The 72,089-nt window shown below is 35.3% G+C and overlaps 1 protein-coding gene across 1 annotated transcript; it reads left to right on the forward strand.

Moving 5' to 3' along the window:
* Positions 1-12,130: 12,130 nt before the first annotated feature.
* On the forward strand, positions 12,131-29,479 carry LOC149796465 (uncharacterized). The gene is made up of 3 exons (XM_089961169.1): positions 12,131-13,403; positions 26,690-26,768; positions 28,889-29,479. Exons 1-3 carry the CDS (start codon positions 12,504-12,506, stop codon positions 29,020-29,022), a joined length of 1,113 nt encoding a protein of 370 aa, XP_089817295.1. The 5' UTR covers positions 12,131-12,503; the 3' UTR covers positions 29,023-29,479.
* Positions 29,480-72,089: the final 42,610 nt, after the last annotated feature.

Genomic DNA, 72,089 nt, shown 5'->3' on the forward strand with positions numbered 1-72,089 from the left:
AAACATTTCATAAAATTATTGGGAGTCAATGTCCGTTTTTCTTTTTGATTTTATTTTTCTTCTCACTTCTTACTGTCTATCTAAGAAGTTATAATCCATGAAACAGATCAAGGATCATCTCAACTATCGTATGATCTAAATAGTGTAATGTTTAAAGTTGTTCAATATTGTATGAATGAAATCGGACTGATTCTCATCTTATGATGGTATATATGATGACGCACAATACCTTTGTCAATATTATTTTCTGTGTAAGAATTTGTGGTTGTCTATAATTCACATTCTCCATTAAAATATGCCAATATAATATGTTTAAACAAACAAAATAATTAATTTTACCATTCTAAATATTAAGAATAATATAGCTGAAGTTGGTATCAGTGATGAAAATATATCACCATTCAAAACTCCAATGAAACACAATGATTCCAAAGGATAAAATGTGACTTGTCTATGCTTCAAATAGAGCTAAATTATTATCTCTTTTCATCTACATATTGTTTGGAAACGTTTAAACATAATCAGTTTTTTTCAATATACTATCCGTGTGTTTACATTATATAAATATAAATTAAACCTAGCCATATTTTGAGCAAGAAGACTGAATTGGAATTGTTTTCATTTCTAATTGTATTCACTGTCTGGGAAAATTGTTCATCATCCTATAGGGTATAAGACTAAAATTGAAGGTCATTTAATTTGTTACATAAATGCATCGCACTTGTTTCCTAGACACAGACTTCAGTAAACCATCAAATCTTTCATGGCATAGTATACTAGTTTCGTATGGAATTTGAATAATGGATACGTTTTTTAATGGATACGTGTTTTTAATGGATATGTTTTTTTAATGGAAAGTTGAACCCTAATATGGGGGACTTTGATATTAAAAAGCGAATTTAGAATCATACAATACCGTGGGAACACTAAACAAAAATAATAATGTACAGGAAGCATATGATATCATGGAAACACTATACAAAAAATAATATACAGAAAGCATACAATGTCATGGGAACACTATGCACAAATAATAATGTACAGAAAGCATACAATATCATGGGAACACTATACACAAATGTTAATGTACAGAAAGCATACAATATCATGGGAACACTACACACAAATAATAATGTACAGAAAGGATACAATATCATGGGAACACTATACAAAAATAATAATGTACATAAAGGATACAATATCATGGGGACACTATAAAAAAAATAATGTACAGAAAGCATACAATATCATGGGAACATATGCAAAAATAATAATGTACAGAAAGCATACAATATCATGGGAACACTATACAAAAAAATTAATGTACAAAAAGCATACAATATCATGGGAACACTAAAAATGTTAACGTACAGAAAGCATACAATATCAAAGGAACATTATACAAAAATGTTAATGTACAGAAAGCATACAATATTATGGGAACGCTATACACAAATAATAATGTACAGAAAGCATACAATATCATGGGAACGCTATGCAAAAATGTTAGTGTACAGAAAGTATACAATATCATGGGAACACTATACACAAATAATAATGTACAGAAAATCATGTTAAACTAATTATCAGAGCATATAGTGCTTCTAAATAGATTTTAAAAAATGCCATTTCAATTCTTTGAAAAGTATTATTATTATTATTATTATTATTATCTAGTTTGAACTCTTCAAAAATGTTTATCAAATAGGTCTTAATTACACTAAAAGACTTAAAACTTGTGTCGATGACGTTAAAGCCACGTCTCATTGTCCCGTCGGAGCCTTCATGCTGAAATCTGTTTCAATAGATTCACTGGCTGTTTGCAAACATTGCAATGATTTCTTAGTTCCAGAATATGTGAATAGGGATCGTTTCACACTTAAGAGTTTTAATGTTATGTGCAGAAGAAACGTTAATAAATCGTGTTTTCCCCTGGATCTGGGGTGTTGATATCGTATCATAAAAGATAATAAGCACATGTTAACTATATACCCTACCTTTATTATTACCTATATATCCCACCTTTATTATTGACTATAAACCCCACCTTTCTTATTAACTATATATACCCCACCTTTCTTATTACCTATATACCCCATCTATCTTATTAACTATATACCCCACTTTTCCTATTAACTATATACCCCACCTTTGTTATTAACTATATACCCTACCTTTCTTATTACCTATATATACTACATTTCTAATTGCCTATATACCACACCTTTCTTATTACATATATACCCCACCTTTCCTATTACCTATACACCCCACCTTTCGTATTAACTATATACCATACCTTTCTAATTACCTATTTATCCCACCTTTCTTATTACCTATACACCCCACCTTTCTTATTAACTATATAACCCACCTTTCTTATTACCTATATGTCCCACCTTTCTTATTAACTATATGACAAACCTTTCTTATTACCTATATACCCGACCTTTAGTATTGACTATATACCATACCTTTCTTATTACCTATACACCCCACCTTTCTTATTGAGTATATACCCTACCTTTCTTATTAACTATTTATCCCACCTTTCTTATTACCTACATACCCCACCTTTCTTATTACCTATATACCCCACCTTTCTTATTAACTATCTACCCCGCCTTTCGTATTACCTATATATCCCACCGTTCTTATTACCTATATATCCCAACTTTCTTATTAACTATATACCCCACCTTTCTTATTACCTATATGTCCCACCTTTCTTATTATATATATACCCCACCGTTCTTATTACCTATGTACCCCACCTTCCTTTTACCTATATACCCCATCTTTCTTATTACCTATATACCCCACCTTTCACCAAATAATCACATGCATGGTACTACTCTAAATTCGCCGAGTTTTGGAGTTTTTATTAGTACGTATCTATAGTCTTAAAAGAAGCAATAGAAAAGAGCGAAAACCAATAAGTTGTGTAAAATTAAAGAATTTTTTTATTTCCTATGAATATAAAGTGAACATGTAAAAAGAACTTACATTAGCTTGAATTCTATCCCAAAATAGTCCTATAATTTCTCACAGAATTCCTAATGAATACATTTCTGAATCAACTTTAGTGGTATTTCAAATGAGTCCAGCACTGAAGGTTTTGATGTGCCTATAGTGGCCTGCAATTTCTAATGCACTAATGTATCAATGGCCTGACTTGTAATAATGTGCCAACAAAAGAAAATAAAACTATGGCAAATTGTTGTCCTTGTAAAAAAATACCCACAGCATTCCCTCCCGTAAAGAAAATGTAAAACAGTTGGCTTAAATAGATAACTGAAATCAAGCTTCCAGATCCAAACTGTGTACACGTCGTTTTGAAGTCTGTAAATATCGCACAAGCTGATAACGACTAAGATATGAAATCCTGTTAGGGCCAATCTCTTCATTGCTCCATCGTGTAGTAATTGACCAGGCGATGGAATGATGAAGCGATGTGATGTAGCAATGGAGCGATGTCATTAAACGATGACATTACGGTCGTTTCATTGCTTCATCGCTCCATCGCATCGTTTCATCGCTCCAGCGCCCGGTCAAAATTACTACACGATGGAGCGATGAAGCAACTGACCCTAACAGGATACTATACAAAGACCTACATCCCGTAAAAAATGTCTTGTGGAAGAAAAAAATCGAATGTACGGATAAAATGAAATGAAGAAAAATGAGAAGAAAAAAAATCAACAGAGCTAGACGCTTCCATCCTATGAAAAATGTCCTGAAGAAGACACGAAAGAAAGGAGGCATCGCAAAACAAGCTATAAGTAGGATCATGTGTGAGTTTAACGCCATTTTTCAGCAAAAGTTAGGCTATACATTGCGGCCAGTTAATTTGGAGGAAAGAAAGAAAAGAAAGAAAAAAACACAGGAAGGCCTTGAGAAGAACCACCGACCCAAGGGACGCTACTCACAGTCTTGCCCACAATGCTTACATTGGCAGAACCGAGACTCAAACCCACGCTGACAGAGGTGAGATGTCAGAGATCTGTAACGGCGAGTGCCTTAGGAAACTTGGCCACCTGGGACCTCTCTAAGCATATGAGAGCGAGATTATTAATAAAGAACGAATGGAACAACATTCAGCATGTTTGATAAAATTATCGTCACCGGAAATGAGCGTGATGAGAAAACTAGGGTGAGGGTGGATTGTCATAGTAACTTTCTATCACTGTATGCTATCTACATAACCAGAAATAACTTTCTAATTTCAGTAATAGTGTTTCGCTCAGAATACAATTCAACCACCTCTCTCTTTGTTGATTCACTATATAAAGAATAATAAATGAAAGTACTTTTGTGTCAGAAATTTAATTGTTGACAGTTGTTTTTGTACTATTAATTGTGTGTGCGCGCATGTGTGTGTATGTGTGTGTGTGTGTGAGAGAGAGAGAGAGAGAGAGAGAGAGAGAGAGAGAGAGAGAGAGAGAGACAGAGAGAGAGAGAGAGAGATGTGCGGTGATTGTTTCAGTCAGAGTATACAGAAATATTGCACCTAGCAGCTTGGACGTGTGGTGATGTGCAATTCTAATTCTGTGATTTTGTGTTTGATATCTCACTTTGGAAAACATGGAATTTACTGTTTTGCCTAAGCAATTATCCAGTGTAAAAACTATACAAATGGCTTTGACCACACGATTCTTGGATAAACGTGTGGAATCAGTATGAATAGAGAGTTGTTTAATTTTGTAAACTTGTAATCGTCCAAATTTGTTCTGCTTTGAAGGATTGATGAAACCTGCCTATTGGCGTTGTAAATTGCATCATATAGAAATAGAAGATACGCTACCGTCCATTCTTTAAAGCCAAGGTCACAGTTAAAGGGTACATATTCTTTAGTGCTCTATTCGTAGTTATGAGACTTTATTTTAATGAAGTCTCATTAAAATTGTTAAACTTCGTACATATATGTAAGGAAAAAGGTATAAAGTTCACCACTTTCATCGTTCTCAATTTAAGGTCACAGGTGGACATTGCTATTTTTGTTTGGAGCTGTAATTTCGCGAACTGTTAAACAATGTGTGTGTGTGTGTGTGTGTGTGATTTTGATTTTTAACGTAGCTTTAACAATGTTTCAGTTATATCGCTACGATGTCTGCAATGTGGCAGTTTATAGTGATGCCTAGCACTGTGGCGTCATGCCACAGACATGTAGCATGATGTCCCACCCAGTCACATTATCCTGACACCAGGCCGACCAGTCCTAACACTAACCGCTTAATGCTGAGCGCCAAGCGAGGCAGCTGTTAGTGCCATTTTTGTAAGTCTGTGGTATGACTCGGCCGGGGATCTAACCCACGACCTCCCGCATCAGAGGCAGACGCTCTAACCACTAGGCCACCGGAGCGGTATGTTAAACAATGTAATCGAATAACACTTGGCATAGTTAAGCATGATGACTTGTTGTGTTCACGTAACAGTTTTATGGACCTATATGTTAGGTCTGGTTTCAGGTCAGTATAATATTTTTGTGCACAAACTATCACACAGAAAGTGTTAACTTGTTAGAAATAATGGAGTGGATATCATACACTAGATATATGTTTTATACCATAGCCAGATCCCCTGACTCAAGGTTAAGTTCGCAGGCTATGGAAAATGCAATTATGTAATTTCTAAATTGACCGCAGGATAACTTTTGTTCCACTGACGATATTTTAATGGTTTTTTAAACTACTTTTACATCATTATGCAGAATGTGTTACATACCATTACCATGTCATCGGTTTCAAGGTTAAAGTTACAACTAGGGAATATAATTATCATTGATCACTACCAATTTACAGGTAATAACTACCAATTTACAGGTAATAACAAAAGAGGCCATTTTCATGAAATTTTAGCCTGTTATAAAGGTGGACTAGACAGTGGCATCCATATTACGTCATACCAACTGCTTTCAAGTTCAATGTCAAAAACAATGGATGATCTGAGTCAGTGGACTATTTCCGTATCCAGGTGATCACTTGTTAACTATTTCAAATTGTTATTTAGATGCCATCTTCTCCAAGGTTCTATGACATCGCACTGTTTTGAGACAACCTTCAAGGACGTCAAAAGTGAATTCTACGGGCTTTTACTTACTGACACATATGAGGCTAGCGACTTCAAACTAAGTGATATAGGTATGAATTTTTCGGGGTTATGATTATTTCTGCCTTAACTGCCTTTGTCTTGGAATTTTCAGCAGCCTTTCTTAGCAACCAGAGAGAAAATACAGCTCTACAAAAATAAACTGCTCAAATGTTAACCGAAAATAGGATGATGTATTTGCCATGACATGATTTACAAAAATGTGTCTCTTTGTCTCGATGGGAGCCAGTTGAAAAACGTATTTGTTTTCTCATCTTCTCCAAAACCATTTAATGTTATCATCATTTTATGAAATGTTCCATATGACATGTTCTAGTCAATGTTTTTTTCTTCTTATAACCTCCAAAATAGCCATTTTTTCACATTTTATTACGTCAGCCAGGTGGACGCATATGTTGACATTCTTAAAACTAACTCAGTACTGTGGCAATTTAATTCAAACTTATATTTTGTTTGCTAAATTTCATTCAACCAAGTGAAAAATGGTTTTAGGCCTAGTTTAACCTGCAATTAGATATTAAATGTGACTCAGTCTGGGCCAAGTGAGCCGTCTCATGCACACTTAGGTCATTATACTTACTTGTCTCGTTCATAACCTCTGTTACAATTCATTTCGATTTTGAAAAGGTTGTTGTTGTTGTTGGTTGTATTTTTACGGCGCATCAGCACTGTAAAACCGTTTAAAAGGTTATAAATAAGATCATTTAAAAGAGATAAAAGGTTTTCTTATCGACCAGCGATGAAATATCAAACAATTAAAAGCAAAACGATAAGATGGTAAGAGTAATATATAAAGCTTCCCGATCAACGGGGAGTGTAAATGGTGTGTGTTAATGAAGATTTAGATGAAAAGGTATTGAGTATGAAGGACGGTATATACATTACTTATAAATACTCAAGGTGATAGCATAAACGTTAGATCTTAGAACAAATCTTTACTTCTTTAAGGAATTCCAAAACACAAGAGACGTTTATTGTATTAGAAAGTTCCTTCATGTCATGCACATTGTAGTACTGATCGCGCATAGGTTGTAGGTCGAAACACAATATCATAAAGTGCTTAACAGTGAATGGTTCATTGCAAGAAACACACTCTGGTGGGTTTTCGCCTTTTAGTATGTGGGAGTGGGTTATATAAATATGACCAATTCTAATTCTTGTAATGACTACCTCCGCCCTACGTATGGTTCTGTAGGAAGGGGTCCATTCTTCTAGGGCTGGTTTGATTGCATAAAGTTTGAAAAGGAGACAACCGTACTTAATGGCTATTATTAAAGAGGTGGGACCAATGAAAAATTTGCCCAGATTCATTTGATCTAATTTCAAAGATATATTAAAATTAATTAAGGATGGTGTCTATCCTTCCTGCCTGTACTTTAACTCCCGTATATCAAATTGTATTTGCATAAAACATGCATGGTGTTCGTGTTGGAATGAAGAAATGTTACACACAAAAACTGGGTCACTGTACTCTAATTTTGAGAATTTATTAACACTGGCTTAATATTTATATCCATGATATAATGTAAACACCTAACCGGTTGTTACAAAACGTTTATGGAGACTGAAACGTACGATGGGCATATTTCCAACAAAAAACTGAGCCATTATAGCAAACATTTCAGGGTTTGTTTCAAAATAGCTACAAAAAAAGAGAAATGTATCCATTTTCTCTGCAAAGTTAGGCCACTACATCTATTGATATTAAACGTATCCATCCTGTCTATCCTGGGATGGCATGGATATGTGTCAGACACCACTATGAATATCTATATAGAATAAAAAGTGGTGACAATTAGTTCTTGGTTTAAATTCCAATACCTACTCACCTGATCTTATAGAAAGTACGCTAAGAATGTATTTTATAATATGGAACACTACTTAAATATGGTGTCTGTACTCAAATTATATTTTTTGTCGCCTGCGAATTACGCTACGAATCATCTTAGAATACAAATATGTTACATTAAAATTGGTTCACTGTAACATAATTTATAACATTTTTTTTAAACCTGTTACCACCGACCATGCATATCAATTGCATATGGAAAAGCAGTTATAAATGTACCAAACTTGGGTTGTTGCAGAGACAAGGCTGTTATTGTTACGACTATATGGTCTTAAACTAAGCAACAGAACCAACATGTTTTGTAAAATTAAACAAATAATTTATTTCCCTAGATGAAAGTGAAAATTTAAAAAGAACTTAAGTATTGTGAATTAGATACCAAATACTCCTAAAAATTCTATCACAAATTCACATGTGTGAAGTTCCGATTGAATTCCAGTGGTGTTCTAATTAAATCCCAGTATTGAATGTGTTGAAGTGTACGTAGTCTTGAATGTGTTAATGCGCCAGTGGTCAGGAATGTAGAGATGTGCTAACAATATTTTGTTTTTTCACAATAATATATTCCACATTTGCCCTTGTCTGAATTCACTATAATTCCAAATTAATGTTTTAGTCGAAGAATATTATTGAACACTTTGTAATTCCAGTGAATACTAATTTGAATAAATAAATCCACCAAAATTACAAATGAACACAACTGACTATTTCTGCTTCAGGCGTCAAGGCAAGATTATGTAATTTTACTAGTATACAAGATCATACAAAACGTTAAGACACAATTATAGAGCCAGGATATAGGTCAGTCTCCTTTCTAAAACATTCAAAGTTGTCAGCAAGTTTAGGAATATTTAATCTACACTCATATAGAAATATTAGCTATGTATCACCGTGTTGACAAAATGAATATCACTGGTCAGGTATACCATTAACCTAATGTAAAAGCTAGAACAAAATCGTAACACAGCTAACTGAAACAATTAATGAATCTAAGCTGTTTTGGGTCATTACCAGCACGATTCCTTGAAGATTTCACAACCAATGAGTCTAAATTGCATATTTGTGCTTTTCAACACAATTCATCGCAGATTTCACAACTAATGAGTCTAAATGGTATAGGTTGCTTTTCAACATTATTCCCTGCAGATTTCACAACTTTGATTCTAAAATATATAGGGTACTTTTCAACACAATTCCGTTCAGATTATGCAACTAATGTGTCGAAACTGTACAAGGTGCTTGGCAACACAATTCCCTGCTGATTACAAAACTAATAAGTCTAGATTGTATAAGGTGCTTTTCAACACAATTCCCTGCAGATTACACAACTACTGAGTCTAAGCTGTATAGGGCGCTTTTCAACACAATTTTCTACAGATTACACACCAAAAGAATCTAAACTGTATAGTGTGCTTTTCAACAAAATTTCCTGCAGAATTACACAACTACTAAGTCTAAACTATATAGGGTGCTTTTCAACACAATTTCCTGCAGAATTACACAGCAAAATAATTTAAACTGTATAGGGTGCTTTTCAACACAATTCCCTACTGATAACACATCTAACGAGTCTAAACTGTATATGGTACTTTCAAACACGATTTCCTGCAGAGTACACAAATAATGAGTCTAAACTGTATAATGTGCTTTTCAACACAATTCCCTATTGAAAACACATATAATGAGTCAAAACTGTATATGGTACTTTTCAACACAATTTCTTGCAGAATTACACAGCTAAAGAATCTAAACTGTATAGGTTGTATTTCAACATATTACCCTGCAAACTTTTTTTCACAACTAATGAGTCCAGACTGTATATGGTTAATTTCAACACATGTCCATGTAGATTTCAAAACTAATGAGCCTAAACTGTATCGGGTGCTTGTCAACACAGTTCTCTGCAGATTTCACAACTAATGAGTCTAAAGTTTATAGCGTCCTTTTCAACAAAATTCCCTTCAAATTCAGATGTTTTTAGTATTTTGAGTTTTGAAACGAAGACAACTTTGTTTTTAATTTTGACATAAATACACATAATAAAAAATTAAAAATAAATTGCATTTCAAAACCAAACCAAATGGGATCGCACTTTGTGACCTATATTTCTGTACAGATTTTGATGTCAGCGTCCATCCTACGTCTACATTTCTAGCAAGCTTTGTTATTTAAAAGGAATACATATTACATATTTCAATTTCTTTAAGGAGTTTATGATGTTATTATTGCTGTTCTTGCATCAGAAACTTATTCAAATGAAAAAGAAGAGTTAAAGGACATGATTCCATCTCTACTATCAAATAAATAGAAGGCACGCCCTTTACTTCTTTTGTTTTACGAGAGATAATGTTAATAAACAAACTTTCCATCGTTAATACACTGAAATGACGACGAGTACAATTTTATTACACAACAAATGGCCTGCATTATCTATTGTTCTAAAAGAGCGTATAGAATTGATTTACCGATAGGAAACTACCATGTTTTAAGACAATTTCATTCCAGCGGCGATAACAGTAGGTATTCTCTTGTTATCACATAAATTCAATCTCACGAGGCCAGCCTGCCATTACTAGTTTTGATGCCTCACATTACCATATTGCAGGTAGTCTAGCTCTATATTTAAACGTGGAAACTCATACATACGTCGATGCATGCCTTTCAGTCTCTGTATTTTGATCACAAGCTTAATTCCGACATTTTGTTGACATTTTGATTATATTTGAAGAAACAAATAAATAGAATTTATGAAAATGTGTACAGTAGTGCTCTTTTAACAAGTTTGTTTTCTGTTATTAAAGCATAACAGCACAAGCTGATGCTCCCATTTATTTCACGATTTGAATGTGAATGCGATATATTCCTGCAATTAAATCAAGCCTGGTATATTTATGCGTACTGTACTGCACAAATGTAAATATGTATGTAAACAAAGTATAGGCTAGTCCAGAAGCATTGTAGTCACCTCGACATATATAGTAGCCCTGTACTGCACATCGGTTCTAAAGTCGCAGGTGTATACGCCGCACAAATGTATATAGCTTAGACAGATTATAAGAATTTGCAACTGTTTTATTGGTGACTAAGTGATGTGTTCTTTTCTTTATATGTTATGTGCCATCCAAGTCCACTGACTACTCAGGAATACATATTTAAGATTTTTGAAGAATAGATTTGTATCTCAGAACAGGACAGAACCGAATAGCACGGCCCTTTTATTTCAATCTTGGTCACAAAGTAACGTCAGTGAACATGCAATAATTGCATGCTTCCAAAGAGTAAAATGTAATATCATCACTTACAGAGTGCACAAAATACTTCAAAGTGAACCACTGAAATAGAAATGACTCCTAAAACATAGCATATTCATAAGGCCAAATCTGGAACTCATTCAGATTCTCGTGTCGCAAATCAACAGTAGGCTAAGCTGTTATCAAGCTTGTCTAAATTCCATAAGGACCAGAACATCCTGCGTATATTCGCTCTTTAAAGGAAAGGTTCACTTATAGAAAACATTTGTGTTTAATATATTGCTCTCGACTAAGCCTTTCATCGAGTTTTCTTGAAAACAAAGTTTTAAACTAGAATAAGTGTACGAACGTGTATCTATATCATCGTTCGTGGCTGATTTCGTAAGTCCTCATATAATCAAATATAATGGTTAGCTTATAGAATAAAGTATATTTTATACCATAATATAGCTTAGAGTACTTAAGAGATCTTCTAATTCGTGCTGATAGGGACAGACAAGAACCCGAGTGCTAATAAATGCGGTATATAATTAGAATGGCGAGATAGATGGGCAATTAAGAAAGGCGTGACCCAAAAGATTTTAGCGAGACCAATCTACGTGAGTCGTATATGGGAGCACGTGGTTGTACTTTTTAATGACCGTTGACCCCGTAGATCGTGACCCAGAATGAATATTATGACTTTTGATCTGTTTAGAACCTTCTTTTTATTGACGTGAGCTCCTAAGAGGGGTAATCGGCGTGTCAGTTCCTACTGGGCTCCTATTGGTCGAATGGTGGCATCAAAGAAGGAACGATGAATGGGAAAGTGACGTTTGGGGAAACTTTAGCCCAGCCCCATGATTTGATATGTGTAGGATTGGTGTAAAGACTTTTGATTTCAAACAGACTTCTCATTGGGTGTCGTTCTGTTGCAGGGAGGACACGGTTCCTCACCGCGTGTGTTCCTTGAAGTTACGAGAATTATTTTCCCACAGAAACGTTAATTAATTGGTGGAGTCGGAGTCTCTAGGTTCTTATGCGTCTTGTATTACGAACTGTATCTAGTTAAAACTTGTTTTGGAATGAACTGACAACACGTTCGCGAGATAGTCCAAAGCTTTTCAAACTTAATTTAATCTTGATAAAAGAAGTTTTCGTAATGAAAAACAACAGAATATGCCTTTTGGATTAGTATTCTATGTAGGAATGTTTCAAGCAGACAAGTAATCAGTTTTCCAACGATAACATCAATATTCACTGGACCTGTTATTAAAAATTCAGATTCGAGAAGACAAAGCAGGCATTTGTGTAAAATGACGATGATGGCGCCCGATTATCGTAGCTGTAGGTACGATCTCCATTCACACAACTCTATTTCTTTCCATGGGAACTCTCTTGGAACGCTAGACATGTCAGATTCTGGGCATATTACCGACCTATCTTATTCTGCCAGCCCGGCAGGGAATAGAGATTTTTGCGGCACTGCTACGGGATCTTATCACCCAGCAACTCCCCAATATGGAAGACCATATCCTGACTGCTATCAATTAAATCAAAACTGCGATATTCCTAACGCTTTTTATAACCCTAGTACTCGCCTAGCGTATAGGAACAAGACTTTAAGAATTTCCTCTGAGAAATGTGGCAAAATGTCTCCTTCAGGAACTGAACCAAAACAAGGGAGTGAGGACACGAAAGGAAAGTTATGCGATACTTCCCGACAAGAAGACGAATCTAAATCTAGAGCCAAAACCAATATTGGTTCAGAGGAAACTGAGGAGACAAAGCATAGCACAAAGTCTTATGATTCTGTAAAAGAAGAGAACTCAGATAAAAGTGACGATAACGGACACTCAGGTGATGACGACGAGGAACACATACCCCATGTTCTTGCACCTGGATTTCATGGACCAAACCGACGGTGTCTGTTGTGGGCATGTAAAGCATGTAAGAGAAAAAGTGTGACAATTGACAGGCGAAAGGCCGCTACAATGAGGGAAAGGAGGCGATTGCGAAAGGTCAATGAAGCTTTTGAAATATTGAAAAGACGGACTTGTCCAAATCCAAATCAAAGGCTTCCAAAAGTGGAGATTTTAAGAAATGCTATCGAATATATCGAGAGTTTGGAAGAGTTATTACACGGAAGTCGAATATCTAGAACAGATGACCATTTCAATGATTCCGGATCAACAAGCAGTGGATCAGACTATATGGTAAGTAATAGAAAAGATCAAATGCTTTGCTAAGCAAAGTCTTTTCTCATAATATCGCATCCGATTATACGTGTAATGTCTTAAATGGATTAGTGCATGTATCTATAGCATTGTTTACTTTAACGCAAATTAATATTTCGAAGGTAAATTAAAAAAGTTCAGATATTCGTACTGTTTGAAAGTGTTTATTTTTTTATAAGTTTTATTTCTTAGATTTGCTTACTGATAAATGAATTATAACTCCAGCTAAGTCCTTTACTATCACAATCGATTGCTCTTTTTCAAACAATATGTTATTGTAAACTAGGTTCCGGTTTTAATTTTTTTAAATTATTTTTACACCTCGTTATGTAATTACGACTAATTACTTTTTATGTTATCAGTAGGCACGACATCGACATCATCTCTGTAATTATTGTATGAATTCTTATGTTATATCATCGGTGTGTTTTCGAAATTGATATAACGAATATTGCTAATCAAATTGACAGACAGTGCACCTTTAAAGATAAGATAATAAATCATAGGAACATTTAAACTACTTTAAAGTGAAAATCAGCTATAAACATAATGTAAACAGCCTTCATAAACATAATGTAAGCAGCCTTCATAAACATAATGTAAACAGCCTTCATAAACATAATGTAAGCAGCCTTCATGGACATTGCTTAAAAATTAGTTCTTTGTCTCCTCTTTACAAATTACTGTGTTTGCTGCATTTCTATGATTTAAATGAAATCATAAATTGAAACAATAAATAAATCAATTAGTCAGTCAGTGAATCATTTAATATGAGAATACAACTGTATTTTATGTACATTGTCAAAAGGTAGCAGGTGTGTTGATTCGATTCTGTTTTACTAGATAACACAACCTTCGCCAACGTTGGCGATAAGTTTACTGGGATAATGAAATCAACGGTTGTATTAGGCCTACCCTGCTTAGTTTAATGGTGGAACATTTTGTAGTATTTCTCACCAAATACCTTGAAAAAGGAACATGTGGAAGCGCTTCGAAAATAAAGACCGAAATATAATAGTATTCTTGGAATGGAAAACAAATTTTCAGATGTTTTCAAGATGTTCTTAGCTAATGTTCTTGACCACTCCTTCTAACAGCACTTGACAGTTAGAGACACGTGAAATTTTGTAATTATTTATTATTTATATTCTCTCTCTATAAGGTTTTTAAGACAATCAGACTGAAACAGCACAAGTAATCTTATGGAAGTAAGCATATCTTTATATATATATATATATATATATATATATATATATATATATATATATGTGTGTGTGTGTGTGTGTGTGTGTGTGTCTGTGTGTGTGTGTTTATGGCACTCTGTTTAATTGACATTTCACAAACTCGTATGCAACATATGTGTTCTTATTTTCAATACAGTTTTTTAAACGATAAATTACAAGACTTTGAAATAGTTCGAATTAACACAGTTCAAAAGAAGTATCCATGACATGTAGTATTGGATATTCTCAATTTATTCACAAATGAAACAATTATTTTAAAGAATTAAGGTGATTGAAATAGATATGTATGCATTGTCCACGATACTTCTTGAATAGATCGAGCTTTTTGTTTATTTAATGATAACATACATTGACTATTCTGTCAAATAAATATAACATTTTAGATCTAAATGTTTAGATTTCAGTATAATTGGTCAAATCAAACCACGTTAAACGTAAATTTACATTTTGTTCACAGCATAACTGACATTGCAAAGAGAAGGACATATAGAAAAGATAAAATTTAGACACAAGTACACCTGAACGATATGACACATCGTACAGAACCTCAATAGATGACACAAGTACGCATGAATGATACGATGCATGGTACAGTGTATTAATATATGACACAAGTACACCTGAACGATACGACACATGGTACATTGTCTTAAAAGATGACACAAGTACACCTGAACGATACGAAACATGGTCCAAGATCTTAATAGATGACACGAGTACACCTGAACGATATGATACATGGTACATGATCTTAATAGATGAGACAAGTACACCTGAACGATAGGACACATGGTCCAATATCTTAATAGATGACACGAGTACACCTGAACGGTACGAAACATGGTACGTGATCTTAATAGATGACACGAGAACACCTGATAGATACGACAAAGTACATGGTACAGGATCTTAATAGATGAACCAAATCAATAAAAAGTAATAACCTTGTGCGAAACAGTTTTTCAAATATCACATTTAGTAATGTCCGTTTTTTTTCTTACTTCAAACTATTAATACATTCAAAGAATTTATTTTCTTGTATCATTTAACATACGCCAATGTTCCGTTAGACGACCTGCATAAACGTGACTGCCTCCAAGGCTAGTTATACAAATATAGTTACAAGATAATATTTGATAATAAAATAAATAATAAACAATCAATGCAATTTTTAAATTTTGTTTTTGGTTTAATACTTTATTTGACTGTTAATATTATGAACAAAATCTGCTACTTTTTTCTCCAGATTGGGTTGATTCAAGGAGAGATTCCAGAGAAAATATGTTACAGGATAGTTTTGTCTTTCTTGCTGAATATTGAAAGGCTGTAAAAGTTGCTTTCTTCGAATTTTGAACCGTGAGAATAACCCAGCAGGTTATAATATTTATTCTACGAACATTCAATGAAAATGACCGAAATGAACCTGCTGAAAAATTTTACGGATGAGTCAAACTACATCAACTTTAATTTTGAGTAATATAATAGCTAAATTAATTTATAGTCATTTATAAAATATCAAATAGACTGTAATATTCATAATGTTATATGTACAGATACACATAAAATGTTTGTTTAATATTTCTGCGCAAGCACTACAATGCAGGCTTCATGTTTATTTAGGAATATGACAAGCATCTACTTATCTTGCTGCTGACAAGGATAATCATTTCCAACCTGGAATCATCTTAGGTCTCAGATGGTGGGTCCAGATCTTGTTGATCTTATTGTACGTACCTCGGATATTGCATGAATTTGTATGATGCGGCGAAATTCAGTGGGAACGTTCTTATCAGTATTGTCTATTTTACGGGACAATGAGATCCATCTATTGTTGATAGATGTTGATAATACTAGTCCAGAACGTTAAATCTAATGAATTCTCAGAAAGCTTAACTTGAACTGGGAAGCAGATGATGATTATATATTAATAACAAAGTATACGTTTAGTTCAGCACTTCCTATAAATTATTCCATTATCAAATTGTGTTTTTTATTAAATTTAAAAAGCGTTAAAAAATAAATAAAGTACATATGAGTAAATAAAAGTAATTAAAACATAGGCAAACTAATAAAACTGTCAAAAGTTATTTGTATACGGATAAAGGAATAAAACTGAAAGATTTATGTACGAATATAATAGGGTCTCACAAGAGCAGGTCCAAATACTAGTATGACAGATAGACCAAGCAAAAATAGCTTTATTGGAAGTCTAATGACAGATAGACCAAGCACAAATAAGTGTATTAGTAGTGGAATGACAGATAGACCATGCACAAATAGGTGCATTTATAGACGGTAGGACAGATAGACCAAGCACAAATAGCGTTATTCTAAGTGTAATGACAGGTAGACCAAGCACAAATAGGTGTATTGTCAGTGGAATGACAGATAGACAAAACACAAATAGGTGTACTAGTTGTGGTATGACAGATAGACCAAGCACATATAGGTGCATTGGTAGTGGTAGGACAGATAGACCAAGTTCAAATAGCGTTATTGGAAGTGTAATCACAGATAGAGCAAGAAGAAATAGGTGCATTGGTAGTGGTAGGACAGATAGACCAAGCACAAATAGCTTTATTGGAAGTGTAATCACATATAGACCAAGCACAAATAGGTGCATTTGTAGTGATATGACAGATAGACCAAGCACAAATAGGTGTATTGGAAGTGGACTGACAGATAGACCAAGCACAAATAGGTGTATTAGTAGTGGAAAGACAGATAAACCAAGCACAAACATGTGAATTAGTAGTGGTAGGACATACAGTCCAAACACAAACAGGTGTATTAGTAGCGGTAGGACAGATACACCAAGCAAAAATATATGTATTAGTAATGGTATGACAGATAGACCAAAACAAACATAGGCGTACTAGTAGTGGTTTGACAGTCCAAGCACAAACAGGTGTATTAGTAGCGGTAGGACAGATAGACCAATCACAAATAGCTTTATTGGAAGTGTAATGATAGGTAGACCAAGCACAAATAGGTGTATTGGCAGTGGTTGGACAGATAGACCAAGTACAGACAGGTGCATTAGTAGTGGTAGGACAGATAGACCAAGTACAGGCAGGTGCATTAGTAGTGGTAGGACAGATAGACCAAGTACATACAGGTGCATTAGTAGTGGTATAATAGATAGACCAAGCACAAATAGGTGCATTAGTATTGGTATGACAGATAGATCAAGCAAAAATAAGGGAATTAGTAGTGGTATGAGACATACCATGCACACATAGGTACATTAGTAGTGGTAGGACAGAGATATCAAGCACAAATAGGTGCGTTAGTAGTGGTAGGACAGATGGACCAAACACAAATAAGTGAATTAGTAGTGGTAGGACATATGGACCAAACACAAATAAGTGAATTAGTAGTGGTAGGACAGATAGACCAAGTACAGGCAGGTGCATTAGTAGTGGTATGACAGATAGACCAAGCAAAACCAAGTGAATTTGTAGTGATATGACATATATAAAAAGCACAAATAGGTGCATTAGTAGTGATAGAACAGATAGATTAAGCACAAATAGGTGAATTAGTAGTGGTAGGACAGATAGACCAAGTACAGACAGGTGCATTAGTAGTGGTAGGACAGATAGACCAAGTACAGACAGGTGCATTAGTAGTGGTATAATAGATAGACCAAGCACACATAGGTGAATTAGTAGTGGTAGGACAGATAGACCAAGCAAAAATAAGTGAATTAGTAGTGGTAGGACGGGTAGACCAAGTACAGACAGGTGCATTAGTAGTGGTAGGACAGATAGACCAAGTACAGACAGGTGCATTAGTAGTGGTAGGACAGATAGACCAAGTACAGGCAGGTGCATTAGTAGTGGTATGACAGATAGACCAAGCACAAATAGGTACATTAGTATTGATATAATAGATAGACCAAGCACACATAGGTGAATTAGTAGTGGTAGGACAGATAGACCAAGCAAAAATAAGTGAATTAGTAGTGGTAGGACGGGTAGACCAAGTACAGACAGGTGCATTAGTAGTGGTAGGACAGATAGACCAAGTACAGACAGGTGCATTAGTAGTGGTAGGACAGATAGACCAAGTACAGGCAGGTGCATTAGTAGTGGTATGACAGATAGACCAAGCACAAATAGGTACATTAGTATTGATATAATAGATAGACCAAGCACACATAGGTACATTAGTATTGATATAATAGATAGACCAAGCACAAATAGGTACATTAGTATTGATATAATAGATAGACCAAGCACACATAGGTACATTAGTAGTGGTAGGACAGAGATATCAATCACAAATAGGTGCGTTAGTAGTGGTAGGACAGATGGACCAAACACAAATAAGTGAATTAGTAGTGGTAGGACATATGGACCAAACACAAATAAGTGAATTAGTAGTGGTAGGACAGATAGACCAAGCAAAAATAAGTGAATTTGTAGTGATATGACAGATAGACCAAGCAAAAATAAGTGAATTTGTAGTGATATGACATATATAACAAGCACAAATAGGTGCGTTAGTAGTGATAGAACAGATAGATTAAGCACAAATTGGTGAATTAGTAGTGGTAGGACGGGTAGACCAAGCAAAAATAAGTGAATTAGTAGTGGTAGGAAGGGTAGACCAAGCAAAAATAAGTGAATTAGTAGTGGTAGGACGGGTAGACCAAGCAAAAATAAGTGAATTAGTAGTGGTAGGACGGGTAGACCAAGCACAAATAAGTGAATTAGTAGTGGTAGGACGGGTAGACCAAGCAAAAATAGCTTTATTGGAAATGTAATGGCAGACAGACCAAGTAGAAATAGGTATATTGGTAGTGGAAAAAGTAGTATCGTTGGAAGTAGCACAATTGTGGTCATACTTGAGTTGTTGTTAGTGCGATATCTACAGAAACAGGAACAGCTATTGTATTGATAACACTTTCATAACAGGACTGTTTGTATACGTCCACTACTGCTATTGCTACTACTACTACTGCTGCTGCTGCTGCTACTGCTACTACTACCAATAATAATAATAATAATAATGACGCAGTCTTGAATATTAGAGGTTAAAGGAAGCTGCATGACCTCCAGATAAGAAGATACCCGTTACTACTACTACTACTACTACCATTATTATTATTATTATTATTATTATTTCATCCTCCATCCATTACAGTGACAATGACGAGAACGACTACATTGGTTGTTGCTGTTTAGTTACGTTTCGTACATACCAAACTTAATTGGTAGTAGTGTTAGATTTCTGCTCTTTACACTGCAACACTATTAAGGTCTGGTTCAATAAAAACTCAGCGACAAGCAAGTTAACCTTGTTATAAATATAGCTGCGCATTACGGAGATCAAACGCTGCTGAGGAAAATTATGCACGGGCTGGTCTAATCCACAGGATACTGAATCTCTTACTGGTAATGACCTCCCCTGCTGGTCAATTGCAGCCAGTCAATGTGGTCAAAGAAAATATAGTTTAGGATGTGCGGGGCCCAATGCAGCAAGCGATGAGCGTGGCCCCAAGCAAAAAAATTACATTGCGGAGTTGATTTCCTAAAGTGCGGGGCCCAAGGCGGTTGCCTCGTTCGTATTGCCCTAGGGCCTGGCATGGGACTCAACGCAATGGATGTTAATGCCATACAAATTATACAGTGGCGATTTTATCAGAATTAATACTGATCTCAAAAGAGCTAGACATATTTATTCGTCGTTTTGTTACATTATGTGCTGTTGTTGAGTAAATTATGTATTATCAGTCATTTTGTAGGTCACGTTTTCACCAACAAAATGCCATAAGGTATAAACATGAAAGGGGCCATACAGAAATAAACTTGTGTGGAAATAATATGTTCGAAACAAGAAATAACCATAGCATTCTTTAATATTTATGGTGATGTATCCCTCAACTTCAAAAATTTAAAACTTAAAAATTCTGCCATATATTTATAGAATGTAAAGCAAAACAACGGAGTGTACGTTTGCTGGAGACACACTCTGCATAGTAATGACAACTACATATATTTGTAACAGACTCTTCTAAGTGCATCCTTGGTCTTGGTCTCTATTTCGAACCTTAACTAGAACTGTGGCACAGAAAGGGTTTCGACCACATTAAGAGAAGATCACTGTTTGTGTAGTTTTGTACGGATCGTTAGGAGCTAAAATGCACATATCCTCAAGCATAGTGCACATTTATTTTGAAACTTTAAAATTTGATATGACTAGTCCAGGCTCTTCTACAGATTCTAATGCAATAAATGGCGCAAAGAATAGGACAAGAAACAAGTTCCAAACGCAACCAAAATTAATTTCGATGACTTAGAACAATGGCTGAAATAATAATAATAATAATAATAGATTCGAGAACAATATTACAATTCATATTCTACTGCAAATATGTTATAACCTGTTGATTTTATTTTGCAATGAACCATAAAAACTTGTTTGTCAAGAGCGCTTAATATCTTAAGCACGAATATGATTACTTGGGAAATTGAAAGGAAATTAAATTTAGGTGATCTTGCACGAGTGTTCATTTCAAAATGAAATTTATGAAAAAGTAATAATTTCCTTCTTTTGCAAATTTCGATTAGCAAATGGTCGAAATTATTATAAAAGTTTCATAAATTTCTTTCAAGATAGGTGGAAATATAAAATTATATTTATCATATGACGAAAATAGTAATTTATTCCATAACACAGCAAAACAGTATCATGAAAAAGCTTTAAGTATATTTGGATAGCTAAGACATTACTCAGTTGACATATATACTGTCATAATATCAGAGTAGACAAAAATAACGATGACTCCTGAAAGAACTTAGATGTTATTTCTAAGAAAGTGTAAAACACATATGTGTTCTCCATTTTTTTAACAGACCTTTAACAGCTCTGATTCATATAATTCAGGACCAAAATTGGAATTTATGGAAAGTTAGTTTCGTATTTTCCGTTTTTCGTATTATGATTAATTGCGTACTTTATAAAAGAGAATATTTTCTCTAAAGCACAGTAAGTGACTGCTTCTTTAAAGAGTTTCCCTCATTCAATCCAATTACCATAGTTCCCATGTTCACCTCAAGCACCATTGCAGTGGAACATCTGTGAAAATATCTGATGATTGAAAGCAATATTAAAAAATTGCAAATCTTTGGAAGTAGTAGAATTTTTGTTTCTGAAAGGTAATAAAAGCAGCAACATTTAAAATGGTCCAATGTACATAGAACCTGATTTCTTAAGGGTGTCGCATTAAAAAATTTCTTTCTAAAATTAATCCTTGCACAAATATGGCAGTTTAAAGTAGCATTAGGAATTTACAGAAATTTATAAAGTGATGGGTTAGTACGCGAGCCTCGGCAAGTTTGAAGTAATGTGATCTTGATTGCTATATCATATCGAGTTTTTAGCACCAGAAAATTCGGATGATTCCGCGACGTGAAGTGTGAGTTGCTAGCATCAGAAAATTCGGATGATTCCGTGACGTGAAGTGTTGAGTCATGATTCGGATTTTCTGATGCTGACAGCAAGTGATCTAACAATCAAGATAGAATTACTATGATAATAATAGATTTGTTATTTACCAATCAATTTTCAGATTAATTAATAAAAGTCCAAAAACGTCACTGAAAAGAAAGAAAATGCTTAATATTTCAACCTTTTTGCTACGAACTTCGTCTTAACTCATAAATCGAATTTCATTTTGTAGAACAGTTGATCTGTGTATGAATGTCAGTTTTATGAATGAAGCGTAACCCGAGTTCTTCGACGTATGTGGGCAGCAGAGCCATTCGAATGATTTACAGCTATTGTGTAGTTGTTTAATTTTGAATCACGGAAGATTTCACCAGATTAATAACTTTGCAAATTTGCTGTAAGAAGCCTAGCTGATAGCGCTTGAAGTTGCTGAGTTGTAACCAGGAAACCTCGATAAAAAGTAGTTCCAGTCTCGTTTGAGAGCAGTATCTTTTTCATACTTTAGGATTTGACAGCAAAATTATGGCTCATTTTAGGGTAGAAAATTGATATGTATATAACAAATAATTATAGGGTACTGTATTTGTATGTGAACATATCAACGAGTTTTTTTTGTCTTCTTCTGAGTAATACTGCACGACATTAGGAGTGCAGTAATGTTCCGAAAACAACGAGGTAATATTTTCCCCATACAAATGCAGCAACCTTTTTATTATATATTTATATTCATTTCATTTTCCTACCTAAGGCTTAATGATAAAAGATAACACTTCATGAAACAAAGTAACTAAATTTATGCTGTATTTCAAAATAAATATACACAGATTCATCGATACACAGTAACAATATTAAAGCCCACATGGCACTGCACATCGACCTTTGAAATGCCTCGCGCGCTCGACAAATTCTCGTTTTGGTCTACTTAAAACTGAATTTTAGAGTCCTATTTGTATAGACTCTAGAGAGGACTGGTCCTAGTATGAACCATTTTGTTTGGGAAAAGTTACGAATATTCTCTTATATAAAATGATCAGAATTGTATTTTCAATTACTGCGTTTCTCGCATTTATTGTTGACATTATGAATATCACGTTCATTCCTTTGTTCGTTTGAAAGTTTAATTTGTGACTAAGTGAACATGTCCACATCGTTAAATTTATCATCTCTACTTTCAAGTGGACGATATCTTATTTAGTTTATCTACAAACAAATCTAATAAGCCAATATATAAAGCATATGCTAAATGAGTGAACATTGTTTGTTTACCGAGTATTTCCTAACATTCTGTACTATTTTTAGACACACGTGTCATAGAGCATAAACAAATATAGATAAATACTGCACGATGGTGACAATGTAAATTTAACGGAGACAAAAATGAGCATATTATAACAGTAGTCATTTGATAAAAACAAATTCTATTACTCGGTAAAATGTTACTAAATTTATTGGTAGCTGTATTTTAAACTTTGTTGACTTTGTGGTTGCCCTTGTAAAGTTTGGTGCCATCACATCTTGAAGCACGTATCGTTTACTGGTGCGAAAAGTAAAATATACTATGGTTCTATATGTTTTCTCATTTCTCAACAGTTTCCCATGTTCACACACGTTTTTGTCAGGAAGATAAATACTGCATTTTATGGGAACGGATAGGACTATTAGAACTACTTTGAAAACGCTGCCTTATCTACAATTGATCTAAAAATGCTTGGCAGAAGAGATTTGTCTACCTAATAAGAATACGATAATTGTTTAGGTCGCATTACATACCCACCCTGCAAATTTCCAAGTGGACAAAGTTAAGCGAATCATGCTCAATTGCTTATGACAGTAGGATTAATTATAAGCTTAACCTGAATATCGTATTTTCAATCCTTCAAGAACGAAACGGCCTGAAAAATGCAATGCAAAATATTAGACTTACACCGGTTTTGTCATGACAACTGAACGACTTCTGTGAATGTTGAAATGACCACCAAGAGAGTTTAATTACCGCGATGTAAATGCTAAAGTGGCTAATTTCCGTACTATTATGTCCTCAATTAAATAAGAATTACCCATTTTAAGTTTTTGATAGAATTCAGTGATTACGTTAACATAATATAAATTATTCCTTTCAATTTTCTTGATAAACACCAGTGATTTAATTCGACATGCATGTTTTTCTTGGTTGAAAAATAAATTCGCAGAAGATTTCAAGTAAATCATCTGAAGAATGCGCAAGGATATGTTTGTCGCAGCACACAGACATGAGAGTATGTACCTATTTTGCACCCAAAATGGATAAATGGATGGATAGATTGGGTGAATATATTAATGCATGTGCGTATATAAACAAGGGTTTCCGATTTGAACTTAGAAAATATATATACCTTTAATGCCTTAAGAGGCCTTCATTCAGAGGTATTGATATCTATACCTTAAATGCCTTAAGAGGCCTTCATTCGGAGGTATTGATATATATATATATATATATATATATATATATATATATATATATATATATATATATACCTTAAATGCCTTAAGAGGCCTTCATTCGGAGGTATTTATATCTATACCTTAAATGCCTTAAGAGGCCTTCATTCGGAGGTATTGATATCTATACCTTAAATGCCTTAAAAGGCCTTCATTCGGAGGTATTGATATATATATATACCTTAAATGCCTTAAGAGGCCTTCATTCGGAGGTATTTATATATATACCTTAAATGCCTTAAGAGGCCTTCATTCGGAGGTATTGATGTCTATACATTAAATGCCTTAAGAGTCCTTCATTCGGAGGTATTGATATCTATACCTTAAATGCCTTAAGAGACCTTCATTCAGAGGTATTGATATCCATACCTTTAATGCCTTAAGAGGCCTTCATTCAGAGGTATTGATATCTATACCTTAAATGCCTTAAGAGGCCTTCATTCGGAGGTATATATATATATATATATATATATATATATATATATATATATATATATATATATATATATATATATATATATATATATACCTTAAATGCCTTAAGAGGCCTTCATTCGGAGGTATTGATATCTATACCTTTAATGCCTTAAGAGGCCTTCATTCGAAGGTATTGATATCTATACCTTTAATGCCTTAAGATGCCTTCATTCGGAGGTATTGATATCTATACGTTTTATGCCGTAAGAGGCCTTCATTCAGAGGTATTGTAGAAAACTATTAAGGAAGTTTACTAGACTGGATACAGGAATATCATCTAGTGCTTTTTCTTGTTTCAAAGTGTGGTCTGAGTGATCTTCCAATTTTTTTTCTTTTTCTTCTTTCTTCATAGCAATTATTATTATTATTATTATTATTATTATTATTATTATTATTATTATTAGTAGTAGTAGTAGTAGTAGTAGTATTTTCCAGGCTGTGAATAACTCGATTTTCCAAAATAAAATAATTGTGATAATTCACCAGAGTGATAAATATTTTCACTGCCTCGTTAACCACATAATAGCCGTGAAATTCGAAAGTAGTCGATGAAGCTTTCGTGGTCGAGAGGACAATATTGCTGTCTCCTGGTTATGATCATTCCAGTTCAAATCCAACAAAGTAAAAGTAATTTTTATTTCTTTATGTTCTATTTTATATTGAATTAGGAAGGAGAATTATGTAACATAAACGGTAAACCGCTGATATCGCACGTGATCCGGTAAGAAATTTGCTACTTCAGTCTGTTATATCTTGCTAGCCAGTACCTTTCATCTCGTAGGCGAAAACACTGAATTATTCACCCACTCAATGATCTCTATTTCTTCTTCTTCTTCTTCTTCGTATTATTATTATTATTATTATTATTATTATTATTATTATTATTATTATTGTTGTTGTTGTTGTTGTTATTATTATTATTATTATTATTATTATTATTATTATTGTTGTTGTTGTTGCTGTTGTTGTTGTTGTCATTATTATTATTATTATTATTATTATTATTAGTAGTAGTAGTAGTAGTAGTAGTAGTAGTATTTTCCAGGCTGTGAATAACTCGATTTTCCAAATAAAATAATTGTGATAATTCACCAGAGTGATAAATATTTTCACTGCCTCGTTAACCACATAATAGCCGTGAAATTCGAAAGTAGTCGATGAAGCTTTCGTGGTCGAGAAGACAATATTGCTGTCTCCTGGTTATGATCATTCCAATCCAACAAAGTAAAAGTAATTTTTATTTCTTTATGTTCTATTTTATATTGAATTAGGAAGGAGAATTATGTAACATAAACGGTAAACCGCTGATATCGCACGTGACCCGGTAAGAAATTTGCTACTTCAGTCTGTTATATCTTGCTAGCCAGTACCTTTCATCTCGTAGGCGAAAACACTGAATTATTCACCCACTCAATGATCTCTATTTCTTCTTCTTCTTCTTCTTCTTCGTATTATTATTATTATTGTTATTATTATTATTATTATTATTATTATTATTATTATTATTATTATTATTATTGTTGTTGTTGTTGTTGTTGCTGTTGTTGTTGTTGTCATTATTATTATTATTATTATTATTATTATTATTATTATTATTATTATTTGCAGACAGTGAACAGCCCACAATTTTATGCAGGAAAACTTCAGCACATAAGTGACATGGAAGGAGGATATCATACTATGAATGGTATGCATTGTGTAGACAGCGCTTTAATAAACGTTCAGATTTTAACGAAATAAAAAGTAACATAAAAGTTAGAAAACGAGCAGTATTTATAAAATTAAACAAATAATTTATTTTCCTGAATGCGAAGTGAAAATTTAAGAAGAACTTACAGTATTGTGAATTAAATTCCAAATAGTCATAAGTATTGTATCACAAGTCCAAAAGTATAAAGTTTCAATTGAATTCCGGTGGTATCCCAAATATTTTTAAATATTGAATGTGCTGATATGCCCGTAGTCTCATACAGGTAAAGGCAGAATGCAGCGTTTTGTCCATGAAAGAACGATTAAAACATAATGCGACTGTAGAGGTGAGGTCAATAATTTGCCATGCCTAACGTTTATTACATTTCTAATTACAATTCATTCCTAATATATTCATAAATTTTCATAAATACAGACACTCTTATATTATTATTATTATTGTTATTATCATTATTATTATTATTATTATTATTATTATTATTATTATTATTATTATTATTATTATTAGATTTCATTGTTCAGAATACATTTTAGGGCAATCAAATTACGATGATTTCGTGGTTTAGAATGCATTTCAGGGCAATCAAATTACGATGATTTCGTGGTTTAGAATGCATTTCAGGGCAATACAATTACGATGATTTCGTGGTTTAGAATGCATTTCAGGGCAAAAACATAATATTTAATTACTCATGATAAATAATTTTTTGAAAAGCTTTTATTATTTTATAAGTACCGTCCATGAGTATGACTGAATCATGGAAAAGGATAAAACCATAATTATGTGCGTGGAGCCCAAATTTAATCAGAGGGCATATTTCAAGTTACATTTCATGCGGGATAGCAAAATAATTTTATAACTGTAATGTTGACATTTTTGAACTTTATAAAATAAAGTCCAAAACACGTACTGAATTTTATCAAAATTGGAAAGGCTCTGCCCCGACAGTCATACTAGTTACTAAGATGAACAGTGCCGAGTACAAATCTATTAATTGTAATTATGTCAGTCGGTCTTTACTGTGCACCGCCTTATCTAACTGCATGTGAAAAATAGTAGGGCTCCAAGATGTCGTCTGCGCCATTGATTTGCACATTTTACATAATAAAGAAAAAAGGTTGGTTTGTGGGACACTAGAATACATTCAAGTATAGAAAATTCTAAGTTTTAGCTTGGATATTTTGATCACGAATTTCATAATATGTGTGCCATTATGAGCCAATTTCCGACACAAATTAGGTTGGGCGGGTCTTTAAGCAAAATTTGAAACTATAAGTTGAATGCATACCATTTGCTTTCTGTATAATCTACACTCAGCTGCAAGCATTTTAGACCCAAATCTGTTAACACATAATGCAAAGAGACTACGATATTTGTTTTACTTTATAAATAACGAGCGAGCAACATATAACTGACCTGCCAGTACATTATGCGACAATACATAATCTGCACTCTTTCCATTGCTGTTTTAATCAACGGAAGAAAAGACGGCATATTTTCTGTTCGTACAGAAGGACAGGCCTGGCCCTAGGATGTGCGGGGCCCAAGGCAGCAAGCGATGAGCAGGGCACCAAGCCAAAAAAATTCCAATGATTTCCTGAAAGCGCGGGGCCCAAGGCGGTTGCCTCATTCGCCTTGTCTTATGTCTGGGCCTGCATATGGGTAAATCAGTCCAACGGTGGTCGTACTTCGTAGAGGGAGCACGTCAAATCGCCACAAAGCACTATTTCCTAATATGTGGAAAGCTCCCAATAAATTTCCAATGTTACTTTACAACAGTGGTCACCAAGAATACTAAAGATTACCTCTCATAAGACATATTTCACCATAGAATCTAGATGAATTTAGCATGCAATAAATTGTAATTGTAAACTATATATATATATATATATATATATATATATATATTGTGTGTGTATGTGTTTGTGTGTGTAAAGGTAGCTATTACTAATTTCTTATACAAATGCACTATTTCTTTTCGTTTCGATGCTTTTGTTTTTGTCGTCATTCTTTGCTTTTTAATTTCTTATTGTTATTTCCAACATCTTTATGGATACCTGTGACTGTGTTTCACACGTTTTCTTTATTTTTACCAGTTTATGCAGATCATAATCCCATAAGCGGAGGAGCGTCCAGTCTTGATTACCTGTCCCTAATTGTAGAGAGCATCAGTCCTCAATCCGGATCCCCCATTTTGAATAACATTTCTTCTACAGAGAGGCCATCTTGAAAGGCTTCTCTACTTTCATTTCGTCTGCCACGTACGTCACGAATTCAAGGAAATGATAACCGATTCTACACAAATATCCGAAGGTGACAACCTTCTTCGCAAAACATAAGCTGTTTAAAGTTTCTCCAGTAATATCTAATTGTGTTCATTAATAGGACGGTAAGAGGACAGTCATGGAAACTGTATATCACGTTAATGTAATATATAAGTAACTATTATTATGCTACATGGAACCAATAAGAGAGTTCAGAACATAACAGGAATTTAATGTAAATAAAATGTTATGCAATTTGTGGTGTAAGATTTATTTTCAAATGTATTTGTTGTACAATGAACAGTGTGATTTATACATATATGTATTTTTAAGTTATTTAATGATGATTTGGTTCAAAAACAGAAATTAGGGTCAATTTTCAAGAAAGCTTATCTTGTAATAAAAGTTTCTTTCTTTAAATGACGTATTTGTTCTTCTTTTCTTGATTGAACCTTTGATACAAAAACAATTTGATTTTTCTAATATATTTTATTTGATTCACGAGATCTTCGCAGATCAAGACTACATCTGACAACTTTTGGGGGTAGTTTGCATAATATATGACAGAAAGAAAGAACATATCGGAATTAATTAACCTTGCCGGAAACCTCATTTTTACTCAATGAAATTAGTAATATTTTTGCAGCTGGAATGCCTTGGAAACGCATTTTTTTAAAAAAAGAAAAGCCTAACACTTAATAAAATAGAAATATAACATCACAACTTAAATTGTGAATCTAAATGTGTTACCTGGTATGAAACAATTTTTTCCTGTGTTTTCTTTGGAGCTAAACAGTTACCAATACTAATAGAAAAATATAAATTGAAAGCTAAAATCATATTTGTGGTGGTTGGAGGGTGGTGACAGCAGGTTGACCAATCCTAATTGTAAATAAATAAATACATCAATTTTTTCTTAATAAAACTAAATATCAGGATGAATAAATACATTTCTTTTCTTTTTCATATTAATGGTCATTCGCCGTAATTCGAGGGATTTCTACCAGTGCCACCTCCACGCGTTGTCTTTTATCACCAATTGGTTAAAGCAACAATAATATGTATCTTGGCCAATGTACTGTTTCCCGCCATTCGAAATCAATTATAATCGAGCAAGAAGATGATTTGAAGGGTTGTCATGCAAAGTGTTACTTTTGCTGACAAGCTCCCTGACCAAGTCCTAGCCTCAGTTTTGTCGTGGACGACCAAAATAACCGGTGCCCGAAATACTCTCTGACACTGTGCAATACCTGACCCATGTGTGATACAATATTTAAATTTCAATACAAACGTATCCCCATTTCAAGGAACTCAATGTCTGTGTTGGCCCTTGAAGTCAAATTTGCGAATGTAAGAAAATTTGTAACAACCAGAAGAAGAAATCTTTGTAGCATATGAGCACTGTAATATATTCACCTTCCAACACAACCGAATGCATAGCAGGATGTAACGATATAGATATCCGTCTGCGCCCGCCTGCATGTCGTAAGAGAAAATAAAGAGAGGCAACCATTTTGCAATGGGATGTATCCCGTGATGATGTTCCAGCAGAGAACGTAGGGGGTTGGGTTGGGTTGGGTTAGAATAGTACCAATTATTTGATATTTTAATCCTTATGTTACGCGTTTAGACTCGAATAAACAGCAACACAACAAAGAATGAAACCAACAAGCTTTGAACAATTTAACAAATTATTTATGTCCCTGGAAACATATTGTAAAAATATAAAACAATAAGAACTTATGGTTTTAAGAATCAAATCCAAAAGTAATCCAAAAATAATCCAAGAATATTCCACGAATAATATTGAAATGTTCTAATGAAATCAAGTTTGAGTCCCGACGAAGAATCCAAGATGGAAGGCATAAACGTATGCTGTATCATGTGTTGTGTTGTGGTCTACATTTCCTTGTAGAAACACAAAAAGTAATCCGGTGTTTGAAATCCGAATAACATTTTTAAGAAATGTCTTTGTTCAAGAATTCATTATGAGCACAAAACTATTTCCAGAGAAACGAATTCATCATTTAGAATCCAAATAATCTGAAGAAAAAGTAACATATAACTTGAAAACTGGCTACAACAGAAGGAAACAACTTGACATCAAGCGTTTTTAAGCCCAGACTGTCAGATCTCAATCTAAGCATCACTATTAAAACTAAGTAATGCGCCATTTTTGGAAATGCCTAATTGCTAAATAGAGGATCACGTGATCATGTTTACATATATAAAGAAATCACGTAGCCCCAGTATGACCTTGATAAAAACCAATCATTTTACTCTGAAAAAATAGTTTTTTACTTCACTAAAACTATTTACATGCCTAGGATTACGTATTCAATAGAGCCTCGATCTCACTCTTATTATTCTCACAATAAAAATAAATAATAAAACAGAACTTGTTTAAGGCTGACAAACAAACAATAAAATTAAAATGAATATAATTAATTTTACTTTAACTTTGTTTTGTATACCTTTTTCAGGATACCAAAATTTAGTCGGCACAATGTAGCCAGAAGTCCGCTGATGTGATGTTAAACTATGAACATATATATACAATGCTGTCGGGCATTTCTGCGCACTGAAGGTCTCCGTCTCCAATACTGAAGCAAAACGCACACCAAATTCGACCGATTTACGAAATAAAATACAGCAATGTTTACCATTTGAAACGAAGCAATTGTCACCAGAATATTTTGTTTAAAATACTATTAATCTTGGACACAGGGGATACCACCCCCGTGTTTTCTTGACTCGCGATATGTCGGCCTATTCTGCGCACAACGTTGAAAAGATGTGATATTTATTAATCGGGCAATAGAAATGAAATACATTACTTTGGATTGTTTCTGTCAGCATTTCAGTTGAGTAATTAGGTCAGGTTTATAGCTAGTTTTACATCGTAATAATTCCAATAAATGGCAAGATATAATAAGCAAAAAAAAACGATCTTGCAAAAAAGTTCAACATTTTATAAATAAAATAATCTATTATGTGGAAGAGAAACAACAATGAATAGGATGCAATTTGTTTACAACGTCTTACTGATGGAGAAAAATTACTAACGATTTTATAATCAGACTATTCGTCGGTGAATTTCTTGAGAATTTATACTGTAGCAGGAAGTTGACACGTTCTGTAGCAGATGATTTTGTACGTGTGGGACAACTTGCAAAAATGGAAACTTGGATTAAAATGCAGTATTGTTTTAAGGTATACGTTTCCATCTTTCTTATAATGTATTTATTTATATGATTCTAAAAGATACATAGTAAATCGGATTTTCTGGGTTACAGGTTTAAGAAGGTCATGGAGTGGGTCCTCATGTTGACATTTAGAAATCACATTTTCATATGCATTTCGAGTCGAAATGTTGGATATTTATGTGCACTTTATGAATATAACTTTTCTTAATTAAATTGCGATCGTTCTTTCTTGATAGAAAATAGATTTTTGACCCAAAATAACACGTGATCCAATTTTTCCCGGACGTGCAGAATAGTTCGACATGGTGGTACATGCACACACACACGCACGCACGCACACACACACACACACACACACACACACACACACATACATACATACATACATACATGCTTTACGTCTTGTTGTCTGTAGACGAGGATGTTTCTGTCAAATAACCTTTTGGTTTGCTTTGAGATTAACTTCCTATAAAGTGATATCGATATTTTACCCATTGGTAGGTGTATTAGCCTATTGATCTTGATGCCAGTCTAATGTGAAGGTCATTTGATCTCAAAATGTGATTTTTGTTCTGCATTATGTGTCAGGTTTCCTAAGCATCATAAATACAGACTTGATCAACATTCTAGTGATTATGAGGACCAGAGGTGACAGGACAAAGGTCACAAGAGCTGATATTGTATTTTTCTAGTTTTTGCTTGATAAGTAAAGTTTCTAGGATCCAGTTTTCATCATACTACACAGGTAGTCTACAACTGGACAACTGGACAGAGGCACATCCCTATTGATTCATCATACTATACAGGTAGTCTACAACTGGGCAGCGGCACATCCCTATTGATTCATAGGACTATACAGGTAGTCTACAACTGGACAGGAGTACATCCCTATTAATTCATCGGACTATACAGGTAGTCTACAACTGGACAGAGGTACATCCCTATTGATTCATCAGACTATATAGGTAGTCAACAACTGGGCAGAGGCACATCCCTATTGATTCATCAGACTATCCAGGTAGTCTACAACTGGACAGCGGCACATCCCTATTGATTCGTCATACTATGCAGGTAGTCTACAACAGGACAGAGGCACATCCCTATTGATTCATCAGACTATATAGGTAGTCAACAACTGGACAGAGGCACATCCCTATTGATTCATCAGACATTATAGGTAGTCAACAACTGGGCAGAGGCACATCCCTATTGATTCATCAGACTATCCAGGTAGTCTACAACTGGACAGCGGCACATCCCTATTGATTCGTCATACTATGCAGGTAGTCTACAACAGGACAGAGGCACATCCCTGTTGATTCATCAGACTATACAGGTAGTCTACAACTGGACAGAGGCACATCCCTATTGATTCATCAGACTATATAGGTAGTCAACAACTGGACAGAGGCACATCCCTATTGATTCATCAGACTATACAGGTAGTCTACAACTGGACAGAGGTACATCCCTATTGATTCTCGGGCCTAGAGGTCTAAGATCAATATCACTATAGCTAAGATTGCCATTGTGTATTTCACACGATGAATCCGATCTCCTCAAGTTTCACGCACGAGATATTGTAGCAGCCTCAGCTGCATTACACCTGACAAAGGACAGCTCGCTCATGAGTCTGCGAAAGATACATCCATATAATAACCAAACTTACATGGACCCAATTTTCATCAAACTTCAAAGGTAGACTACACCTGTGCAGCAGCAGCTTCTAATAAATTAGGGAGGAGGAACAGAGGGTGACAGATTGTCCAAAGTCAAAGCTGTTGGCACTGTTATTGTAAACATTTTGTTACACATAAATACACACATAAATACAAACACACCTTCAGCTGAAAAGAGTTGAGAATTTTTCATTTTACAGAGGGTCAAAAATTCAAACCTCAAGGCGACTGGAGTTCAGATTTTGACCAGGTTTATGGATAACGATAACTATCTCAAGTCAGATCAGTACAGGACAAGATCTTTAGAGACTAAAACCCCTAGTATATTAAAGTATCTTTGTCACAGGGTGTCCCCTGAATTATTAGAATGAGGCAGACCTGCGTGTTAGTTTCTATCATCAGTACCAATGAATACGCAAGTGAAACTTAAGTTGGAATAATTTTATTAGGATACAAAAAAATTATTAAATATATTTCTAATTAGCGTTTGTTCATAACAATTTTAACATTTTCAGATCGCAAGAGTATTGAGTATGAGATAATGTCCGTGTGGTTTTCCTAATTTTATAACATAATTTGCATACAGTGTTTGCGGGTTATTATTTTTATCTGTCAACATGTCTAGCATATCACTTTCTGTGAATCTAATTGGTCCAAATAAGACAATGAAATCCTTGCGCAGTATCTTTCAGTCTTCCCTCAAGACACAAATGCTCTAAATGTCGACTCACCTATCTCATCAAAATAATATATTCAAGTTCTGTCATCCAATTTCCAGAAAATTGACCAATCGCTCCATTCTTCTAAATAAAAAAAAAATGCTAATATCCTGTCACAAAAATATTAAACCTATGAACATCCATGCACAACAACATCTCTGAGAGTGTAAATTTTCCGCACCCAGTAATCAACGCTTCTGAAGAATATTCAACAACTGTACTGCTATTTCTTCTGTCTGTGGTGAATGTCATTGGTAGAAGCGACATACTTAACTTTTTGTTCTTGTTGTTGTTGTGGGGTTTAGCGCCATTTTTCAGCACACAATAGGCTATACGTGGCGGCCAGTACATAACTAAGACATATCTAATTAACACATAACTAACTAAGACTCCTTCTCAACAATGGAGGGCTGAACTCTCTATTCAGAAACACTAATACCCACCTGGTGAAAAATGACAAAAATGTTGCTTAATAAAAAATGAAATAAAAGAAAATAAAATACCAGATAAACGCAGCATTCCGATTCCTTCGTGCGTGTTTCTCTTCGTAGAAAACTTTGGCAGTTAGTATAAATTGACTGCAGTAATAGTTTCTGAGACATGTAACATTATTACATGTGTCGGAAAGCTTATGAAGAAACAAAAGAGAAATAACAAAGAAACAAACGTAAAATAGGTATAAAGTATATAATTTACAATGTACTTTTTTATTTTATATCGACTTGCTGGTCTCCAATAACAAAAAGTTAAAAACCTATGGGGATTTTCGCCTCTAACACGTGACAAAAAGGAAGTGAAACCAACAATTTAAGTGAAAACAATAAATGGCCTATCACCAGTGCAAAAGAATAAATGTTCAGAATTAATGAAAATAGTCTTGAATGTCTTAATTGTACCAGAATGATATAATCCATAATGTTTTTGAATGAGTTCACAGTAATCAAAAGTAGTGAATTGGTCCAAAAGATCAATGTGCTCATTGCATTGTGTCTTAGGTTTTAATATAGGTTTGTGGTAAATGAAAATTATTTATTTATATTTTAATAATAGTTTGTGGAATCACTTTTAGTTGTATTCAGATATAATGTGATATGACTCATTTATTGAAATTATTCTTTGGAATTGGGAGTGCTCACTGACATTTTGCACTAAAACACTACTTTTGTAGTATTGAGGACTCACTGAATGACATTCAGGATTATATCATTGTGATACATCAAAACTGTTGGAACATCAACACATTCAAATTTGCTGGAATTCATTCAGAACATTCTATACTTTTGGATTTGTGATAGAACATTTAGGATTATTTGGGATTTAATTCACAAGTTTTTAAAAGTTTCTTCTGAATTTTCGCTTTATATTCTGGGAAACAGTGTTTGTTGTATTTTACAAAACTCGTTGCTTTCGCTTCTTTCTATTTCTTCTAAACGAAGGCAATGAAATCACAACAACTCTCAAAAACATTTTTTATGTGGTGGATATATTAAAATTATAAAGAACTATGTTGAAATCATAGGTGAAGATATCGTAATTTATAAAATTATTCACAATAATCTTAAATACATATGGAACTAATCATAAAAGTGAAACATAGTTCAAATTGATATGTTAAGACACTGATCTAATATTTCTTGGAGATTGTTATACCATCTTAGATATTGTTATACCATCTTAGATATTGTTATACCATCTTAGGTCCACTGGAAATGTTGGTGCATGTATTTAGAGACACATCTGGGTATTGCGTCTAAAACAGTCTTTAACAACAAGAAGTTATTTCTATATTATCCTCATTATATATTACAAATATCACCTCCAACTGGACCCTCAAATCTCTTCAAGATTAGAGAAATGGACACATTAATATAAAGGACAACATCCATGATGCCATTGATTAACGTCATCTTCATATCTGCCTCTTTATTAACGATGTCGATCAAACGAAGATAAAATAGTGTTGTCCTTTGGGTGTCCTTCATAGACAGTTTTATTGTTTTTATGAACCCAGCACAACAAGCTTTCAAAAGAGTCAGGTGTTGCGCAGTTTTGTTTGAAGCGGAAACAGCGATGATTATGTGCTTGTAATATCAGCACGTTAAAATGATGGGGATTGAAGCGTGGAATACAGCATTGGCTATATCCCCATCAGATCTGGGAGAATAACTATTGCCACGTTTGATGTCGTTCCTATTTTGTATGAATGTGGTGAACATTTCAATGGGTTTCATATATAATTATAAACATCTCAACAGCTTTGCGATGAGATTCAAAGACATTCTGATAAATGAGTGATGTGGAGATTGGAGATGCAAAGGTAAATCTAAAGGGTGGCTAGAATTGTATCATACAATGAAAAGAAAGAACTGACTTACTTGCACATATTAAATATCTCTTAACTGTTTCTGTTCACTTTTGAAGTTTTCATTAATTTGTATTCGTATGATACGTAAAATCAAGTCGTTCCAGCTAAACTATACTTTGTTTAGAAATGATTTACAATACATAATCTATACTGGTTGATAATTATGATCATCAGACAACTTTATTTCACGAGGAACTCTATAAAACGTTGCCATAATAATTTCATATATTAATCAAGTTAATACATTTTTGAACAGTTCAAATGCATTTTGAGGGTAAATAAGAGGTTTTGTGTTTCCACATCGCTCAGACCAGTATTTGTCATACCTTGTGGGAAGACAGTGTACGACTTCAAATTACTCGTTTGTACAGCTCTGTAATCTGCAAGTACAAATACAAGTAGGTACAGAAAAAATGATGTAAAAACTGATAACATTTCTGCATGCATATACTGGGAAAAATATTTGAAGACAAAATAAAATATTGTTTTTATTTTAACATTTTATAGGAGAAAGGGTTTTGTTTAATCTTATCCACCATTATAAAGCTATTACAGTCCACAAAGACTGTTCAAACAACAATAAATAAATTATCGGGAATAGTGACCTTTATAGAATTGTTTCTACTGACGTTAAATGGTCATATTTCTAGGGGTATTTTTTCTGGGAAATTTGGCTATTTGGATTGGATAAACGGACCTTCGATGCAGGGCCGGTGCACGAGTATTTGACGCCATAGACGAACCTTCCACCTTGCCCCTACCCCCGGGGCTATCGCTTTCTATAAACTATTCATCAGTATTAATACGCGTTCGGTTTGATACTTCATTAATGTCATTATTTAGTCCACATATTTTGTGACAGGGTGGTGGATGATGTAAAATTTTAACCACTCCTTAAGGTTTTTGGTTATCGTTATCTATTGGATGATCGACAACAGTGTTATTGACTGGATCGAGTAATTAATAACATAAAATATGAAATTAAGAGATGGAATACCAGATAACTATGAAGATGTATAGATTAGAATAACAAGAGACCCCGTATGTAAAATACAACAATTTAATCAATTATATAAACAAAATGACATGAGAATGATCAGCTTTCTCTCAGAAATAGAGTTACAAAATTTTGCGAAATTCATTTAGCCTTTCTATTACGGATATAGTAATATTCACCATTTTATTGAGTGATAGATCGAATTGAGATTGTAAGCGTGACAGCATCACCTGGTGCTTCCGGTTTTCACAAATTGCTGCTCTGCTACTGATCGGTGGACTATTCCTTATCTTTAGTTCTCTCTCTCTCTCTCTCTCTCTCTCTCTCATTATCGTGAACTCGTCTAAGCCTCAGACTATTTCAGATGTACCTTTTCCTAGAACGCCCAGACCCTCTTGTCCTTTCGACATTTTGTTTAACGAAAAGAAAAAAATACTTACCAAATTTTGCAATTAAGATAGATTAATTCTACGAGGGGGCCTATTATAAAAACACTAAATTCAGTCTGGGAACCCACACACGCGTTTAGCTTAGCCAGAATTCTTATCAGTCCAATAGAAGTTAGAAAATTCTTCCTAGTCCCCCTTTATTAATAACTATGCTGGAAAATAACATTTTATGACACCTGTTTTATATGGAATACAATTTCCTAAATATCTTCTCTGGTTTGTCTCCGTTTTGGTCACTTTACCACTATGACCTCAGGTTACAATTACACTCTTTTCTGGCTCGAACCGTTAAACAAGCGAGCCCTTAATTAAAACTCAGTTCATGCCCAAACCGACCAATTTAATTATTACAAGTTGCCTAGCTACAGCAATCCTAGCCAATATATCAATCTTAATGTTTATGTGTCACACTGACCACGAAGGAAAGCACTTTTGACATTATACTACAGACGTATTATTCTATGATATTTTGTATCGTTATATAACTCCTCTCTTGAAGAGTATAATCTGGGAATTTTACTCTCCAAAATTTGGAGATATCTGCCCCAAACATTCTTGCTACCTTTAACGTACCGTTGTCTCGATCTGGTACGTTTGTAGAAATAATGACCATCTCATTAACCATCCATTTGTCAGCTTAAGTAGCTATGTGCGCCACCTGTGGCTTAATGGGAGCTCCCATGTAAAATTATCCTGAAAATTTATAGGGTCTTAACGGGAATGTAACATGGGTGACGTCATAGGGTTTATAGGGTCAAATGGATTTATATTGTCAAGTAGATTAATAGGGTCGAATGGATTTATAGGGTCACAAGGGTTTATGAGGCCAAACAAAACAAACACAAACAAACAAATACTTCTACAACACAAAGACAAAAATATTTTGGCGGGAGTAGAAGAGTATATCTTTTCGAGGCATAGAAGCGTCCCTGAAAAGAGTAGTTGGGATCTGTTAAGCTAAGTTAACATAAAGAGCATCGTACTGATCTTCTCTTCCTCAAATGTCGTCTGACAGGGGTCCGTACATCAAGTCTCTCTTCAGTTAGCCTTGCTTTTACAAATAAATCCTAGTCCGCAACAGTATCCGCGAAATTAGGGTAGGCGACTCAGCGTCAACATCTTGTCATGTGAACAGGTGAATTCAATGAGGCGAACCACTGGTATTTATAGTTTAAAACAGATTGGAATGTTTCACCAATCCAAACGCGCGTTACAAAATTCAGGCAGAGCGCATAGTCAGGCTTGTTTAATTCGACCTAAGAAATAAGACCTTTCAGGCCCAAACATTCAAACCCAGACATCACTACTTCTATGATGACCACCCCTGAGAGGCCATCAGCAGCAGCGATCACTACCAAATCATCCACAAGAGCAGGTGAAGAAGTAAGACTTCGCAAGGGTAAAAGTGTAAGGCAGTGAAAGCTAACTGCATATAGTTTAATAAGTTAAAAAACAAAACACCAACTGTCCTTTTCAGAGCCACCCATCTTTTTACAAAAGAGAAAATATTCAAAGATTGCTAAATCAAGTAAAACTTAAATTCCTTTCTTCCCATGATGCTTGAATGACGTGTACGTCGCCTTCTCTGAAGTAAACCTTTCCATGACACCTCTCAAATCTTTGATTAGAAACTGAATCTGTGTTGGCTCTTCCATCTTGACTGTTGGAGCGCTGAATCAATATTTTGATCTAAGACAGTAGCCCTAAATACAGAGGACCCTTTGCGTGTAAAACTAGTCAAATTAAATCTTTCAATCCTGATGAAACGATTGCAGGCGCTCATTTGTGTGTGTGTGTGTGTGTGTGTGTGTGTGATTTGGATTTTCCAGTCATATCGCTACATTGTCTGCTGTGTGGCAGTTTATAATGTCTCGCAATGGCGCATTATGCCACAGACATGTATCATCATGTCCCATCCAGTCACATTATCCTGACACCAGGCCGACTAGTCATAACACAAACCTCTTAATGCAGAGCACCAATTTAGTAACTGTTAGTACTATTTTTATAAGTCCTTGTTATGACCTTTCCGGGGTTTGAACCTACGGCCTCCCGCATCGAGGCAGAGGCTCTAACCACATAGTCCAACGGAGCAGTTGAAACGATGTACGATTTCCACAGAGGTAAACAACAGTCAGCTTTACAAGTATTTTCGTTACCCTGTGGAATTCAATAAAGGATTGAATTTGACGTCTGTGTACTCGATATGGTGGAGTATAACGTGGTAGGAAACTCATTCATTCCTTTCAAAGCAGATTCTGCAGTCGCTGCTTACGATGATGGCGGAAACACTCAAGTTCACCTTAAATTTATACATCCTCACTATTTTCCTGACAGAAAGTCATATTTCGACAGCGGTATAAAAATTCATCTGGGACAAATTATTTCATTGTCGAAAAAAGAAAAGTTACTGTGAAACTACATTTTCGAAAAAGGATCTTTAGTCGCTTGTAAGTCATGTATCCCATGCAAAGAGGAGTCGCTCGACAACGAGGACATGGTTTAGGAGATATGTTGAAATCTGCGTTTCCTTCGGTTAGTCACGTCTTAAATCCGCTGTTGACCCTAGGACTGCACTCTTTGAAAGATACTGCGTTGACGCAAGGAAAAGAATTTCACCAAAATGCTTCTCATAAGCATACGAAACCCAAAGGAAGCCTTCCAGAGAGTAATCAAAAATGTCTTGGTTCAAGACCTTTTAGCTCGCCAAGAGACTCATATACATGTTTTGCACGCTGTTGACCAAGGAATTTGTTCCTGATTCACGCCACAGGCAGGACAAGGCCTAAAGATACGAAGAAAATCCTACCGTGGTCAGCAGCAGATTAGATACTTTCCCATTAACGAGAAGAAAAGGAAGCCAAGAACACAGATCAGGGTGCTTGCGTGGTATGGAACCTGACATGCCGGGTAAGTTAAACGAAAAGTCTTACAAAAATGTGGGATTCAAAGACCGTCAAATCAAAATCAAAGAATGTCCCAGTTGAGAACTAATGGATCTTTCTGCGTTTGGACACGTGGTTGCCAGTCAAGTAATTATTGAATGGAGTGGATGTATGAATCAAAGCGGTACCGCCTTCCACTTGTTTTGTAATGCTAATGAGTACAAAACCGTCATGAAAGAAATCAGACTCTACGTGCGTCATGTGGAAGTGTTAACAAGTTGGAAATGACATCAGTCAAACTTCGAGCGAACGACAGCCAAATTTTCATTACTGGAAAACCTTCACCATTGCCTCTTGATTCCATTCCAAGATCGAAGATCATCGTTTCCAAAGACACTTGTCCAAACGTTTAATCATTGGCATCATAAACAATACAGCCCTCAACTGATCCATCACTGGAAATCCTTTCGAGTTTAAGCACTGTCTCCAAGATAAAAGTTAGTCGAGTTGGCAGGACCTTGTGTACCAGATCCTTCGAACATAACTTTGCCCAGAAGAATTACTTGAGATGTTACTTGTCCCTGCAAAAAGCGACGGAACAGTTAGGTATCAACACCAGTCACGGCATTTAGTACGACAATTATGACGAAGGTTAGAAATTGTGGGCTTTTGATTTCAATCCTGATCAAGGCGGCGACGATGATCACTTCCACCATATAAAGTCCGGCCAACTTCGTGTGGAACTTCATTTTAGAGATTCTTTGAAAGGAACGTTGAACCTCATCTTGTATGCAGAATGCAGAACCTCATCTTGTATGTAGAATGCAGAACCTCATCTTGTATGCAGAATGCAGAACCTCATCTTGTATGCAGAATGCAGAACCTCATCTTGTAGGTAGAATGCAGAACCTCATCTTGTAGGTAGAATGCGACAATACTACACAAACATTATACCTACACGGCAGCCAAATCCGCTTTGAAAAAGTGGCCAAATTTCCGGATATGTACTTTGACTAACATTTTACATGGAAACATCATATAGAAGACCTAACCTATTGATGCAACGGGGACTTAACTTTCCTCAATATCATGAGATAACCAAACTGGGGAGCCGACCAGGCAGTGCCAGGTTAAACCCCGTGGAGGCCCTTAGACAGTCGAAATCTTGGGGCTTCCCTCGCAAATTATCTCCTAATACGTTTTTAATTTTACCAACCAACAAGTTTAATAAACCAATTTTGTTACACAGAACAAGTGTTAATAATTATTAATGTTATTATACAAATCAACATTTTATGTTATTTAACAAAATTTATTAAATATCATTAAACAATATTTCATTTTTTCCTATCTTTTGGAAACAATTTAAGAAAGCCTGATTGTAATTTTCTTTCAAGATGAAATCAATATTATTTTGATCCATTATAGCAGGGCCCCTAAAAGGCATGGGGCCCATAGGCCGGTGCCTACTCTGCCTATTTGGTAATCCGGCACTGCGACCAGGATACACTAATGACTCTATACAGATCATTAATTAGATCGAAATTAGACTACTGATGTCAAGTGTGTGCGTCAGAAGCGAAAACCTTCTTAGGAAACTAGATAGCTTTCAATACAAGGCGCTCATATCGCGCACACTGGCGTGAAGAAACACATCAACGGAAGAACTGCAAATTCTAGCAGGCGAGCAACCATTCTATCTACGAAAAGAGGAATCCATCCTTAAATACGCAACAAGAATTTCCACCCAAGACAAGACACATACAACCAGGATGATCATCGAAAGATGCAACATATGATTTATCCAGAGACTTGTTATCCAAAAACCGGAGGTTAAAATGATCCACGAACTAATGAAGATATTGGGAATAGACAACATCCAAGCAGACCATATTAAATATCTTGACCCAGCTCCGTGGCTATGTAAAACCCCAACAATCAACTTCAACACAGCATCATCGGAAACACCATACGGTAACAAATCAGAACAGCCATTGAATCTAAGAGCTAAAATCCAATCTGAAATTGATAATAAATAAACCGGATATAACAAAATATTTCAAGTGGAATCAAAGTCGACAGAACTAAACAGAACAGCAGGTGACATATTTATCCAAGGAGAGAACATTGTTTTAGGAAGTAGACTTTCAGACAACTGTTCCATACACTCTGCAGAACTTTGGGCAATCATCAAAGCCCTCAGACTGATACGTGACCAAACAAATAAAATAAAAATATAAAAAAGTTAAACAGCCATGCTCAGCGACTCCTGATGGCACTAAGATCCCTGGAAGCTAAGGTGGCAGGGTCCAGTTTCGTAAATTGGCCCAGGCAAATTTTTTAACTTAAAGCTATGGTGTGACTTTTTCAGCTATTATTGTTTACTATTTATAGATATGGATATATTTGTGAACTAGGTGTCTATTTATAGATATGGATATATTTGTGAACTAGGTGTTTCGGGCTTGTGTTGTTCTTGAAATTGATGTCAGGCATGTACACCTTCCATAGTTGCTCTGCAGTATGTTGACAGTGAAATACCAATAGTCGGCTAGGAAGAAGAGCTAGCCTACCATAGCAGTAGACACGTGGGTTCAAGGCAAGTAGAGTATCTCAAAAACGGCTTGGATGACAACTATTCTGAATTGCATCAAACTATTTAATAGACAATGTTTTTCAAAATTTTCATCCAGGGAGAGGGCTTGCGTTTGCACTGTGAGCACCACATGCTGTAAAAAATGGCTTTTGGATGTGAAAAATGCATGTATAAAATAGGGGTTGGGGTGCATAAACTTCTGCTATGAACTGCCATTGGCTTCTCTGGTCAAGTGAATACTATTCTTATGCTTTGTTTTAATTTAGGTATCTTAAAATATGGACCTTTATGACCTCACCTTGTGTATTTGATTTTTATGATTTTTTTTATACTAGGTCGCTGATTGCAGTATTAAATTTGTACATAAAAACTGGCCCCTGCCCCCTAACAGCTTCACCAGTAGAGCAAATTGTCTATCAGATAACAATCTCATATTAAAAAGATTAGAACAAGACCAATAAAAAGTAAAATTCATGTGGATTCCCATGTAGATATACCATGGAACGAAAGATCAGACAGAGACTAGATTAAATCTACAAGAACCAATCCTCAGGAACATTGAATACTGCATACAAGAGACACATAACATAATTAGACAAAGAAATTGATGCCAAATGGCAAGCAAGCTGGAATAGCAATAAAAAAGGTAGAATATTCTATTCAATTAGACAATTAATTAACAACACTAGCCCAAAGTTGAAAAACACTCATGATTTAAAAATCATTATCCTATCAAGAACAGGAAAAGAAAAAAAAAAACATTCCTGACAAACAGCTTTGGAAACTAACTCTCGAATAACACCGAAAGGGGAGCTAACTGCCCACATTTCCCGAAATTAGAAGACCTGAAGTATGTATTCAACAAATGTTTGCATTACTCAACACAAAAAAATAAACTCCAAGATAATCTGATGAGGATAGAAGCACCTGGTACATACCCGGAATTTTTATGCCATCATTTTCATCTAAAGATCTCAATATTCGGAACTTCATTTCAGACAGGGAAAATAGGGAAAAATATAGTTAATTATCTCCCAATTGCCATTACCATTTCGTGTATGCAGCCTATTACTGACCCTCCCAGCATCAGGCCATACGCGCAGACACTAAGGTGCCCTCACGTCAAGTATAAACATAAGGCAGTATAATTAATAACAGGTCACATAACCGATTTAATAATACTGTATGAACCATACGCACGACGGTCAGAGCACGACAAAAGCAATGTAATTATATTGTATGAACCATATGCACAACTGTCAGAGCACGAATAAAGCAATGTAAAACAATAACAGGTGGAAGATAATTAGTAATATAGAATAAAGAAGCAATATAATATAATAAAAATAGCACATTCAACAGAGGAGATCAAATATATAATTGAAATGTATATAATAGCAAGGTCAAAATAAATTAGCTGAAATACAAATAGTCGTCAGAATCGTAATTCCTTCTCGTCAGCTCTATTCTCATTCGTGATCTGGAAATATTGCCAGAATTAAAGTGCAACTTAAGACAATGGCCCGACGTCACTAAACACAGCCAAGTAAGGTGTCAATAAAGGAGATCACATAAAACCACGTAAGAAAGCGATGCCCCAATTAATTACCATAAGTCGGTCAAACCCCAAGACCGTCCTGCCCGGCTATACAAGGTAGCGGTTTTCAAGAGAACAGATAGGTTAAATAGGGCCCCAAATGCGATGTTTAAAGCCCAACCATTAGGCTTCTCTTATTGCCCCCACACAAGACGGACTAAATGTAATATAATACTTATAACAATAATTATACAAGGCAAGATTGGGGGGACTCGAACGAAAATCCGGTCGCTAAAAGTACATGTTATAAAGTGAATAAAATAGCTAAAACTATCAGGCCCAGCCGCACAATGTGGCACAATTCGGGAACAGTCATTTTAAAACTCTAATTTCAAAGCCTTGTACATAGTAAAGAACAATAGATTATACATGTTCAGATCTCATTCCGGTCAGTTCTGTACTCTAATTATTGCACAGAGAGTCTATATTCAAAATTCAGGCAAGACGACTTAATTATAACTTTGGAAAGGGGATTCGAATTCCGTCCCTTTCTTGGCCGGACATGACCATGAAGTAGCGAGCGGTGCTCCCATTAAGCTTCAAGAGGTGAGGCTCCATTTCCTCCTCGGGTAATAAACTATCGATCCCACGTTGTGCGAAGTAGATTGTCGCACATTCCCAAATGGACGAGAGCGACGTTAATAAAATTCAGGTCAGTTCAGTTCAGTCTGGGTACACATTGTTGACTAGTCTACATCCAAAGAATGAGCCGTATACAGAGATTGTTTTGAGCTCCAGATACACCTGGAATATGTACGCCGCCTACTGAACAAACATACCATGGAGGAAATAAAGGGGGCATCGAATACACTGGTCAACAGTGAAATCATTACTGACTTGAAAAGGCCCTAATCTGTAGTATTTTGGTGTGCCGAACACGAATATAACCGTGAAAAATTTGTATTGGCTCTCGTTTTGAAGATATTCATATACCTCATTTTCTATGTTTCACTGTGTAAATTTCTCCAGTAGGACTGCAGCAACATCCGGAATAATGATGTAACATTGCATAATACCATCATGCTCACATCATCCACAGTTGATTGCATCATTTTCTGATGCAATGCAATACTAATGCCATGCGGCTGCTGAAGTAAGTTGACGTCAGCAGTGTACTATACATGTGTAGGCCTATTATATTAATGCCAGGCGGCTGCTGAAGCTGACGTAAGCAGTGTACTATATAAAGCCCAATCAGATAGGTTCAGCATTTAAAATATTTTAGACGTTGTGCGAGACAGTTCAAGCTACTGTTACATAAAACTTATTATTTTATCCATTTACGTACAATAAAGAACAGTAATGCCTCGAAAGTGTGTTAATACCGCGGACAATTTTTGCTATATTTGTGGGGAAGTGACATTTGCCAACCAGAAGAAAAGTATCAATTCTCAAGTGAAGAAGGCATATCATCTTTACTTCGGATGCAAGGTTGGTGACCAAGACAAGCCTTGGGCTCCGCATATATGCTGTGCTACATGTACAACACAGCTTTCACAGTGGTTGAATTGCAAAAGGTCATCAATGCCGTTTGCAGTCCCAATGGTGTGGAGAGAGCCAAGCAACCACCTAAATGACTGTTACTTCTGCTTGGTTCCTCCTCTTTCCGGCGGAATAACGAAGCGAAAGAAGTCGAGAATAGTCTACCCAAACATTCCGTCTGCATTGAGACCAGTTCCACATGGTGAGGGACTTCCTATTCCAGAACCTCCAGCAGAATATTCTCTTGATTCATCTGACGAAGACAAAGGTGAGTCGACCTGTTCTTCTCCTGGTCCATCAGCATGCAGTGATCCAGATTTTCACTGTGGTGCATCATCAACCCCACACAGAATAACACAGGAAGAACTAAATGACCTGATTCGTGATTTGGACTTATCAAAGAACAAGGCAGAATTGCTAGGATCAAGACTCCAACAATGGAATCTTCTAGAAGAAGATGTCACAATTACTGCATATCGAAAGCGCCACCAGCAATTGGAGCCTTTCTTCAGAAAGGAAAGTAATCTGATATTCTGTTCCGATATTGAGGGCCTCATGAATGCTTTAAAAATCACTCATGACCCACAAGAATGGAGACTATTTGTGGACTCTTCGAAACTGAGTCTCAAGGCTGTGCTTTTGCACAATGGAAACATTCTTCCATCTATTCCAGTAGCGTATGCTGTCCACATGAAAGAGACATACGATAACTTAAGGCAGCTACTGAATTCCATTGAGTATAACAAGTACAGCTGGCACCTCTGTGGTGATTTGAAGGTAGTTGCCCTTTTAATGGGACTGCAGCAAGGATATACAAAATACATGTGTTTCTTATGCGAGTGGGATAGCCGAGCAAGGGAAATGCACTACATGAGGAAGGAATGGACTCACAGGCAGAATGTAGCCATTGGAGAGAAGAATATCCAACACCCAGCTCTGGTTGAGGCTCAGAAAATCTTGCTACCACCCCTTCACATCAAACTAGGTTTGATGAAGAACTTCGTGAAAGCCATTGACCGGACTTTGCCAGCATTCCGATACCTGCATGAAAAATTCCCTCGACTCAGCGAAGCAAAGATTAAAGAGGGAGTTTTTGTGGGTCCTCAGATTCGAGAGCTTTTCAAAGATGACCGGTTCAACAACTTGCTGGAAGGTGACGCGAAACAAGCATGGAATGCTTTTCGCCTAGTTTCTACAAACTTCCTCGGAAATGTTAGGGCAGAAAACTATAAGGAACTAGTAGAAGACATGTTGATGAAGTATAAGAAACTTGGCTGCAATATGTCTCTAAAGATTCACTTCCTTCATTCCCATTTGGATTTCTTTCCTAGCAACTGTGGTATTGTTAGTGATGAACACGGCGAACGTTTTCATCAAGATATCGCAACAATGGAACAAAGATACCAGGGAAAATGGTCCACTACAATGCTGGCTGACTACTGCTGGACACTCCTCAGAGATGCTCCCGAACAGCTGTACAAGAGACAGGCGAAGAAATCTAAGATGTAGTCAATGACTTGATTTTTTATAGGTAGGCTATTACAGTTGACCTTTTACTATTGGAATGCATTTCGTTATGTAAACATTAATTTCTTGCAGATTACAAAAAAACTAGAGCCAATTTTGCAATTTGACTGTCATATTCGTGTTCAGCACATAAAAATTGATAAGAATTGACTAATTTTATTTCAGTAACATGACTTTTGTAAAAATTTGTTGTCCAGTGATATAGAGGAAAAAGATAACAAGTAAGAAGAGAAGGACAAGAAAAATACGGTACTGCCAAATCCGATGATGCGGCAGACCTGTGAGGTCAAGCCTGTGGAGAGGACTTCACTTCAGAAGAGAACTGTAGCGATTAAACAGACAGGGTATGGGACCTTGGAGTTGCCATTATAATATAGACCACAATCACCAGAGCAACATCCACAGAACAGTAATGAGTTCAGAGGGAAATAAGAACCTACAGAGTCACTCAAACAGACGATTGGGCTCTGAAGCCACCAATCACTCCTGTGCACTGCCAACTTTCACCGTAGCTTGGGAAAATGACTGGAGTCGTCACTGTGTAGGTGTTGCTTGACCTGGGAGGTGTTGGCATTAACCAGGTGCACTGGGGGGTGGGGTGGAATACCCTTTTCAGAGCCACCAGATCTCTAGAAAAGAGATACCACTCAATTTGCCAAAAACGTGTTTGTGTGTTAATGTATGCATGAGCCTGACTTTTCTCCCAAATAAAACCCTTTCCCTACTATAGTGTGTGTTTGTGTATAAGGGTTTATAGGACTCACGGTACTAATTCAGTTCGCATAGTAAACCTATGCAAACACCATTATATTAAAAATTCAATGAAAGGTATTAATTTTGCTTGTTATCCACAAATAGAATCATATGCAGTTAATTGCACTTGCATATGTGGAGTCACTGTGTATTGCTGTGGCTGTCTATAGGTTTAACGGTACTAATTCAGTTCCCATAGTAAACCAATGCAAACACCATGATGAAAGATGAAACCTGGATGTCAGCTTCTTTGTAGAGGAAAGGATATGAGCGGCATTTTCTGGACCTGCATGTGTTTGAAACCTGTGCTATCAGTTCCTCACCAAAGAGCCAGGTCCTAATTTTAGTAATGAGAGTTCCAAACTCAAGACTGTTAAAGAACTGAAATTCTATTAATAAAACAATGTTTCTAATTTTTTTCACTTACAACTAGAATAAGCTCTCAAAAAAATTATTTTACCTAAAACATAACTTACATTATTAACCAATCCTGATCAGCCAAATATACTCTAGTTTATGTTCACCCATTTCCAGGCTGGTTCCCATTTTTCCATATCATTAGTACCGTGTGTCCTATCGGTGTGTCTTGAAAGACTAACTTTGCTTGTGTGTGTGTGTGAGTGTCTGTGTGTGTGTGCGATTGTGTGTGTGGATATCAGGGCTTAGTGGTGTGACTAAAAAACTTACAACTCTTACTTGTGTGAGTATTTTGTAGATTGATTTTCAGATTGCATTTAATCTTTATAAAAATTTCTTTTTTTCTTTTATAGTATGTGTTTGTATAGTAGTTTGTAAAAATGTTGGACGATAGTTTTTGTTTCAGGTCCGCGCTACCATCTCTTTTGGATGATTTATATATTTTATATGTTTTGTGTGAGGGTATGTTATCCTCCATGTTCGTGCTTTATGCATAGAAAGAGGAGAGTTTGTTAGTAATTCATTCTTCGCGCGGAACCTAGTCAGAGAGCAAGTCGCGATGGAAAGAAACACTGCTAGCTAAACAGGGCGTGGCACCAAGATAACTGCCAGCTGAGACAGTGATACCAGCTGCAGCACTAAAGGGCCATAAAGACCATAGGAAAAACTCAGCCCACTAGTTGCAGTTTGAGAGCTGGAGTTAAACGAACTACCCTACTATTAATGTGACGAAAAAGGCGAGGAAGGACCTGAATGGAATGAGTAATATCTAAACCCTTTCCCTCCATTTCCTAGCTCGGACCACAAAGACGAAAGTGCGGTATAATTCCCATTCGTCTACCAAGCATGTGCCCTGAAGTGAAGTCATTTGGGTCTATTTTCAGACCTGACGTCTGACACTGCATAGAAACAATTTGTAATGAGTGCTTGTTGGTTAAAGTCCCACCCATTACTTATGGCCCCAGAGGATGACTATAATTAAAAATGGCATATGCATCGATACCCTTTATTGAGATCAATAAAATGTCTTAGATCCGCGAAAATAAGCACTTCGCGCGCAAGTGACGTAAATCATATCGTACCAAGTAGATGTCGCCAATAGTAAATCGTCCTTGAAGTTCCCCTTACCCGTTCGAGTAGTCTTTTCATCATACGAGTGAAAACACTTGGCACATTTTGGACCAAGAATGTCATGACCATCCATTGGCAAGTTGCATCTCTAGTCGCAAACGCAAGTCTTGCTCTGTCTTCAATACGGACTGAAATTTGCCAGTTCACTTTGGGAAGGTCAATTTTCGAAAAATATTTCATGATCGTCACTCCGGCGAATATAGACACAGTATCCAGCAACATTTCAGCCCAAAATTCCGTTATCTTGTTTAATTTCCAATAATCGACAACAAAACCGATTAGTGCCGTCCCTTTTCTGCATGAAAGCAAGGGAAGAGCTCTACGCTGATTCAACTGGCTCTATGACTCACAAGTCGATCATAATTTGAATTTTGCGTGTGGTAATAGATACGGTCTCAGTTTCATTGGCTTTTTATTCAATAGCATCAAACTGAACTCTTCCAAATCCGTCTTGCCGGGTCATTCTGTCAAGACGCTCGAGCAAATCTTGGAGTAAAGAAGCCACCTACTTACGTTGTTCTGATGTTAACGTTACGTCATGGACAAAATCGACTTAGGTTTCTTCCATCGTCAATGGACAACTAGGAAGTACTTCCGCCACTCATCCGTTGTCGTCGTGTTTTTCAGTGAAAACTTTAGTAGCAACCACGAACTCTGGGTGTTTTTCTAACGCCGTAACGCTGAAGTAAATTGACGAGGTGCAGTTTCTCTTTATCTACTACCCGGACAGGGTAGTTCTGTCCACCCTCCCTCTCGGTTACAACAAACGATTCCCTCCAAAAGACTGAGGTTTGTTCTAATCCAACGGCAACAACAGCAACACTTTGGATCCATTTGTATCAATACAGACATAGCTTCCCTTAATGTCCTCCCGCAAACAGATTGGAAAGGTAAAAATCCTAAACTAGCCTCTGGTACTTCGCGGGGAGGTATCGATCCCTATCCCTGGATTGACCTTCACAAAACGTTTGAGAAGTTTGTTTCAGATTTTCATCAAAACGCTGCAGCAGGTGATACGGGTTAGTCAGGTGTCTAATGGACAGTAACCATTTTACCTCATCCATGAACTGGCTCACAAACTGCATCACCTGGCCAGTTCGCATCCTTTCAGGAACTCCAACTCGCGACCAAATTCCTAGGAAGGCCGCAACCACCATAACTAAGTCAATGCTTTTAACCCAATGTCCGCTGAGTACATAACGATTTCCACTCTCCGACGCAGGCTTTATCGGACCAATCAGATTTATTACTACCCTGAAGAATGACTCATTGATCAACGGGGTTGTTCTTAGTGGCGCTGGGCGATGGGATGTCTTATGTGCAACCTGCTGACACTTGTCACGCGACAAACAGAACCTCCACACATTCATATGTACACCAGTGGCTAATAGATCTCCCTCAATAACCTATTTCTCGTATTTGTCACGCCCTTGTGGCTTCCAAGTAGACCCTCATGTGCCAGCCTAAGCACTTCTACTATCTCAGCTCTTGGTACGATAACCTGTTTAAACATATCTGACCCTTTCCTGGAAAACCGCTAAAAGACACCCCATTTAAACATAAACATCATTTCGCCGGATGGCGATTTCCGAATGAATCCCTCTTTTTCATATGCGTATCCCTTGTTGAAAGATAAATATTTTTTGAAATTTTCCAACTCGCCAAGTAGCAATTTATCTATGAATGAAGTTGTAGGTCTCAGCGGCTTCGACCCTGACGTACACTTTATAAATCTCATCTCAAGAGACCACACGTGCACCGGTTTATATGTCATTAGGTTAGGCTCTGGCAATGCATACACAGAGATCATCACCAATAAACAAACGGGCATCACAAGCCTGAATTTCTCTCAAAATTCTGCTTAAAGCTTACAGATCAAACAAGGAGTAACTTCTGTCACGGCCTTACTTAATCAAGTCTTCTTATAAGAAAATACAAAAGTAAATTTCCTCCCCCTCCACCCATTTCAAAATTTTGAATACGGTCCTTTTCACTCCAACGCACATGTAACAGCAAAGGTACGTCTCAATTCCCTCACAATCAACATATCATGAAAAGAAATGGCAGAAAATGCATACACTGAACATATACAGACAATGGTTCGAGTCACTGATATCGATATATTTTAGCAAAGAATACAGAAAATATCACTTTTAAATAAATCACGTTATATTCTATATTAAAACAGAATTTTATTTACTCGAAAAAATGAAGAAAACGGTCAGACGAGCGAACGCTTTGTGGTGTGGTGGTGGATGGTGTTACGTGTTTAGGTTCGAATAAACAGTAACAAAGAAAGAGTGAAAACAACAAGCTTTTTAAAATTTAACAAATAATTTATTTTCCTGTAAAATTCTTTAAAAATGTTTAAAAAAAGAACTTACGGTTTCAAGAATCAAATCCAAAATTAATCTAAGAATAATCCATGAATTGAATTGCAAACGTCGTAGTAAAAAATGTTCAAATAATTTCAATATGCTGTAGTCAGTACTGTGCTTATCTACAGCTCCTTGTAGAAATACAAAGAATGGCACTCCGGTGTTGGAAATCCAAATTGAATTTGTAAGCAATGTCTTTCCCTGTGTGAGCACTCTTCAGAATATTTCCAGACAAATAACATAATTGATCTTTTTTGAATCCAAGTGATTAGAAATAGATCCAAACAAGTAATTTGAAATAACTCTAAATAGCACAACATAACACTTTAACTGCCCAGCTTCTACTAAAATTATTTCTCTCAAACATCGAGTCATATGGGCTTTTTAAAACATCAACAAGGGTCGTGTGATCATGTTTATATCATTTACACAGAATACGACCTTGATTAGACCAATGACTTTATTCCCAGAATAAAATTAAAAAAGTATTTACTTCTTAACCCACGTAGTTTCATCATGACATTGATTACAACCAATCATTTTAAAATAGAATAGAACTTTGTTTACTAATTCTGGACCCAGGTCAGAATTTAGATCAACATCTGTTGTTTATAAACTAACAGTCAAGGTCATACCATTTTCTGAAAAAATATCATCTATAGTGAATAAATTTATATTATATAAGCATATAATACAATAAAATTTTTAAAATTGACAAATTAATTTAAATATATATTAAATCAGATATAAGTAACACTTTCCCCTATAAACATAGAAAGATTTATATGATAAAGCTTTCTTTTTAGGATAGGTTAATGCAAAAGTTTTAAGAAAAACATAAGAACTACTATGAATTACAAATATTTTCCCTTGATGTGCCTGATGTCAAGATTATATACCTGTAACAACAAACTTAATCGTAGTAGTATTTTATTTTTATTTTTCATCTTGCCGATAAAAGTAAAGGGTTTGTGGTCAATAAATACAACAGGAGCTGAACTAATGTAAACCTCAAAATGTTGTAATGCCAATATTAAAGCCAAACATTCGTTCTCGATTGTTGAATAACTCCTTTGGTCCTTATTTAATTTCTTAGCAAAATAGCACACTGGATGATCAATACAACTTTCATCTTCTTGAATCAAAACTGCTCCAACCCCAACATCACTTGCATCAACAGACAGCTTAAAAGATTGGCTGAAATTTGGAGCTGTACGAACTGGGGCGCTTTTAAGTATGGATTTCAACTTGTCAAAGGCTTCCTGACATTTTTCAGTCTAAAGAAATTTGTTTTTCTTACTCAATAAATTTGTCAGGGGTTCAACAATGTTAGAAAAATTGGAGCAAAATTTACGATAGTATTCGGCTATACCCAAAAATCGCATCAGTTACTTTTTATTAACAGGCACGGAAACTTCAGAGATAGCCTCGACCTTAGCATCTATAGGTTTAACTTGTCCATGTCCCACGATGTGTCCCAGAAATGTAACACTAGCACGGCAGAACTCACTTTTAGATAAATTAATTGTCAAACATGCATCTGTGAGTCTGTCAAAGAATTTCCGAATCGTTGCTAAATGTTATTTCCAGGTGTCATTGTAGATGATGACATCATCGATATAAGCATCACAATTGTCTAGACCAGAGGTGACCATATTCATGAGGCGTTGAAATGTACTCGGCGACCCTTGTATCCCAAACGGCATTACTTTATATTCGTAAAGTCCATCTGGAGTTACGAATGCCGAAATTTCCTTCGTTTTTTCCGTTAGTGAAATCTGCCAAAATCCTTTCAGAACGTCAAATTTGGTGACATACTTGGCATTCCCAATCGTATCAATACAGTCATCGATTCATGGTAATGGGAATGAATCTGTTTTTGTCACACTATTCACCTTCCTATAATCAGTACACATAATGAAAGTTTTATCTGGTTTTGGAACAAGTATGCATGGTGAACTCCAGTCACTTTTACCGGGCTCTATAAAATCATTCTCCAGCAAATATTGAATTTCCTTTTTCAAGCATTTCTGTTTGAGAGGGTTCATCCTGTATGGGTGTTGTTTGACAGGTTATGGAATTTACAATTTCAACGTCATAGAAAATTTTGTTTGTCCTTGTAGGAACATCTGGAAATAAGTGCTCATATTCAAATAATAACTGTTTAAGTTCATTTCTTTCTTGTTGTTGCAAATGTGAAAGTTTCTGGTCCGGATCTTTCATAATTTCTGAATTCCGAAGATTTTTCACTCCAATGTCAGTAGAATCTGATGATATTTCTTCACTTAAATCTTCACTGAGTGGGGCGGGTACAACTATATTAATTGCATGTTTTACCTGGCTATCTCTTTCAATCTTCCCCTTTAGCATGCTAATGTGACAGATTTGTTTTTGTTTACGCCTCGCAGGAGTATTTATGATGTAATTTAAATCATTGGCAAGAGAGCCAGGACTCAGTCACCAGGTTGAAAACTCCTTTCCTTCGAGTTTTTATCATATCATAACTTCATTTTGGATTGAGTAGAGTGCAGATTTGTTCTTGCGACCTCACAAGCCTTTGACAACTTGTATTTAAAATTAGAAACATAATCAAGAAGATTAATCTCAGAATCTTCATTAGAAAGAAGTTTTTCTTTCAATAACTTCAATGGTCCACGCACAGTTTGTCCATAACCAGTTCAAAGGACTGAAACCTAAAGATTCTTGAACTGATTCCCTAACAGCAAACAATAGTAAATGAATGACTTCAACCCAATCTTTACCCGTATCAAAACAATATGAACGAATCATATTTTTAAAAGTATGATGGGACCTTTCTAATGCACCTTGACTCTAGGGTGATAGGCAGAAGATTTAAATTGTTGAATGCCTAATTCATACATAACTTGCTGAAAAATTCCAGACATGAAATATAATTATATGTATTAAATCAGATATACGTAACAATGGTGTGAGATCTTCCCCTCTCCTTTGGGATTTTGGTTATCGTTATCTAGTTGGTGATCAACGACGGTGTTATTGTCCGGATCGAATTATTAATAACATAAAATATCAGATTAAGGAATGGAATACCAGAGAACTGAGCAGCGAATATAATCACACGAGCCCCAGTGTGTAAAATACAACAATTTAAACAATTGCATAAACAAAATGACAGATGCATAATTCACATTCTCTCAGAAATAGAGTTGCAAAATTATGCGAAATTCGTTTTGCCGTTCTGTTACCGATATAATAAATTTCGTCTTATGATCAGGTTAAGAACGAACTCATCAGAGAATTCCTCCCGTTCTTCTCTAAAACTTCCAGATCCCCTTTTCCTTTTTCGAAAATTTATTTAACGAGAGAAATTATTTATTAATTTTCTCGGAGTATTTCAGACATTCCCCATTAGTAAAAAAAAAAAAAATGGACTGGTTAATTCTTCGAGGTGGACTATTTCAAAATCCATGAATTTCGTCTGGGAATACATCCACTTGTTTAGCTTAGCCTATCAGGATTACTACTTTACCCACCAGAATTCTTATCAGTCCCATAGAAGTAAGAAAATTCTTCCTAGTCCGCCTTTATTGATAACTATTTTGGAAAATATCATTTTATGACATCTGTTTCAAAGGAACCACAACTTCCTAAACATCTTCTATGGTTTGTCCCTAATTTTGTTACTTTACCACTGTGACCTAGGATTACCATTACACTCTTTTCTGGATCAAATCGTTTGTCACGTTTGCTCAGCGCCAGTTCGTAAGTCGTGTATAAACTAAGGTATTGGTACAAGCCATGGTTGATATCTGAATATAGGCGCAGGCTATAGTTAATCTCTTACGCAAGTGTACCGTGACCAGACAGAAGATCCGGCATCTTGAATCGGTACAGCTGGTACATCGAGCGACTTCCCGCCTAGGTGTTACACCCTTGTCCTAACATCAGAGGAACGGCGAGGGACCGGGTCGTGTTCTAAATCCGTCCCCACGTGGACAGAGAGAGAGAAGAACATTGTCCGCTAAGTTTGATTGGATCGAATCAAAGAGACATCCAATCGACAGTGATACAGAGGGTGTGATAACAATATCGATTAGAATGAAATCTTCTAACTAGCAAGCAAAAATTTAGTCTCGCCTAGGAAGGTTGATGAGCAATAGGGTTACTCCGAGAGAGCCACTCGTAATTTGGCGGTAAAACTTAGAGAGAAGGTTCTAATGAAAGACAAAGCTTCGTAAAGGTCAGTAAGTTATTTGCTCGATTGTTGCAGAATATTACGGCATTGTAATTGTAATTATGTGTAGTATGCATACCTAATTACTAGGATCGTTCAGTACGTTGAATTACCTTTGTAGAGGTTAATTTACTTGCGTATTTGAGAAATGAGTTTGAGTATTATGTAGAGAATTGTGTAGATTGTTAGTTTGTGGTCAGAATTAATTTTGTAATTCGCTATTAGGTTACTTCGTAGTTAGCTAGTGCGTTTATTCATTTGATATGTTTATTTTACACATGCTTGAATTGTGAATTTGAAAAAGGTTGAAGTGTGCAAGATTTGTTAATATGGACGCATGCATATTTGAATATTTGTGTACTTTGCATGAGTTGTAATGTAAAGAAATGCGTCTGATTGCTGTGATATTGTTTAGCATAATGGGATTAGGAATATGAACTGATGTGACGCAATGTATTGATGTATGTATGAGAAGTAAATGATACGGTGCTTTTATTACGATGCTGTTTTACCATACAAGAACGTACGAGTATTTCGATGAGAATGAATGCGTGACAGAAGAAATTTAATAGCCGTTATCTGACGATAGCCTGGGTGCGGTGTGAGATGAGAGGGTTAAGGAAAATATTGTACCGACCTTGCGTTTTCACAGGAAGCTTTTTTTTTTTGGGGGGGGGACGGAGCTTCCGGTTCAGTTAAGTCCCGAGTTTCTAAGAGGGGAGACGGGAGTGAGTCTAGCAGAACAGTAGGAGTCGATAAGTCTATTCGGTAGAGAGTCAAGGAGGAGGAGGAAAAGAAGTCGAGGATGAGATAGTGAAGAGAGGAGGAGTATCGATGAGTCGGTGAAGAGAAGGAATTTGCAGACAGTCGGAGGAAGAGGGGAATGAATAGGGAGTGTAGGAGAGAAGAATACACAAATGAGTAGAATATAAGGAGAGGTGGAAAGCTATCTCACACTACTAATCAAATGATGCAATAGGCTATCATAGAGTCGAGCGGAAGGATAGTACTTTTAAATTTTAAGCATTTGATTATTGAATTGTCATTTAATTGTTATTCGTTGAATTTCCCTTTTGTATATTCAATTATTTAACTGTCGGCAATGTGTGACTGGGGCCTCGGAACTTTACATCTATCTTTCACTAAATTAACTTCCAACCAAAATATTGGAAGCACCCACCCCACACCTACCACAACGATGACATAACAACCTGCCACGCCACACCGTTAAACAAGCGAACCCCTATATAAAACTTAATTCATGCCTCAGACATACCAGATTAATTATTAAAAGTTGCCAAGCTATTGGATCCTAACCAATACATCAGTCTTAATGTTAATGTGTCACATTGGCCACCAAAGAAAACATGTTGACATTATAATACAGATAAATCTACAGAATTTTGCATCTTCTAGTGTGATATTATTAATATCTATAATTTTTCCGCTGATTAAGAACCACAATAGATAGCCCGTTACAGGACATCGCTGTAAATTTGGGTTCTGTTTTAACAGATGCTGGATTTAACTGTACCAAATGTGCAGCAGAAAATGTTGATTCTCTCTCGGCATGTTATTCATTTAGGTGATGAATGAAAGACTTAAAGCAGCTCAGTATTTCCATCACTTAATCTATCAACATTTCGCGGCACTTTTGATCATTGGAGTAGTCCATGTTAATGGTCCTTATAACTGACAAAGTTCGTTAGAACGAAAGTTTGACGTTATGACCCTTGAACCGCTGAAATATGTATAAACACGTTAACAAAAGCTTTGAACAGTTCATCAGTTATCTTTAATTTCAGTGTCCTTGAGTTTGAATCAACTCCTTTTGCAGATGCGTTTCAATTATTCAATGTATTCAGTCTCTTTTGATGTAAATTCCTCTAGATCAGTTAGCCGTTCCTGCAGTTTTGATCGAATTATGTACATGTTTGCTTTCTGAATGGCTAAGAACAGCAAGGAACATGTTAATCGAAATGTAGAGGTTAAGAACTATGAGAAATGGTATTGAGGAGAGAAATATGGTCAAAATTTGGTATGACATAAAAAAAAATGTATTGATAAAAATTTGTAAATGATGACTCTTATTAAGTGTGTGTGTTAAACTTGTATCATATATTATTATTATTATTATTATTATTGGTGTCATTATTATCATTATTATTATTTTATTATTATTATTATTGTTATTATTATTATTATTATTATTATTGGTTTTGTATTTGTCTAAATAGCAACAGATTCATGAAAACGGCGTGCTCTACCAGAGATTAGTTAACAATAAACCTATAAAATAGCTTCCGGGTCATTGATATGTTTATAAAATTCATCGCAGATAACGTTAAGGGCGACGGAAAACAGAAATGTCCATTTTCGGCTCTGGATAAAAGATAGCAGTTCATTGATATCTCAGCAGTTTTGATCTTATGACGAAAGTTCAAGTACAGTTTGCCACTGAGGTGTCAAACTTGGACGTTTTCGTACGAGTCCTGACGAAAAGGATGCGTTCTGGGGATGATTATCGAGTCATTATCATGTAATGGAAAAGAATTACCACCATCTTATAGCTGTTCCGCAGTGAAGATAACACTCCAGCTCTGGAAAAACAACAAGAAGGAATGGCATGTCTGATTCACTATCCACATAATGGAAAACAAACGTCGTAGCGATACCAATTATTGTCTAAAACTAAAATATCTGAAACAATAAAATGCGTGATCTATGCATGGCTTCGGAAAGGAAATAGAAATAAACAATAAATATGTGTACATTTTCGAAGGATAAATGGAATTTGAATGGGAAAATAAAGGATAGCACCGTACAACGTGAAACACAAATACCTCCTCCAAATTTTAATATCAGTACTTGTTGTTGCGGGAGGAATGTAGCAAACGATTTTAATGGGCGGAGTGGTTTGCGAGAGCTACGAACATATTAAATTGCCTAATTGCACATTCACAAAATGTATGCAGTAATAATGAGCCTTTTAAATGTACTTGAATGAAAACAACAACAACAACAACAACAACAACAATAATAATAATAATAATAATAATAATTTATTATTATTATTATTATTATTATTATTATTATTATTTGTATTACAGGTCACTGGCCCAAGATACATATCCATACATCGTGCTGTACATACAGATAGTTAAGTTTAGTATGTCATAGAAGGTCGTATTTTAAGTGTTATATATGTAATTAATCATGATTGTATTTGTCTAATTGGATGATATATATACAGTGGGGAAATTTGACACTGTAAATTGTAAATCATCACACACACACACACACACACACACACACACACACACATTTGTAAATTCAACGCTTTCTTTTTTGTTTATTGTTTTTCCTTATATGTCTATGTTGTGCCTTTGACAATGACTCAATGAAAACGCTTAAACTTCTTTATACTAAGTTTGCACTGTTTTGTAATTGCCCCCGATCACCAGAAGAAGTGGGCGCCGTCAGGAGCATTTTTTGCATCTGAAATTGTCATAGTATTTCACCTTCACCTCAATGTTAAAGGGCCAACTCTTCAAAAAACCGATATGTATCGAGTCGGTAGGACGGGGAGGGGCGGGGAGGAGGAGGGAGGTTGTCAACTAACATAAAGACTGTTCTTTTTGGCAAAGTTTGGGCATCACTGAAGAATTTGGTAAATGTGCAGCTGGAACCTTTTTAAGCCTCAAAAAGGGTTGATCTCCTCAAAAATATGAATGGGGTCAAAAGTGTTTATAGTGATTTGAGAAAGTGTAATGGTAACTTTGTAATTGTTAAAGGACGTTTCTAAACTCTGTCGAAACGTACGGAAAATGTAACTTTAAAGTTGTAGATATTTCAGACACACATACACCATCCGGTACCTCATTTTTATTACAATCCAGCAAATCACGTCTTCCATCCATACACAATTCAAAACTTCTTATGTAGTCTCTTAAATCCCAAACCTATTATCAGAAGAAATATTTAGTGTGTAAACGAAGGGACTAAATCTCATAAACATACTATCCATCATATATACCTATACTATCCAATATCCCATAAACATTATCCAAGACGGATTGTGTATCCCCCCATTACTTTAATAAATTGGGTAGGGTTTAAAGAAAGAGGAATAAATCTTACAAATATTATATCCAATTATATCTATACCATCCTATATCCCATACACACTAGCCAAAACGCCTTGCGTAGTGTCTAAACATCTACACTTACTATCAGAAGAAACAGATATACCGAATAAAAAGGAGATCAAATCTAAAATAAACCCAATAATCTCCAGTTTACCATCTATAAACATCTAACGTCCCATATACATATTCCAAAATGCTTTGTATAGAGTCTAAATTCCTGCTCCAGCAATCAGAAGATATAGGTATTGTGTAAAAGAAGGATAAGATATCTCACACGTATACTATCCGAAACTACGTATAACATCCTACACCCAAAATTCAAAAACGCCTTGTGTAGTGCCTATATTTCTACACATATTATCAGTAAAAAGGGGTATTGTGCAAATGAAATCGCACAAACATTCTATCCAACACACTAACCTACCACCCAAGACACCATCCCCCTATACACACAATCCATGTGTAGTGCACCACACATAGCGGAGTAGGGTTCAAATGAAGGAGATAAAATCTCATAAACATATACATTATCCCAAACCTACTTTCCTTATCACTGAATGGTGTGCGTGTCTGAGTGCGTGTTTAAGTCAATGAGTATAAAATATAAAAGATGTAAATGATGAATGTGGTATATATGTTTGAGAGAGAGAGAGAGAGAGAGAGAGAGAGAGATATTGAATAAACATTATGCTTCACAGAAAGAAGGGGAATTAACATTATGAGCACATGAAAGCGTGCGCGCGCCTGAGAGAGATCAAGACTGAGACAGCGGCACATTTAGACAGAAAAGTAGAGTGTCATTTTTTTCTAATATTTTGCGGTATTACAGGATAAGGAAGAATTAATACTAGATTACCTTTCCATAGAAACAACGAAAAATTATATGCGATAAATATTCATTGGCAATTAGTTATTTCATTTATCATTTTTTATAATAAAAACGCATTGTTATAGTTATTGTAAAATGACTGCAGTAAAACGTGTTGTAGGCCCCATATGTTAAGCTGTCCTATTTAGCTGTCCTAAAACAACGTTAACAATTTCCTCGAATTATATAAAACATAGGCCGAAAAAGGAAAACAAAAACAGAAACAAACCCACATACAGCGGCATTTTGTCACCTAGGCCAGTCAAAATGTTTAAGTGAACGAGTTATATAGAGACGTCGTATCCATCGTCCCCTACGGTGTCAATTAATAGGTACCAAACACTTTGTTTCCATCGTATTACTCAGGAAAATTGAAAACTCCAAGCATTGATGGGTAAATGTAAACAACTTGCTAGAATAAGGGGAGCAATATTACAACTTCGTTTCAGAAATTGAACTTTTTAGGGAGAGAGAAATGGATAAAGCAATAAGTTAAATATCCCACAGTATTCTCGTATAACATATCTGCGGGATAAGAAACTTTTCTAATACATTTAAACATATTTTCAAGTAATAATTATAAGAAATAGCTGCGTGGAATGATTTTATTATTGCAAGCGGCAATATTAAAACCATAAGGACTCTAGATTTGTCTTTTGATAAAATTTTAATTTTCGTATGATGTACAAGCCTCTTTATTTGGTTTGCATATCATATAATTCAAATTTCCATTTTATGACAGCTCTGGTATTCCATAATTAAGACAAGTTAATTTACATCAATCAACAAATATTTGCTTATTTATGAAGACATCGCATTTGGCTGGAACTTAGATTATGAATGACAAATTGAAAATTGCTCTTTTATCGCAATCTAAATTAAGATAAATGTTCGAGTCTGGCACCTTTCGTAACTTGACGTTTATTAACGATGCGATTCGTAAAGGCAAGGGACCACTGATAATTGTTCCAGGATGTGTTTTATCTACGACATCGCTCATCGATATTACCAGTCAGCATAATCATGCACTGCAGTAATAGCTAGCTCAATGACTACCGTTAAACAGGGGTTCTGTTCATTTTAGAGTATTTCATATTGTACATCCGATTATTTAAGGTATGCTTGTTGCTCAGTAAATCTCAGTGGGCATAAAAGTAGCGCGTGACTTTTTGTTCGCTTGCTCCTTCGTAACTAATTATGATGACAATGTACTAAGTAAGAAGTCTGGAGGTTGTATATAAAAAAATATGCGTAGAATTTGGTTTGTCAAATTTGAATTGAACATAATGGAGAGTTCTGGCTTCCGTCTTTGTTTTAACTGACGCATAATTGTGTTTGACACATCATTTAAGTCGCTGGAAAACCAACACAAAGTTACCCTACAAATACAAATGTTAGTGAACAACATGGACAATAGTTTAACTTAATCGAAAACAAGAAGAAGTGTGCACGCTGATTAATTTAAAATGTCTATGTTAAAATCATATAAGTTTATGTAACCAGGCTGCTTATAATAATTGGAAAGATTAATGGACCGTAACTTCAAATGACAGGGAGGTTTGGTAGGTAGGTCTGGAACTGATACAGCAAAATTTGACATACTGTGAAGTCTGACATAAAAACCGAAACCTAAAAACTGAAAATTATTGACCATTTTACCCATTCCCAATGGAGACGTACGAGTTATTAAGCTTGCCAGTGGAAGGGGTGTGTGTGATCTACGTTAATGATTGATTTGATATGTTTTGTAAAAGTTTCTATTTAGTGTCAAATGAAATTTTTCTTTTTCCTTATTTTCGTGTTTCTAATGTTTCTTAGGCATTTGAATCAGCGACACATTAAGAGTAATGTATTTTTTTTCACCAATGAAGCTTAAACTCGCAAAGGTGAATGGGTCTTGCATCTCATCAGACGATGTAGATTTAAATAGTGTAATGATTTTAGCCCCTTGATTAACACATATAAATGTTCGGTATCAGAACACAGCTTAAATGGCTGGGATTTTATATATATATATATATATATATATATATATATATATATATATATATATATATATATATATATACACACACACACACACACACACACACACACACACATATAATATATACACATATATATATATATATATATATATATATATATTTTAAGTATATGACTGGGAGGCCACAAGTGGCCGAGTGGTCTAAAGCGCTCTCCGTCACTGCCATCTCACCTCTGTCTGCGTGGGTTCGAGTCTCGGGATCGGCCAATGTGGATATGTGAGAAAGCTTGCCGGTAGCTACTCGTGGGTCGATGGTTCTTTCCCGGTTTCTTCCTCCACCATTAATACTGGCCGCCAGGTACAGCCTATCGTGTGCTGAAAAATGGAGTTAAACCCTATAACAACAATAACACCAAATATATTACTGAAGAAGAATGGACCTTTAGGAAAGGTCCACTATATAGGTTTACGTGGTTTACAGCACAACGACTGGAATTTAGACCTAATTTGCATGTCATGACATGTACATTTTCAAGTAAAAGTTCATGGAAAACATTTGTCTGTTATGATTTATCTGTATCGTTCATGTCTAGCAATATCACAAAGACATTTAACCATGTTCATGTCATTTCTAAAATTAAACACTAAAACTTTATGCTAGTGCAAGGTTTTGATCACTTTTGACTTGAGATTATATATTCAGATTAGATATTCAGATTATAGAGGTTATCGTTATCTAATTAACGTATTAAAGATAATCGGGTTATACAGTTGTTACAGCATGATTCATTTGATAATAATAGCTTTAAACATCAAAACATATCTTGCTTAGTTCACATGCTTCTCGGGGAATTATTGTTTTAGATTAAAATTTATATAAAACAAGATACAAGCATATCAAAACATATGATGGTACATACATGGTGAGTGCATATATTTCGTTTCACAGTCAAGTAATATTCAATTTCACAAAACTGGACATTACCATTGTTATCTGAATTTCGACAATTAGATAGGTCAGTACCGTTTGTGTTAAAGAAATCGTTATATAGTAATATACTTCGCATTCTACGAATGTTAATTTTAAGTAGAGTTATCTTTCATTTACAAAGAAGTGATCGGCCAAGCTTTTAAAATGTACATACTTCGTTCCAAGATTTTTGAAAACATAAATATATATCAAGTTCTAAGTTGAAATTAAATTATTTAACACTTACTTAATTTCAAGACTACCGTTCGTGTTTGTCAGGAATATAAATTTCTAAATATTATCTCGTTTAATATGAACCGAATTCGAGACACCTTATTCACATTTTCTGTCTTATTTTGTGCATGAAAAGTTAAGACAGACAGGAAGTTATTTAACTGCTGATTTTGTAAAATAATCAAAAATTTCATAAGTTTAGGCCTCAAACACTGCATAGTCACAGCATTTTCAGAAAGCAGTTTTTAGCATACCATGCAGACAAGTCCATAAACTTTCCAGTCTTCGTGATCATTAAGTCATGATTCAATCCTTTAAACTGTGGCAGAGATTATAAAGTATGTTAAAACAGAGGTATGTTTGTGTCCAATAAATTGTATAATTTATACTCTAGCTTTAATGATAACTGAATTCCATTTCTCTTATTAAGGTAGAATGTTAAAATCGTTGTGAAAAGGCAAGATGTCACGAACAAAGCATACATACTTGAAATTGAAAAATGGAAATGATTTTGGGGTGAATCCCATGTAGCCATACTGGTGTTATTGGTTCTTCATACCAAACCAATTTATAGATATAGACGTGAGAATACACATATACTGCTGCAGAGGAGAGGTGATATATTTCTGCTAAGCATTAAATATATTAGTGATTTCATTTCGTGAAAATAATAACATTAGATTTACATAAAATGCTCCGACTACATTATAATTATTGTTTTAGTTTTATAATGCAATGTACTCATAATTACGTATATACTAGTTTTTTTTCTCTCACTTTTTGTGCAAACTATAAACGTTTAGTCACTGCAGATAGGATTCGTTTTGAAATGGCTTTACATTATTTTACATTCGGTCATGAATAATAATATCACAGTAGTTATTTTCTTCACAGTTTCTTATAAAATGGACATAAAACTTGTATTTATTTTTTTATACCTCTTATATTACACTTATTACATAGCCATTAGTCCCTTTGTATTCCCTCATAACGACCCTTGTCTATATTGTAGGCATGCGATACTAATCTAAATCTACCAAGTGCAATTTTAAAACGAGGCTTCATGTATCACATCCATGTCCTCTACAAATCACAAATAGTCTTGATACAAGGAGTATTACTAACTTGTTTGATTACGTCTTAGAGGATATCCAATTTTGCTTACCATGATCTAAAGTTCTGTCTCTTATTTCATAGACTCGAATCACAACATCGAATCGACTAAGAAAGTTGCGTACCGAACAGAGATTTAACTTGAAATAACCAATCTTTCTTATTGTAAGATTTACCGTTATCAGTCGTTTTTGAACACTGTATGAATTCCACAAATCAAAATATCTCTGTTTCCCAAATTTCGAGTAAAATGTTTTAAAATATATAGCACTGATAAGTACATTTATCACAATTCATCCGAATTACACACAATGCAATAAGTTATACTCGTTAATAAGTCATGCACAATGAAAATCTACCATTCTCAAAGAGCAGCGGAATTATCGACTTACAATTATATGTTCAAACAAGTTTGCAAAAAGTACTCAGCATTGTTTCAAATTTTCTGGAATTCTCGAATTCCCAAACCTAGGATCCATAAACCTAACGTCTTTTAGCCATTCCAAACACATCATGCAATGAGAAAGTTCTAGAAGTTGCTGGATAACCAAAAACTACTTTCCTGTGCTCTCTTTTCTTGTTCTATTAAGTTTTCATCCGTGCAATTCTTAACGTAAACAATAATCTCATATAACGTTTCTGTGGGTTTACCAATATTTTAAAATTTTGCTTTAGATTTTTCCCATTTCTGAAAACTATGACCTTTTATTTAATTATTGGTTTTCAAATGGTTTTAAAACCAGCACAGTCAATTGAGCCCAGAAACGTAGGCCAGAAAGGATGCTTTTTGCTGCTATTAGAGGACTGTTCTGACCTAACCATTCAATAATGTTCACAAAGTATGGTTAAGCTGCTAAAAATGGACCAGGCTGATGTCAGTCACCTCTTGCTATGACTAGCTGACCCTGAATTTCATCAACCTCCTCATCTACCTCCTCATCTACCTCCTCATCAACCTCCTCATCTACCTCCTCATCAACCTCCTCATCTACCTCCTCATTAAGTTTCTTATAAACTAAGAGACCTTGTCTGCGCAAAAGCACATCAATCAAATGCACATAAAAAGGTAACACAGAGCGAAAGCACATCAATCAAATGCATATAAAAAGGTAAGACAGAGAGAAAGCACATCAATCAAATGCATATAAAAAGGTAAGACAGAGAAAGCACATCAATCAATGTATAAAGAAAGACAAGACGGGGTGTTGGGGAAAGAAAGGGTATACATTATGGAGAAAAATAAACTCCAAAAGACAACAATAGAATAAAATACGTTTTGGTTACATTTGCAATATCATCACTGAAGGAGACTCCAAAGTCCCATAGTAAGTAATTAGTTAGATATATATCTCATTATTAACATAAGATATAATGGTATATTTTTCTACGCATACTATGTGAGGTTGCATTGCTATAATTTATTTTGATATTCACGGAAACGTTTTGGAAAACGAGAGATAAAAGTTAAAGTTTCAAATTGCATAGATGATTTGTACCATGTCATTTTGTAAATTAATGTACACAATATCTATGCAAAATGAAATGTACTTTTATATACTCTATGCAAAATGAAATGTACTTTTACATACTTTTAGTACAATTAAATTGTATTTAACCCTTCTGATGAGTTAAAATGGAAACAAAGATTATCTTAACAGTGGCAAAAATAAATCTTAAAAAAAAAGAATTAAAAAAAAAATTCACTGACAATATCTTGATCAGTATCTATCTTACATTGCACACATATTTCAGAATGTTGAGGAAAAGTTAATGTTTCTACTAGTACTGATAATACCAACGTAGTGAAACTTCATTTAAGCTAGAGTATGCACAAAACGTACATTTATTTACAACATTACATTTAACATCGGGCTATCAGATAGATAATCGCAGCATTGTTTATAAAATGAAGCAAATTCAATCCTGCTGTTTATTTGATCTTAATGCTCAACCAATCTCTGGGAGGGAACAATAACGTCATCTTGCATCTCTGTAGCTTCCAATCCCTGTGCTATATCCATAATTGTTATCAATTTGATTCAAACAATTAGAAAAACTATTCGGTTCAGTCCGAGAATTGATTGGCTCGGTTTTTATCTCTTTAGGTTCTAGGGATGGTGAACATGTTTTCTTAAAATGTCTGTCAGGACAAAATATTGGTTACAGTTAAAGGTATACGTGTATTCCCAAGATTTTAAATGAATAATATTCCATCAACTGCCCACTCGTACAAGCGGAAAGGCAACACACAAATCTGCGACAACCAATGGGGCATCTCCTTGTTGTCAAAAGCCGGCAAAATACTTGCCATAATTCAGTTTTCTGCATGACATCGATCGTGGTCCTGAAAGCGAGTCAGCATGGCTTTAGAAAAGGAATAGGGACCATATACATGGTGTTTGCAGCTCAACTCAGAGAAATGCCAGGAACAGAACTCCAATATGAATACTACATTTATCGACCTGACCAAAGCCTTTGGCACAGTTTGCCGTGGAAGCCTTTTTAGAAAATCATGCTAAACTTTATTTGTAATTTGTTTTAATATTTAACAATCTTTTTTTCCAGACCTTCAAATCTTCCTTATTTATGGTTTGACTGAGTAACACAAGACGAGTTTTATCAAACTAGACAGAAAGTCATACAATGAGGCTCACATAAAGCGAGATGTCATTAATATAATGATGATTATGTTTTTCTTCATATACTTAAATATTGTTTGAAAGGAAACCTTGCTAAAAGCTGGCACAGACGAACCATCTAGTAAGTTGCTGTTGTTGTTCTCGGGTTTAACGCCATTTTTCAGCACAAGATAGGCTATACATGGCGGCCAGTATAACTGGTGGAGGAAGAACCCTGGAAAACCCAGGGAAGAACCACCGACCCACGAGAAGCTACTGGCAGGCTTTCCCACGTACCCACGCTAGCCGAGCCTTGGACACGAACCCACGCAGGCAGAGGTGAGATGGCAGTGATCCGGAACGGTGAGCGCTTTAGACCACTCGGCCACTCGGGGCCCCCATCTAGTAAGTACAGTAAATATATTTAGAACATGTCAACTTGTCCTTAACGAATTGTTTTGATCAGGCGTTTTCCGATGTAATTGAAACTGCAAATGGATCTACAACTTCTCCTACTACTGCTACTAATACTGCTACTGCTATTACTGCTGCTAATGCTACTGCTACTAATACTACTGCTACTATTAATGGTACTACTACTACTAATGATACTACTGCTACTAATAATGCTACTATTACTACTACTGCTACTACTACTAATAATACTGGGACCCCAAGTGGCCGAGTGGTCTAAAGCACTCTCCGTTACGGATCACTGCCATCTAACATCTGTCTGCTTGGGTTCTCGACTCGGATTTGGCCTATATGGGTATGTAAGAAAGCTTGCCAGTTGCTTCTCGGGGGTCGGTGGTTCCCGGGTTCTTCCTCCACCATTAATTCTGGCCGCCATGTATAACCTATCGTGTGCTGAAAAATGGCGTTAAACCCTACAACAACAACTAATAATACTGCTACTACGACTGCTACTATTACTAATACTACTAATACTAATACTACTACTGCTACTACTATTGCTACTGCTTCTACTACGGCTGCTACTACTACTCCTATTGCTACTACTATTGCTACTACTACTACTACTACTGCTAATACTACCACTGCTAATTCTACTACTACTTCTGCTACTACTGCTAATACTACCACTGCTAATACTACTACTACTAATACTACTACTGCTAATACTACTACTACTTCTACTACTACTGCTAATACTACCACTACTACTACTACTACTACTACTACTACTAGTCTATACCCATCGGAACTTCTGCAATTAATTTTAAGAGTTGTGCTGATGTAGAGGTCCTGGATAAAAACCGTTAAGTAGAGACACGAACAAATGAAGACGTTTCATACAGATCATGGCGTTTGTATGAACATTAAGCATCTGAGACTGTCATCGAAGTCATTTCATTTGCCATGTATGACTGGCACGGGCCGTGAAGGGAACCCTGAGAGACTTCCGAGACGGGATTAATCATGTAGCTTAATGTTTCTAAATTTTATTGTTACTTTCCACACAGCAAAATAGTTTTTTCTTCTTCATCAAATTAGAAGCAAGGTTAATACTTTTTGGTGGCGATAAACGTTACTGCAAAATCAACAGTTATTGCTATAATCGATATTCGCATTTTTGTTGCTATTATTTCTTTAACAACTGCTACCAGCAGATCGCTCATGTGGCCAAGGAGGTTTGAACGTCCGCCTGGGATGCGGGAGGTAGCAGGGTCGAACCCGGGTCGAGTCATACTAAAGATTTTTTTTTAAAAATGGTACTAACAGCTGCCTCGTTAGGCGCTCAGCATTAAGAGGTTAGTGTTAGGACTGGTCGGCCTGGTGTCAGGATAAAAATATGTGAAGGGTGGGGGTGGGGGGCTACTACTGCTACTGTTTCAGTGGCTATTACCCAGCAATTAAAACAGTGTAATATATACCCGAGTCGTTTTATTCCACTCTCCATTCCAATATTTCCATATATTTAGTACTGAAAATTGTTCTATCTTTAAACTGCGTAGGGAAAATTGTCATAATTCTATAATTCTAGAAAACGCGTTATACAGCCTACACGGCAGAAGTAGTTTAATAATAATAATAATAATAATAATAATAATAATAATAATAATAATAATTATTATTATTATTATTATTATTATTATTATTAATGAATAACAATGTTCACGTTGTTCTGCTTTTGATAATGATGTTGCTGTTCATGTTTCATGTTTTTTTTTTAAAGTAGTGTTGCTATTTTTGATGATACTATTGGTGCCCTGATGTTCATCCGGTAATAATATTTTAATAGTGATTAAAATGGCAGCATTTAACGAAGTCGAAGTATTAACCTGAACCTTTCATTAGCTTTAACATTTTAGTTAAAGTGATCGATGTATTATCTAGAACGTCAGATTATTTAATGTGGTCGAAGTATTAGCCTTTGATTATCATTAACATCTTAATTAACACAGTAAATGTATAACCCGGACATCTTATTACATTAACATTCTAATAAATCCGCAATCTATCAACCAAACTATAATGAATAAATTTCTAATCTTTCAATCGAGATATAATAAACAAATCTCCGATATATCAGCCAGGATATAATAAATAAATCTCCAATTTATCAACCAAAATATAATAAATATATTCCAATCTATCAACCAGGTTATAATAAATAAATCTCCAATCTCTCAAACAAAATATAATAAATAAATCTTCAGTCTATCAACCAAGATAA

This window comes from Sinohyriopsis cumingii, chromosome 6 (genome assembly GCF_028554795.1).
Source record: "Sinohyriopsis cumingii isolate HCF-2022 chromosome 6, ASM2855479v2, whole genome shotgun sequence".
In the NCBI taxonomy this organism is placed as follows: domain Eukaryota; kingdom Metazoa; phylum Mollusca; class Bivalvia; order Unionida; family Unionidae; genus Sinohyriopsis; species Sinohyriopsis cumingii.

Bases quoted from the DNA above. Each gene is read 5' to 3' on its own strand.
- LOC149796465 (XM_089961169.1), top strand. From the start codon at position 12,504: ATGACGATGATGGCGCCCGATTATCGTAGCTGTAGGTACGATCTCCAT. The intron at 13,404-26,689 runs GTAAGTAATAGA...TATTATTTGCAG, and splicing joins GCAGTGGATCAGACTATATG to ACAGTGAACAGCCCACAATT. The intron at 26,769-28,888 runs GTATGCATTGTG...TATTTTTACCAG, and splicing joins AGGATATCATACTATGAATG to TTTATGCAGATCATAATCCC.